The sequence below is a fragment of the Euphorbia lathyris genome, chromosome 1, assembly GCF_963576675.1.
Source record: "Euphorbia lathyris chromosome 1, ddEupLath1.1, whole genome shotgun sequence".
Taxonomy (NCBI): Eukaryota; Viridiplantae; Streptophyta; class Magnoliopsida; order Malpighiales; family Euphorbiaceae; genus Euphorbia; species Euphorbia lathyris.
The window spans coordinates 108,454,107-108,526,195 of record NC_088910.1 but is presented as its reverse complement, the minus strand read 5'-3'; the positions used below and the strand labels follow the sequence as shown (position 1 = coordinate 108,526,195).

The following is a 72,089-nucleotide window of genomic DNA, read 5'->3' as shown; positions in this document are numbered from 1 at the left end:
CACCATGTCTTCCAAATCCACACAATGCTGAAATTCGACAATATTGGCTATGTCCTGATTAAGGCCAGCAAAAAATCGAGACTTGGTAGCTCTCCGATCTTCCACTACTTCGGCTCTCAACATTGCCATTTCCATCTCCTTATAGTAAGCATCTACGCTCTTAGAGCCTTGTCGAAGGGATTGCAATTTTCTGTATAAGCCATCATAGTAATCATTAGGAACAAAATGCTTCCTCATAATGGCTTTCATCTCACCCCACGTGTCAATTTGTGGCTCTCTGCTTCTAAATCTAGAGGTGACAAGCTGATCCCACCAAACTAATGCATAGTCTGTGAACTCAATCACTGCTACCCTCACTTTCTTCTCCTCAGAATAATTATGACACTCAAATAGTAGTTCAATTCTTTTCTCCCATTCTAGGTAAGATTCAGAATCATCCTTACCATTGAATGAAGGAATCTTCAGCTTCACATTTCCAAGACCTCTGTCTTCTCTATCTTGTCCCTCATGTTCCCAAACTCGTCTATTCCGGTTATCACATCGATTTTGTTCTTCGGCGTTGCGTGCTTCTTCAGCAACTCTATGATTCTCCTCAATCACATCCATACGCTCCATCAACCGGTTTAACAAGGTCAATACTCGTTCCTCCGCCATTTTTTTTTCTACACAAAAAAGAAACACAACCAAACAGATAACGTTGAACAAACACAAGAAAAAAAATTAATCCAAGCTCACAATCCTCTCGGTGTTTCGCTCAATTCTTTGGCTTTTCACTCTGATACGCTCACCACTCGTTGCCTTTTACCGCTCGATTTCTCTTATTGTGCTCTTTAAAGCACTCAATAGAATAAAATTCAGTTTCAAAACCCTGAAAGTCCAAACCGGAATTAAATCCTACAACCTAAGAAGTAAAACGATAAACAAGAACGGATCGCAGAATAGCAAGTCGATGACCAAAAATACTGTGACGATATGGAAGTATAACACGAGACAATGATAATCAAAATACGAACGACACTGTTCAAAATTTATTGTGCAATGTCTTCTTTTCACTCTAATGTTGAAAGCACCTAAATTTGTGTTGTAATTTGAATTGAAAATATCCTTCTTTCTTCTTGACCTTTTTTTCGATTTTTTTTTTATAATTCTTAAATTGAATTGAATAGGATATCAATTTTGGGAAGGGTTCTGTGAAGAATAATGGATTACAAACAAAACAAGGATACTACCATGTGTATTCGTGAACCTTTTTGATTAGGTTGTAACCTACTTTCCAATTTGACAATTCGAAAGAGGAAGAAAAAAAAGAATAAAAAAAAACAAAACAAAAAAAAAACATAATAAGAATAATCAAAGAAAACTACGGATAGAATAAACCTGAAGAGTTAGAGCTCGGCTCTGATACCAAACTGATGCGAACCCACGAGGAACAGTGCCTCGAAAACCCAACAACTAGATTTGATCCCCAAGAAAGCTAACGAATCAGGGTTGGATAGAAAAGAACCTTTGTAAAACAGAGTTGCAAAGACCCAATTCCAATCTCCAACAACCAAGAATAAAACCCGAATGATAAATTGAGACGGAAGAAAACCCCTGCAAAACGAAGTTGCAAAGACCCAATCCCTAGTCTAACTAACAAGGATTCGATTCCAAATTGTTCAGTTGTAGTGCTCCAAAGAACACAAGAGAAACCCTCGCTTGAATCTCAAGAGAAGAAATTCCGAACTTTAATTTCAATGATAATCGATGTCTGCCGGTTACAATAAAAGAGAAAGCTATAAATACCTAAGCTAGTAAATTAAATCAGACTTAATATGTCCTTACAAGCCCAATAACACTAAACATTAAACCAAGGGCAAAAATGGAAGTTTAACTAAAATAGGGGAGGTAAACAAAAACCTAAAATAATAATAAAGCACAAAGTGGGCCAACTAAGCTTTGCATTCCCGTCAATCCAAATTGTGCCCAGAATCCAAAATCTGTTAAGCGGTGCCCACGTCAATCCCTCCATTTTTGTTATGGAGAAACAGAAGCCAAAATCTGTTAAGCCGTGCCCACGTCAATCCCACGCCACTTTTGTCATAGAGAAACAGAAGCCAAAGTCGTCTAAGCCGTGCCCACGCCTTAGGAAAACTTCTGAAATTGTTATTAAATCCTTGAGAAGAAAGCCAGTCAATCTTAAACATTCTCATGTGAATCCGAATGCTCCAATTGACCTCCGTATTCACATCCCATGCAACTTGAAAGAGATACGACGGTTAATGGACCATTAATTTCAGAAACTCCATTTTTATCCGCGACGTCCATCACTTGGACCACATATGATTGAAGCTCCTCTTCAAACTGCTTGGCTCTTGCTCGGGTAATGGGTCCATCGGGAAGCTTTAATTGAGTGTTGTGAGATCCCAAGTTTGAACTCTGATTTCCATTCTCATCAACATGCTGGCTATTTCTCCTTTGTGGTCCTTCGGTTTACAGAATTCAACCGGGTAGTCAAGTTTAGCACTTGTGGACCTGAGTTCTTTACCTTTGGCTGGCATCTTTAGCAAGGTTGCTAGATAGGATGGAGTAATCTTTATTTTTTTTCCTTTAACACTGGTTACCAGATGGTCAACATTGTCCCTGTTAACTTTAAGGTTTGTGTAAAATTCCCTTACTAACTGTGGGAAGGTATTTCCAGGGAGAGAGAAGAATTCAGACCAGCCATTTTTGGAGATCCACTCACAGAACGGTTTCTCAGCCTCAACGAATCCCTTAGAGAACCAGTGGCACCGGAGTACCTCGCAATTCTGTACACTATTGTAAACCTGAAGAAATACCTCCTCCTTAGGTATCTTCTTCTTCTTTTGCTTCTTCGACGGAGTGGCCTAGTCAGCTTGGGGGTTTTTGCTTGGAGTTGAACCCTTAGTCTGGTCATGCTGACCAAGTTCTTGAGACTCAGTAGAAGTCTCCTCATGCTCCAGCTCAGTATGAGATGAAGGATTTTCATCGGAGCGATTTTGGTCATAATCGGCACCTGAGATATTTTGAGAATCAGACATGATTTTCTTGAGAGACTTAGAGAGGATTTTGGGATTTCAAAGAGAGAGAGAGAGAGAGATAGAATGCCAGAAATTTTGAATGTAAAGAGGTATGAGTGGGAATTCATCCACTATTTATAAGGATGCCAAGTTGATCTGAAACGTTGAAGTGGCGGTTTGACCTCGAGATAATCAATCGACAATCATTCTGGCATTTATGACACAATCGGTGCATGTGTTTTCTAATTATTGCACCTACGTCATCCTAGGTGGCTATTTAATACGCGTGCTAGCATTAATTGTGCAAGTGGATTCACTCAGTATCTGAAGTTCTAAACGTTTGATATTCTGAGTAGTCAGTTTTTACGTAGAAGAATTTCGTTATGCTTAGAAACCTAGCTTATGTTAATCACTCAGTATGTTTATCTACTTAGCATAGGGTGATATACTTCATTTTTAGCTCAGCATGCAATGGTTACTAATTTACCACAAATCACTCTTCATGGTAATCACTCAACATTCAATTTAAACATAGAATTTTAGTGAAGAGGATTAGACATACCGATAGCTTCCCTTAGTATGTTAAATTGCTCACGAGCCAGAGGCTTTGTGAAGATATCCGCAAGCTGTTCATCTATAGGAACGTAGGTCAGCTTGATCTCACCCTTGAGTACATGATCCCTTATGAAGTGATGCCTTATGCTGACATGCTTGATCCTGTTGTGTTGGATTGGATTTTTGGATAAGTCAATGGCACTCTTGTTGTCACATTTGACTTCTATTGTTTCTGTTTTTACACCATAATCCTCAAGCTGTTGCTTTATCCACAGGACTTGAGCCACACAGCTTCCAGCAGTAATATACTCAGCTTCAGTTGTTGACAAGGCCACTGATGATTGCTTCTTGCTGAACCAAGATACTAGACAGCTTCCAAGAAAGTGACACCCTCCTGAAGTACTATTACGCTCTAGCTTATCTCGTCCATAGTCAGCATCAGTGTATCCAATGAGTGTGAAGTCATTTGTATTTGGATACTGTTGGAAATTAGGCTAAGGTATAGCAGCGGAAATATAAAAATTTTAACCTATTTCCATTTAACCACAAGATCCGTTAACCGTTATTTCATATAAAGAAGGATAAGAAGAAATACCTTTTAGAAGTTCTATCTACCGTTGCAAACGAAGTGCCCACAACTTCAAAAGAGATAGAAACTATCTACCAATCTGCCCCTATCCGAAACAGACCTTCCAGACCTCCGAACGACAATCCCTTCGGTGGAAACGTGGCAGAATATGTCTAGAAGCTCCTGTCCAAATATCGCGACGATCCAACGGTTCAATCTCCGGGAATCCGCGAAATCGTGAACTGACCTGATGTGGGAGTAGTAAAACGAATTTCTCCCTTTTGTTTGTTTTTCTTCTTCGAGTTCCCAAACACGAAATAAAACACGGGAAGATTAATTTGGAATCAACCGTTGAATAGCAACCAAAGTAGATTGCCTCTAACTAATCAACACAAGATCAAGGATAAAAGAAATAGATGAAAATTAATTGATCAAACGAAGCCGTAGAGAAATCTCGTCCTCGAACTAGGGGTGTCGAATTTTCTCTCTGTTGGACTAGGTGAATTTCGAAAATCACAAGTAGGGTATGGCTTGCTTGGATCTCGAAAATCTCAAGGGAAGGGGTATTTATAATCTCTTGTATGTAATCCCTAGTTAGATAGAATTAGGTTACTGAATAGGAATTCCACTCGGAATAGAATTCCTAATTATTATCTCACTATATATCTAACATATTAAGGATAATAATAATAACCTTTTTCGATAATAATAGGAGTATATTAATCTAATTAAAACTCCTAACTTAATTATCTCTTAATTAATTTAATTCATATTCCTAATCTAATTAGGATTAACAAAATCAAATTAATTATTCATGTATATCACTACATGAATTTCGACCCCCTTATGTCCATGGGCCTTATTGGGCTCAATTGGGCTTCTATCAATTAATTAACATCTATCTCTCTTTTAGGTTCCAAGTCTTATGTGTGATCCATTAGGTTCTTATTGCTTCTAGCCGTATGCAACGTTATTAAATTAATTTTCAAAGAATTATATTTAATCTTTGCATAACAGAATGATGTACAGAGTATGTGATTAGCAAGTCCGTAATCATTCCCCTAGAGCTATAAGAAGACAGGTTGATTCTGTCGTTAACCTTTCCGTATTAGTTACAGTATAATTCGATCCTTTATCAACTACATCCTTGAACTGAATCTTATGACTATGGGTGATGTCAAGTCACATATAGCGAGATGTTCGTTTTACTTGTACAGGCCGAGTCAACTCAAAAAGATAGGTTAAGTGAAATTTGTATTTCTTACTCTTAAGCTATCACCTTGCAAGGATTTAGAGTCGAGTCTTCCACAAGCGATCCATGGATGTATCTCCCATTTATCGGGAGTGATAAATGCTCAATCCAATATATAACAACTCCGCAATTACTTCCTGTGATACCCAACATCTACTGTTCACACCCCAGAGTCATCTCTATTAAGGATCGTGTTACACCAGAGTCAAAGCATCACATTCCGTAATCCAGAATACCAATTAATATTCCTTTGAGTCTGAGGATTAGTTATACCTATTAATACCAATGAGATGAACAGGTGACAAGGATGAATCTACCCATCCTGTTATCTCAAATCGGATCCCCAATCCTAATGAACAACGTTTCATCGGATCTATGGAACTGTCCAGATATCTGTATATATGAAGCTTGTGAGATCAGCTTTCTGTCGGACAGAAGACATTGTTACATACAAGTCTCAACAGTGATATGTCAATCCCAAACATATCACTTGACTTGGGGTGGTTTTAAGTTTATCAGTTTACTATAAAGTTTTGTCTCACTTCATGCTTGTATGAACACTTTATAATCACTTTAAATAAACTTACGGATTTCCTTTTATTAGACTTTATTTAGTGCTTAAAAGGGATTGCCTTTATATAGTTATAAAACATATATCTCATTAAACAAATGATATAAAGAACAATTCATTTACATTAAGTTTGTATCCTAGAACAATTGTCTATAGGACACTAAACCCCAACATACTCCCACTTGGACTAAAGCCAATTGTTTCTAAAACTTATCCTAGTAGAAGTTAAATGACGATCATGTATTCTCTGGGTTAAAGGCTTTGTCAACGGATCTGCAACGTTGTCCTCTGTAGGTACTCTTTCTATTCTCACATCTCCTCTAGCCACAATCTCTCTAATGATGTGGTATCGCTTAAGGTAATGCTTGGATGCATTATGAGACCGTGGTTCCTTTGCTTGCGCAATGGCTCCATTGTTATCACAGTACAGTGTAATGGGATTGACAATGTCAGACACCACACCTAGTTCTGTAATAAACTTTCTAATCCAAACCGTTTCCTTTGCTGCTTCCACAGCTGCGATATACTCTGACTCGGTCGTAGAGAAAGCTACGCTTCCATGCTTGGAACTCTTCCAACTGACTGCGCCCCCATTCAAGATAAACAGGTATCCTGATTGGGATTTATAATCATTCTCATCTGTGAGATGACTTGCGTCTGAAAATCCTTCTATTTTCAGATCACCTTCTCCGTACACTAGGAACATATCTTTAGTTCTTCTCAAGTACTTAAGAATGTTCTTGACGGTAATCCAATGCTCGTCTCCTGGATTCCCTTGGTAATGACTCGTTACAGATAATGCGAACGCTACGTCAGGTCTAGTGCATAGCATAGCATACATAATCGAACCGATTGCGCTGGCGTACGGGACTACAGCCATGCGTCGTTTATCATCATCGGTTTTAGGACATTGATGATTGTTTAACTTTACTCCATGTAACATGGGTAAGTTACCTCGTCTCGATTCAAGCATGCTAAACTGATTTAGCACCTTTTCAATGTATGTAGCCTGTGAAAGACCAAGCAGTCTTCTCGATCTATCTCTATAGATCTTTATACCAAGTATATAAGCTGCTTCACCAAGGTCTTTCATTGAGAAGTTACCATATAACCATACTTTCACTGACTGTAAGAGAGCAACGTCATTTCCCATTAATAATATATCGTCCACATATAGTATGAGAAATGCTATAGAGCTCCCACTTGCTTTCTTGTAAATGCAGGCTTCTTCGCAATTTTGTTCAAAACCAAATTGTTTTATGGTTTCGTCAAAACGCTTATTCCAGCTTCTAGATGCTTGCTTGAGTCCATAAATGGATCTCTGAAGTTTGCAAACTTTATTTGCATCCTTCGATATGAAACCTTCAGGCTGCATCATATATACATCCTCAAGCAGGTTTCCGTTTAGGAAAGCTGTTTTCACATCCATTTGCCAAATCTCATAATCATAGTGAGCGGCAATTGCAAGCATGATTCTGATTGATTTGGACATAGCCACAGGAGAGAAAGTTTCATCATAATCAATTCCTTGCTTCTGACGATATCCTTTCGCTACTAACCTAGCTTTGTAGGTGCTAACCTTTCCATCCATGTCTGTCTTCTTTTTGAAGATCCACCTGCACCCAATGGGTATTATCCCTTCGGGTGGATCAACCAAAGTCCACACTTGGTTAGTATACATGGAATCCATTTCAGAATCCATGGCCTCAAGCCATGCTTTAGAATCTGGACTAGTAAGAGCCTCTTCGTAGTTTTCGGGTTCGTCGTCTAACACGGGAACCTCATTATCATCTCCCACTAGAAAACCATATCTAACTGGGAGTTCATGAACTCTTTGTGATCTACGAATAGGTGGCACTGGAGTCTCATCTAATGGGACTCCTTCGGGTACCTCAACCACCTCTGTTGTTTCAGTCGGTGTTTCTTCTTCTTGAACTTCGTCAAGTTCAATCATGCTTCCCTTTTGTGTTTCTTCGAGAAACTCTTTCTCTAAGAAGGTTGCATGCTTGGATACGATTACTTTCTGATCATCTGGATGATAGAAGTAATATCCCATAGTTTCCTTAGGGTATCCAATGAAGAAACATTTATCAGATTTCGAATCTAGTTTGTCGGACGCAATGCGTTTGACAAAGGCTGAACAACCCCATATTCTCATAAATGAAAACACGGGTTTCCTACCAACGAACAATTCATATGGTGTGGAACTAGCGGATTTAGTTGGTACTCGATTTAGGGTGAAGAGGGCAGTTTCTAAGGCATAGCCCCAGAACGTCTTTGGAAGTAAGGCCATGCTCATCATGGAGCGTACCATATCTAATAGGGTACGGTTTCTCCTCTCGGACACACCATTGTGTTGTGGTGTATAGGGAGGTGTCCATTGTGAGCATATCCCACATTCAGTTAGATAATTTAGAAAATCATCTGAAAGATATTTGCCACCTCGATCAGATCGAAGCGTCTTTATTTTCTTTCCTAATTGATTTTCTACTTCATTCTTGAAGCATTTGAATTTCTCAAAAGCTTCTGACTTGTGCTTCATCAAGTAGATGTAACCATATCGGGTATGGTCATCTATGAAGCTTATGAAGAATCTGAATCCTCCTCTTACTTGGACTGACATAGGACCACATACATCTGAATGAATGAGTCCTAGAGTGTCTGATACACGCTCACCTTTATTGCTAAAGGGTGTCTTTGTCATTTTACCTTTTAAACATGATTCGCATGTTTTCAATGATTCGGGATCGATTGGATCTATAAGCCCATCTGAATGTAGCTTTAGCATGCGTCTCTTGTTTATGTGGCCTAAACGACAATGCCACAAGTAAGTTGAATTATCTAGCTTATGTCTTTTGGTATCAATTGCAAAAGCAGGAATTTTGTTATCTAACACATAAATCCCATTTTGTGAAATTCCTGAAAAATAAAAGATCGAATCTTTATAAAAATTGCAACTCTTGTCTTTTATTGAAATATGAAAACCGTCGTCAACAAGACGGCTAATAGAAATAATGTTACGAGACATTTGAGGAACGTATAAACAATTCCTTAATTCTATTACAAGCCCAGAGGGCAAATTTAAAACATAATCTCCAATTGCGAGGGCGGCAACTCTTGCTCCATTTCCTACTCGCAAGCTTATGCTTTCTTTCTTTAGTTCCCTAGTCCGATTTAGCTCCTGCATATTTGTACAAATATGAGATCCACATCCGGTATCTAATACCCAAGATTCAGACAGTGAAACTGTACTCATTGCAGTTCCTCTTCCAATGCCCGTCTTTACCACAGAAGTGGCACTCTCCTTTGGGCTTCTTCACTTCCTTTCCCTTAGCTTTGTAGGGCACGGCTTTCTTACCTTTCTTGGGATAATTAGGATTGGGATAGCTCCCTTTCCTTTTCTTTGATCCCTCAATGACAAGAGCCGGTATGGCTTTGTCTTTCTTCATATTGGGCTCAACTGACTTGAGCATATTTGCAAGCTCTTCAAGAGAGGTTTGCAAGTCATTCATCTGATAGTTCATAATGAACTGTGAATAACTTTCTGGGAGGGATTGAAGAATTAAGTCTATACTTAATTCGTTATCCATCGCAAATCCAATACTAGAAAGTTTGGTAGTGTAGCCAATCATCTTGACACAATGTGTCATGACAGATGTGCCCTCTTGCATCCTACTACGATATAGCAACTTGGATATCTCGTAGCGTTCGCACCTGGTTTGTTTCCCAAACAATTCCTTTAGGTGCATGATGATGGAATAGGCATCCATTTCCTCATGTTGCCTTTGTAATTCCGGTGTCATCGATGCAAGTATGATGCATCCGGCATGATCATCATCATCCTTATGCTTCTGGTAAGCATCAATTTCCTCAATGGGAGCATCATCAGCAGGGAGAGGGGGTATCGATGTATCAAGTACATACCCTATTTTATCGAACTTCAAAACAATTTTGAGGTTACGAAACCAGTCGGTGAAGTTTGAACCATTCAATTTGTTATCGGTAAGAATGTTTTGCAAATTGGTTTTAGTCATGATTATAAGAGTGGGTTTAATTAAACCTGAGAGTGAGAAAGAGTAAACGTATGTCATTCATTTGCTTAAAGTATATCAATCTAAAATTATAGCCTTTTAGTTTATTTTAGATTGCTCCCACTATTTTGCCAAATTAATAGCCCTTCATATTAATTCGAAGAATTTCACAAATCCTTTAGTGAGCTAGGACCCTAACTCCTGAGATTTCGCCTTGAGTTTACTCAACAAGCTAGTCTCATTCATTAGGCAGATTCATGTAATCAATCACATCTTTAATGTGATTCCTAGGTTATTGGGTTACTAACCACATTAGTAACTAATATGCTATTCATATTAATCCCAACCATCTTGCCCATTAGTTTATGACAACATGAGTTTACTCATCCAATTATCATAATCTAATTTAAGTATTACCCCATATTCATGAAAAATGATTTTCGATAATTCAGGTGTTACCGAAAGGACCCCGAGCTTGAGTTTACTCAACAACCCAAAGGCCCTCAGCACTGCCGGCTGAATTATAATATTAGGGAGGGGCAACCGATTTTAATAACTTGTTTATTTACTTAACTTTTTAATGAGAGATTTTATTTTAGGTCTCATAATCTAACTTAGTCTTGATTTGCTTTAGCATACATCAGACACATACATTCACATACATTGGTGTTATGGACATATCATCTAAATTATTCCGTCGAGCCAGAGACGGAATAAAAGGGCAAACCTAAGGAAATACTAACTATTACATATTTCTCTTTAGGTCCTCCGTCTTCTCCATGACGCCTTGAAATTACATATTAATTTCTTTACTACTAAAGAAAACTTCAATTGAATTGAAGGGAATCAGATGAGATGAGAAATTACAATAGATAGTAGAAAGGCAGGACTCGCAGGCCCTATTTCAAAAATACCAAAAGACTAAAGAGGGTCCAAATATGTCCATAACTCCAAACATGCATAGACTCAATTAAATAAATTTAATTGGTTGATTACATAACTATCTTATGTAATATTTATGTTAATCACATTAACATATCAAATTAACTTTCATCCAATTTTACTTCTAATAGTTTCGTATCTTTTATATTAATTTTTAGATTAATATAACTATATAAAACTTTAATTATGCACGTCCCAATTATTTTGATTTTAATTCATTTCACATTTTGATTTACAAATTGGTAAAACAAACTTTTAAACAGATCTTCATTCGATAATCAAAACAGAAAACTATCAATTTCTGAAACATATATATTTAAATATAAAAACGATTTTAAATATATATATATATATATATATATATATATATATATATATCAGTTCTAAAACGGTTTTAAAACGATTTTCAGAAAATAGGAAAAACTACTATAGATTTCCGTTTTATCTTTACAATTAATAAAACTGATTTTATCAATCTAACTATAAAACTAATAGATTTTGTTATAATGATTATCAACCAAAATAATTAGGAACATACGCATAATCTGTTTTAATTAACAATTAATTAAAACTTATTTATCTTTAGAATTAATTAATCAAAACAATTTGTTAATTAATCCTAACTATAAATATTTATTCAATCCTATTGAAAACTTCTAAATTTTCATATATGAAATAACGGATTTAACGATGACTCTGATACCACTATTGGAAATTAGGCTAAGGTATAGCAGCGGAAATATAAAATTTTTAACCTATTTCCATTTAACCACAAGATCCGTTAACCGTTATTTCATATAAAGAAGGATAAGAAGAAATACCTTTTAGAAGTTCTATCTACCGTTGCAAACGAAGTGCCCACAACTTCAAAAGAGATAGAAACTATCTACCAATCTGCCCCTATCCGAAACAGACCTTCCAGACCTCCGAATGACAATCCCTTCGGTGGAAACGTGGAAGAATATGTCTAGAAGCTCCTGTCCAAAAATCGCGACGATCCGACGGTTAAATTTCCGGGAATTTCCGAAATCGTGAACTGACCTGATGTAGGAGTAGTAAAACGAATTTCTCCCTTTTGTTTGTTTTTCTTCTTCGAGTTCCCAAACACGAAATAAAACATGGGAAGATTAATTTGGAATCAACCGTTGAATAGCAACCAAAGTAGATTGCCTCTAACTAATCAACACAAGATCAAGGATAAAAGAAATAGATGAAAATTAATTGATCAAACGAAGCCGTAGAGAAATCTCGTCCTCGAACTAGGGGTGTCGAATTTTCTCTCTCTTGGACTAGGTGAATTTCGAAAATCACAAGTAGGGTATGGCTTGCTTGGATCTCGAAAATCTCAAGGGAAGGGGTATTTATAATCTCTTGTATGTAATCCCTAGTTAGATAGAATTAGGTTACTGAATAGGAATTCCACTCGGAATAGAATTCCTAATTATTATCTCACTATATATCTAATATATTAAGGATAATAATAATAACCTTTTTCGATAATAATAGGAGTATATTAATCTAATTAAAACTCCTAACTTAATTATCTCTTAATTAATTTAATTCATATTCCTAATCTAATTAGGATTAACAAAATCAAATTAATTATTCATGTATATCACTACATGAATTTCGACCCCCTTATGTCCATGGGCCTTATTGGGCTCAATTGGGCTTCTATCAATTAATTAACATCTATCTCTCTTTTAGGTTCCAAATCTTATGTGTGATCCATTAGGTTCTTATTGCTTCTAGCCGTATGCAACGTTATTAAATTAATTTTCAAAGAATTATATTTAATCTTTGCATAACGGAATGATGTACAGAGTATGTGATTAGCAAGTCCGTAATCATTCCCCCAGAGCTATAAGAAGACATGTTGATTCTGTCGTTAACCTTTTCGTATTAGTTACAGTATAATTCGATCCTTTATCAACTACATCCTTGAACTGAATCTTATGACTATGGGTGATGTCAAGTCACATATAGCGAGACGTTCGTTTTACTTGTACAGGCCGAGTCAACTCAAAAAGATAGGTTAAGTGAAATATGTATTTCTTACTCTTAAGCTATCACCTTGCAAGGATTTAGAGTCGAGTCTTCCACAAGCGATCCATGGATGTATCTCCCATTTATCGGGAGTGATAAATGCTCAATCCAATATATAACGACTCCGCAATTACTTCCTGTGATACCCAACATCTACTGTTCACACCCCAGAGTCATCTCTGTTAAGGATCATGTTACACCAGAGTCAAAGCATCACATTCCGTAATCCCGAATACCAATTAATATTCCTTTGAGTCTGAGGAATAGTTATACCTATTAATACCAATGAGATGAACAGGTGACAGGGATGAATCTACCCATCCTGTTATCTCAAATCGGATCTCCAATCCTAATGAACAACGTTTCATCGGATCTATGTAACTGTCCAGATATATGTATATATGAAGCTTGTGAGATCAGCTTTCTGTCGGACAGAAGACATTGTTATATACAAGTCTCAACAGTGATATGTCAATCCCAAACATATCACTTGACTTGGGGTGGTTTTAAGTTTATCAGTTTATTATAAAGTTTTGTCTCACTTCATGCTTGTATGAACACTTTATAATCACTTTAAATAAACTTACGGATTTCCTTTTATTAGACTTTATTTAGTGCTTAAAAGGGATTGCCTTTATATAGTTATAAAACATATATCTCATTAAACAAATGATATAAAGAACAATTCATTTACATTAAGTTTGTATCCTAGAACAATTGTCTATACGACACTAAACCCCAACAGATACCATAAACCTGCATTAACTGAGCTCTGCAAATATTTGAAAATTCTTTTTACAGCTATAAGGTGAGATTCCCTGGGGTCAGCTTGATATCTTGCGTAATAACATACTGAGTACTGAATGTCGGGTCTACTAGTAGTAAGATAAAGTAGAGAGTCAATCATACCTCGATATAATTTGCTATCTACTGACTTACCTTTCTCGTCAGCACAAAGGACAGTGTCAGTACCCATTGGGGTAGATATGGGCTTGCATTCTTCTATATCGAATTTCTTTAACATTTCTTTGGCGTACTGATAGGGGTATTTTACCCCTATCTTTTAGCGTGATTTACGGGATGATTTTGGATAAAACAAGTAAGTTTAATTGCAAAAATAAAGTATTTTGAATAAATAAAGAAATAAAAATAAATCTTGTACTTTTAGTTTAATTCCCTCGTTTTTTATTAGTTTAGGAAATAAAAACGTCAAGCTAACTCGGCTCTCAAGTGTTGTATTTCAGGTACAAGAAAGGAGCAAAAAACCCACTTCATACGCGGGGCGTGAAACATGATGCCAGAAATAATTGCCCTATCCGTAGGCACCATGTGGAACTGACTCAGCATACGCGGGGCGTATGCCATTTTACGCGGGGCGTATGACACATGTCGGCAATAATCGGACTAATCCTAAAAGTCAGACTGCATTGTCTCCCAGAGTCAACTATCCATACGCGGGGCGTATCATCATATACGCGGGGCGTATAAGGCAGTTCTTCAATGTAAAAAGATCAGAGACACATTTGCGCGGGGCGTACTTCATCTACGCACGGCGTAAATACTCTAATTCTAGCAATAAAACTTCAGAGACTCAAACACGCGGGGCATACTTCAGCTACGCAGGGCGTGTTTGGGAACAATTAGACACGGAATTGGTCCACATGCAGGAGATTTCTGACGGAATGGGCACCTACACGGGGCGTAAACCACCTTACGCGGGGCGTATCACGGGATTTCTGCACCAAATAATGTTGCTCCATGCTTGTGTTTTGTGAAATTACCAACTTGCCCTTGCTTGATGTCTATAAATAGATAGCTTTTGAACTTCATTAGACACCAATTTCATACTAGAGAGCTATACTATACTCTTTTCTTTTCTTGTAATTTAGATTCAGATTTTTGTAGCTAAACTCTCCCCCTCGAGAGCTTGTTCGGTTGTTCCGGCATTCCATCAAAGTTCCGCTCCATCATTCATCACCAAGCTCGAGAGTTCCACCTCCACGACCTAGGAGACGGCTTTGAGTCCGGTTAGCTAGTTCCAAGGGCGGATTCTCCCTTTTTACTTGCTAATTAGCTTGTACTCTTCCTATGTACTAGGCTTGGTTGTATTTCATCTATACACTTTCCATATTTATAATTTATGATTCATAATCTCTATTTCCCTTTACGTATTAATGTTTATTACTTGTTTTGATATTGATAATTGACTATTGTGTAGGAGCACGCGATTACCGCCGCCATCCGGGCTATCTTTAGGGAATTATATAGGTGTTGCCCTACCGGAAGTGACAAACCGGAAACCGTAGGAATTGACAAGCCACAGAACTTACGGGCCCTAATTTCTAGTTCCCCCGCATTAGACACGCCTTGACTAGGAATCACATAGTCTAAGTACTTCACGGGTCGGTCCTACTACATTTGGTCATCTTTGCAAGAATAAACCATTATCCGTATACATTTAGAGTCGTTATCTATCATGGTCATAACTTATCATACACGCCCCGCTTCATAGAGTTTTAGTTACACAAATCTGTGTCGCCAATAGTTAGGAATAGTGTGTAATTGTGTCTTACTTTACCCCAAAGTAATCACCGCTTAAATAACATACGAAACCGAGTCGTCTAATACTTGTAGTTATAAATCCCGTGGATTCGATACCCGGTCTTAACCGGATTATTACTTGATACGACGTGGTACACTTGCCCCTAAGTAGTCGTAGCGTCTAGTATAGTTAAGAGCAATTTATAAAGACCAAATCCATAGACATAGCACATTCACCGCAATACACATTTAATCGTCATTAGAAAAGCTCTACACCTAGATCCTACGCGCATCAAGTTTTTGGCGCCGTTGCCGGGGATTTATAATTTCCTACAATATTAGACAAAAACGTTTTATTGTTAGTTTAAGCATTCTTTTTGTATAAATTGTTTATATATACGTTTGCTAACATTATTCTTTTTGTTGATAATTCTTTTATACTTGTTTACCTTATGCACACCCGATCTAAAAGTGATTCTCTCGTACCTATTGATCTCGAAATTGAACGTACTCTTTGTAGGTTACGTAGAGAGAAAATGGCAAACCCCAACGCCGAGGTCAACCAACCCAACGGAAACCCAAGGCCACACGTGAACAACATCCGCGGGGCCAATGATACGCGTTCGATGATGGAGATCCTTGCACCGCATCGTCCCCAAAATCGTAACGGCATTGTCGCTCCCACGATTCCGGCCAACACATATGAGATCAAGACCGGAATGATCCAACTGATACAACAATGCGGTCAATTCGGAGGGGAACTCCATGAGAACCCCAACGAACATTTGGATAAATTTCTTATGTGTGCCGATACTTCTCGGCAAAATGGTGTTCCCGTTGAGGCTGTGAGACTAAAATTGTTTCCTTTTTCATTGACAGGACAGGCGCTGGAGTGGCTACACTCACTGGAGGCGGGATCCATCACGTCATGGGAAGAGCTTGAAAAGGAGTTCCTTTCCTACTATTTTTCGCCGTCCAAAACAGTCAAGTTACGGACCAATATCACATCCTTCAGGCAATTGGAATGCGAGGCCCTTCACGCAGCTTGGGCTAGGTTCCGGAAGTTGCTCCGAAACTGCCCCCACCATGACATCCCAAAGCAGGACTTGGTAAGCACTTTTTACCACGGGTTAACCCCCACTAACCGTGCGACTGTTGATTCCGCCGCAGGTGGGGATCTATTTTGGAAGTCAGCTAGTGAGGCCTACGAGCTCATTCATGAGCTCACAAGGAAAAGTGTGCAATGGCAAGAGGATCGGCTTGCCGGCCCGTCGCGACACCAGACATTCGCTGTGGAGAAAGAGGCTCCGAAAAGCTCCATAGCTGAAATGAACAAGAAGCTTGACTCGTTGATCGCCCAAGTAAGCCTCAATAAAAGTGTACAGGTCATGATGTGCACTCACTGTGGTGGAGACCATGATGCGTTCAATTGCCAAATCGGTAGCCCTTTCGCCGGCGATGCCGAAAATGTAAGTTTTATAGGAGGTAACCAAAGGTATAATTCCCATCCGAACTCCTATTCTCACCACAATAATAATAATAACAGCGGATGGAGGCCTCGGTATCAACACCCGAACTTATCATATGGCAACAATAATAACGTGTTGAGTCCCCCATCCGGCTTTGAGCAAGAATTTCGGGAAAACGGGCTCGGGCAATCACAAGCCACGCCCGGAAGTCGAAACGCTCCGCCCTCCAACAGTGTACATGACCAATCGGTCACATCTTTGTTGAAGGACATATTAACCCGTCTTTCCGATAGCGAAGTGTTTTGTAGGGATCTTAGCCGCCAGGTGGCCCACCTGAACCGTCAACAACAAGAGAGGCCACTAGGAACCCTCCCGGTAAATACTGAACAAAATCCGCGGGGTAAGAATCGGGAATCCGGACAAGTGGTAACGCTCCTCAACAATAGGAGTTCGGACCCGTCAAGCTCCAACGCGGACGTCTTGCAATAAGCCGCCATATAAGAAAGTCGAGCTACTTCGACTCAAAACGTAGCATCGGTTTGAATCCTGATAAGCGTCCAAAACGACAAGTTTATTATGTTCATTTTGTGAATATTCCATTCTTAATTATGTCGTTTTAGGCCCTTTTTACTTGTTTTGTTGCATAAGTGATTTCAGGGATCAAATTGGAGAATAGAAGGCTTGGAAGGCTGTTTTGGACCTTTTCTCACTCAAGCTCAGCTTTGCGGGCGTAACATGCTTAGTCTTGCCCAAGACTAAGAGGGTCGACTTATTTAGATCGCCAAGTCAGCAGAATCAGAAACTAACTTATCTCCACAGTTTCAACAACATGTTTTGAACGAAAGAAATCCCTGAAATCAAGGAGAGAACCCAAGAGATTGAAGATTCTTGGAACAACACTATAAAAGAAACCCACATTTTGCTTTTGGAGATACTTTTTATTTTTGATAGTTCCTTATTAGGGTTTTTGTAAGCTCTTTGCAGAATTTCTTGTTTCCTTTTTACATTCATTATTTTGTAGCTATCATAGTCGATTCATGGCTATGAGTAGCTAAACTCCTTTATCGATTTAGGGATTAATCAAAGGCTAGTGTTATTTCCAATTGTGAGATTGTCACTTTTAAGTTCAGTAATCTAATTCTATTATCCGTTCACATGTTCATTGGTCTATAAAACCATACCTTCAACGAAAGTCTAGACCTTGGTTCGGCCGGACTTCGGTCTCCTCATTCATTGAAACAATGTTAGGGCTTAAGATTCGTAATCATCTAAATTCCTAACTTATATTAAGCGTATGAATATGTGATTTGGTTTGAATCGGAATCGCTAAGAATCCGGTTAACCTAGGTTAGGTCCTTCTAATTCCTAATGCTTTTGACAAATTGAATTCTAAGCGCTAAGCTAGAACTATCTGTCAAATAGGAGCTTATCTTTAGGTGCTCTAGGATCTGCTTTACAACTAAGGAAGGATTAGGCCGGGAATGAATAAGGAACGGCTATAACTAACCCGGATAATGTTAATTATGATGTTTTCATACTTTCAGTGATCAAAAGGAAATAATTACTAAGTCCACGGTTATCCCTTAATCGGTTTCAAATCTGATAAGTATACAACCCTTTTCTTTTAATTGCAATTTCAACTTTACAAAGTTAATCTAAATCAATCAATCAACCATTCACCCCCATTTCACATTCTTTTCGATTTAATTATTATACGAACAGTCAGTATTAATCCTTAGGGTACGATCTCTATTTACCCCTATCTACAAATCAGTAGTCAGTCAGTAAATAACTGTTTATTTGGTGGATTCGACTTGTAATAAAACCACGCAGGGCGTATCCCATGGCATGCCCCGCGTCCCTTCGTTTTTATGTTTAAAAATCGTTCAGAAACTCAACCACGCGGGACGCCCCGTTACTGCGCCCCGCGTATTTGAGTCTCTGCCTAAAAAACACCACAAAACATAGTGGTTACGCGGGGCGCCCCTATGGGCGCGCCCCGCGTAACCCCTGACCACTAAAGGTCCTCTTTTTTTTTGTTTTTGTTTTTGTTTTCATTTCTTTTTGCGACGCCCTTGGAATAGGCGTCATTTTAAATAACGCGGAGGGACGTGCAACCCCGCACTTAACGTTTGTTTTGCACTACCAAAAACAAAAATAAAAATAAAATAAACGAAAAAATAATTAAACTAATTTATTGACTCTCTTAAATTTTCCCAACACGCTATCCCTCCTTCGAAAATTAATTAAAGTTCCGTTATTTGTCGTCAAAAATAAAAGTGTCGGAACATAAAGGAATGATTCGATTAAGAAATTTTAGTCTTGGTTTCGAAATTAGGGAATTTCTACAAAGCTTAGGTTAGTACTAAACTAAGACATTGAGTCTTAACCCAATTGTCATCTCCATAATGAACTTTGAAAAGGCAATAAAAACGGGATAGTTGAGAATTGAGCGAAAACTCGATAGTACACAATTTAAACCCGAATCTTTGTGAGGTATGTTTGAGCCTAAAAGAGTTCGTACGAGAACTCTAACTCTTTCACAATTTTTTGAGAGCTTTGACTTCACCCGACTCATAGAATTTGCATCCAATACCGGATTAAGTACACTTATTTTTTGGTAAAAAGGCAATAGATGATAAACCGAACCCACTTAGGCTAATTTCTCTTAATTTCTTTTTCTCGTTGTCATTAAACATTAGGAAACCCCCTTGAGCCTATTAACCAACTTTTTTGTTAACACCCTCCTAACATGTAACCCTTTTTTCCTCTTGTTCAAATTACCGCCATAATCAAGATTGCACCCGAATTACCTGAAATAAGTCACGACCTTAGCAAATGAACACCATTAGCTCTCAAAATATTGTTTTTGTGCCTCTATCAAAACAACGGATACAATAAATAATGAGGCATTCTCAAAGATCCACCCGAGCAATTTTGAAGTACATCTTGTAAAATTCGCCAAGGCCAAAATAAGCAATGATGTGGTGCAATCACAAAACGGTATTTTCGAACTCGAGTTTCCTTAAAGTAACCACTAAAGAAGCTAGCCACATTACAACCCCCCTCCGGGTTCATTTTTAATATTGCCTAACCACATTTTAAGAGGAAAAACCTGGATAAAAATGCAAATTCAACATGATCTCGAGTAAGTGCAAAGAAGAGCGATAAAACACCGACCCGCCTAGAAATTGAGCGTAAGAGCGAAATCCCTTGGTGAGGTACTATCGGATTCTCAAAAGATAATCAACCCCCGTTGATATTGCCTATTAAATCTTGATCATGGAGGTTTCGAACAAGTTTTTGTACTCAATTGTCGGCGTAGGTACTTACCGAAACCTTTGTACAAAACCATAACTTTGAAATCACGCACTTGGCAAAACCAACCTTCGGTTTGTTTCTTAATTTTCTCAATCCCTTGTCTTTCGATTTCTTTTACTTGAGGACAAGTAAAACTTTAAAGTCCGAGGATGTTTGATAGGGGTATTTTACCCCTATCTTTTAGCGTGATTTACGGGATGATTTTGGATAAAATAAGTAAGTTTAATTGCAAAAATAAAGTATTTTGAACAAATAAAGAAATAAAAATAAATCTCGTACTTTTAGTTTAATTCCCTCGTTTTTTATTAGTTTAGGAAATAAAAACGTCAAGCTAACTCGGCTCTCAAGTGTTGTATTTCAGGTACAAGAAATGAGCAAAAAACCCACTTCATACGCGGGGCGTAGTAACCCTTACGCGGGGCGTGAAACATGATGCCAGAAATAATTGCCCTATCCGCAGGCTCCATGTGGAACTGACTCAGCATACGCAGGGCGTATGCCATTTTACGCGGGGCGTATGACACATGTCGGCAATAATCGGCCTAATCCTGAAAGTCAGACTGCATTGTCTCCCAGAGTCAACTATCCATACGCGGGGCATATAAGGCAGTTCTTCAATGTAAAAACATCAGAGACACATTTGCGCGGGGCGTACTTCATCTACGCACGACGTAAATACTCCAATTCTAGCAATAAAACTTCAGATACTCAAACACGCGGGGCGTACTTCAGCTACGCAGGGCGTGTTTGGGAACAATTAGACACGGAATTGGTCCACATGCAGGAGATTTCTGACGGAATGGGCACCTACACGGGGCGTAAACCACCTTATGCGGGGCGTATCACGGGATTTCTGCACCAAATAATGTTGCTCCATGCTTGTGTTTTGTGAAATTACCAACTTGCCCTTGCTTGATGTCTATAAATAGATAGCTTTTGAACTTCATTAGACACCAATTGCATACTAGAGAGCTATACTATACTCTTTTCTTTTCTTGTAATTTAGATTCAGATTTTTGTAGCTAAACTCTCCCCCTCGAGAGCTTGTTCGGTTGTTCCGACGTTCCATCAAAGTTCCGCTCCATCATTCATCACCAAGCTCGAGAGTTCCACCTCCACGACCTAGGAGACGGCTTTGAGTCCGGTTAGCTAGTTCCAAGGGCGGATTCTCCCTTTTTACTTGCTAATTAGCTTGTACTCTTCCTATGTACTAGGCTTGGTTGTATTTCATCTATACACTTTCCATATTTATAATTTATGATTCATAATCTCTATTTCCCTTTACGTATTAATGTTTATTACTTGTTTTGATATTGATAATTGACTATTGTGTAGGAGCACGCGATTACCGCCACCATTCGGGCTATCTTTAGGGAATTATATAGGTGTTGCCCTACCGGAAGTGACAAACCGAAAACCGTAGGAATTGACAAGCCACGGAACTTACGGGCCCTAATTTCTAGTTCCCCGCATTAGACACGCCTTGACTAGGAATCACGTAGTCTAAGTACTTCACGGGTCGGTCCTACTACATTTGGTCGTCTTTGCAAGAATAAACCATTATCCGTATACATTTAGAGTCGTTATCTATCATGGTCATAACTTATCATACACGCCCCGCTTCATAGAGTTTTAGTTACACAAATCTGTGTCGCCAATAGTTAGGAATAGTGTGTAATTGTGTCTTACTTTACCCCAAAGTAATCACCGCTTAAATAACATACGAAACCGAGTCGTCTAATACTTGTAGTTATAAATCCCGTGGATTCGATACCCGGTCTTAACCGGATTATTACTTGATACAACGGGGTACACTTGCCCCTAAGTAGTCGTAGCGTCTAGTAGAGTTAAGAGCAATTTATAAAGACCAAATCCATAGACATAGCACATTCACCGCAATACACATTTAATCGTCATTAGAAAAGCTCTACACCTAGATCCTACGCGCATCACGTACTTAGACTGACTAATAAAGATGCCATTCTTCCCTTGCTTGATTTGAAGTCCAAGGAAGAAGTTGAGTTCTCCCATCATTGACATCTCAAACTCAGTTTGCATCTGTTTACTAAATTCTTTGCACATAGATTCGTCAGTGGCACCAAAGATTATATCATCTACGTAAATTTGTGCGGGCAGGGTATTTTTACCCTTTTTCTTAATGAACAAGGTTGTGTCAGTTTTGCCTCTGACATAGTTCCTGGTCAGCAGAAAATTGGTCAACCTCTCATACCAAGCTCGTGGTGCTTGTTTTAGGCCGTATAGGGCCTTCTTGAGTTTATAAACGTGGTTTGGAAATTTTGAATCTTCAAACCCAGGAGGCTGACTAACATATACCTATTCGTTTATAAATTCATTAAGAAAAGCACTTTTGACATGCATTTGGTATAGTTTGAAATTCATGAAACTAGCATATGCACATAATATACGTATAGCCTCTAACCTAGCAACGGGAGCAAAGGTTTCACCATAGTCAATGCCCTCTTGCTGACTATAGCCTTGGGCTACAAGTCGGGCTTTGTTTCTGACTACATTGTCTTGCTCATCTAATTTGTTTCTAAAGACCCACTTAGTTCCTATGGTCTTTTGATTCCTAGGTTTTGGTACTAAATCCCATACCTCATTTTTTTTTAATTGATCAAGCTCTTCTTGCATAGCATTGATCCAGAATTCGTCGTGCTCAGCATCAGTGAAGTTCTTTGGTTCATAGACTGAGACGAATTCAACATTGCTGAGATATTTTCTAAGCTGATCTCTCGTCATCAGCTTATTTTCAGCAGCATCAAGAATGGACTTTTCTGAGTGTCCTCTTGGAATTTTGACTTCTTTAGGTAATGTTGAGTTGTCTGGAATAAGTGTTTCTATAATATCTGCAGGAGCAGATTGGTCAGCAAAGGTAATTTTGGGTTCGTGTTTACCTTTGGTCAGCCCTTGTGGTGACGACTCAGCGGCTCCATTTTGGTCAGCGGAAGCTGAGCTTGGTCATCTTCGGCAGACTGAGTTATCTTTCTTGCAGGGTCAGTTTCATCGAACTCAACATGTACAGACTCTTCTACAACCTGAGTTCGTTTATTATACACCCTATATGCTTTACTGTTAGTTGAGTACCCTAGAAAGATCTCTTCGTCAGCTTTAGCATCGAATTTGGCAAGGTTTTCTTGTGTATTGAGTATAAAACATTTACACCCAAAGGCACGAAAGTAGCCAATGTTGGGCTTTCGTCCTTTCCAAAGTTCATAAGGGGTTTTCTTGAGTATAGGTCTAACTAAAGCCCTATTTAGTATATAGCATACTGTGTGGACAGCTTCACCCCAGAAATACTTTGGAAGCCTATTTTCACTCAGCATTGTCCTAGCAATTTCGACTATTGTTCTGTTCTTCCTTTCAACAACCCCATTTTGTTGAGGAGTCCTATGAGCAGAAAAATTATGGTCAATGCCACTGACTTCACAGAATTCGTCAAACTGTTGGTTTTTGAATTCTCCGCCATTATCACTTCTAATATGAGCTACTTTTAGGTCTTTGTCAGTTTCAAGTCTTTTGACTAATGTGGAAAACATCTCAAATGTTTCATCCTTTCTACTCAGCAAGATGATCCAAGTATACCTAGAGAAATCGTCTACAATGACTAAGGAAAATTTCTTACCGCCCAAGCTGAGTGGCTGGACATGTCCGAAAAGGTCCAAATGTAGTAATTCCAATGGGCGCTTGGTTGAGACAACATTTTTACTTTGAAAATACTTTTTCGTTTGTTTACCTTGCTGACAAGCATTACATAGCTGATCTTTCTCAACTCTAACTTTGGGCAATCCCTCAACTAATTGCTTTCTTGCTAGTTTGGCAAGGAGGTCCATGCTTACATGACCAAGTCTCCTATGCCATAGCCATGAGTTGTCCTCCTTTGACACTAAGCATATATTTTTTGAAAATTTCTTTTCTAAACTCAACATGTATACATTGTCAACACGATGGGCAGTTAAAATCAAATTGTTTATTTTTCCCTCGAGTATCCGACACTCAGTGGCGTCAAATACAACCTTTCTATCACTGTCACACAGCTGAGCTACGCTCAATAGGTTATATTTGAGACCCCTGACTAAGGAGACTGACTCAATAGTAGGGTTACCTCCGATAGTACCTGAACCGACTATATTACCCTTTTTATTATCTCCGAAGCTTACACTTCCACCTCGTTTACGCTCAAGTGTGATGAATTGAGTTTCATCACCCGTCATGTGCTGTCAATATACCAAAGCTTTGACTTCTCCATGCACCTCAGGCTCACCTGCATTTTGAATCATTCATCTTTAGGTACCCAATTCTTTTTGGGTCCTCGTTGGTTAGCATAGACAGGTGCTACATCATGTTTTAATTTGTGACGACATATATTTATTGTGTGGCCAGCTTTACCACATAAGTCACAATAGGTCACCCTTTGAGAGTGATTTTGTTTCTGGTCGGCACGATTGTGCTAAGCATGCCAGCATACCTTAGTGGTATGGCCTTTCTTTCCGCAGAAGTCACATTGGACATTCCGCTGAGTATACCAACACACATCAATCGCGTGTCCTCTTTTCCCACAACAGTCACACTGACTGTTCTGCTGAGTGTACTGTCTATGCTGACCAGTACCTTGATACTCAGCATTGGGATAGAACTCTTTCTTTGCCGATTTACTCAGCTGGTTCTGTATAGTTGTGATGTCCTTCCTAAGCTTCTTTGACTCAGATTGGACCTCCGAGACAAAACCAGCATGATTTTCAGATTTTTAGATTTTCATCTTGCCTGGTGTTGTCTTGGAGAAGATGTCGGAGATCACTTAGTTTGATCTCCTCGATCTCATAACAACGCCTGCTAAGTGCCTTTATTTTCTTGTTACACTTTTTAGTCAGTGTATATAGATCACTCAGGGCGTTAACCATTTCATTTCTAAGCAGAAGTAGAGATGTTACCTCATTGGAATGTTCCTCTTGGTCAGAATCGTCAGAGAGGTCAGCTCGCTTAGATTGACTTTGGTCAGCAGCGTCGTCGGCCATGAAGCATATATTTGCTGTCTCATTTGCATCAGGTTGACTCATCACTGTCACTCCATGTGGCCACCATTGCCTTTTTGCTTCCCTTCTTTTCTTTCTTTAAGATAGGGTAGCTTAACTTAATGTGCCCAGTTTGATGGCACTCGAAGCATGTGACAAGCTTTGAGTTGTCCTTCTTATATCTGCTGTCACTGGACTCAGCTTTGTACCTATAACCTCTTTGGTATGGCCTCTTGCTGTTCTTGTCATTCTTTCTGAATAGCTTCTTCATCTTTCTTGTGAACATGGCCATCTCCTCATCATTTGATGAGTCAGCTTCGGTTGAGTCAGCTTTCATGACAAGTGATTTCTGCTTCTTGTCTTCTGACTTTTTTTTAGCTTCAAAATTTTTCATAGAGATCTCATGGGTTAGCAGAGATCTGATCAGCTCGTCGTATTTGTACATGGTCAAGTCCTAAGCTTCTTCCACAGCTGTTTTCTTAGCTTGCCAGCTCTTGGGTAGACTTCTCAATATTTTCTTCACCTGTTCTTCTTCCGTGAAGTTTTTGCCGAGTCGTTTAAGCTCATTTATAATATTTGTGAACCTTGAGTTCATCTCCGAGATATCTTCATTCTCATTCATCTCGAATAGCTCATACAGTCTCATATGTTGGTTCACCTTTGACTCCTTGACCGTGCTCGTGCCTTCATAGGTTACTTCGAGCTTCTTCCATATTTCCTATGCTGACTCACAACCTGAAATTTTGTTGTACTCTGCAGCATCTAGCGCACAGTGAAGCATATTGATAGCCAAAGCATTATTTTGTAATTTTTTAAGGTCATCTTCTGACCACTCAGTTTCACTCTTGACAACTTTTTCGTTGTCAACAGTTTTGTAGGGCACATATGGGCCTTGAACTATTGCTAGCCACACGCTCAGGTTTGTAGCTTGAATAAAGTTTTCATCCTGTTTTTCCAAAAAGTATAATTTGATCCGAAAAACAAGGGAGGCCGACTAATTGATAATCCCTCAGGGAGTATCTATGTTGTTTGATTTCCTAGAAGGAAACGAGTGCTGTTCTCAGCCATTTATCGGGATCAGCTCAAGATAGTTATATCTTTGAGTAGTGAGCTACTGAGCTCTGATACCACTTGTTGGTCCCGTGTGATTAGTTCCAAAGGGGGGGGGGGGGTTAGGAACTAATGTAGCTTTTTCACTTAATTATGCTGACTTAATCAATTCTTTAAGTTACTTAACTTAGTTTAGGTCAGCACGACCGAGAGATGTAAGACAACTTTAGCCAGATGCTGACTAGAACTGTTTTACTTGTGAGTTGGGAATTAACCCTTGAGGTCAGCTTCCAACTCAGCACCAAGATTACTCAGTGTCAGCTTTTACAATTTATATCCTGAGCAATTTAATCAAGCAACACATATATAGATATATTGAGAGAGAGTTAGAAATTACTCAGTACGACTTATCCTAGTTCGGCCTCTCCGCCTACGTCCAGTCCCCAGAGTCCCTTCGGGCTTTTTTAATCCAATACTGAGCTTTTTAAAGGTAGAGCACAAACCGTTTACGAGGCAGTTGAATATGCAAGAGTACCTTCCTCTATTCGTCTACTCAACTCCTACTAAGTGCTATAACCGAACACCCAGATTTCTCTACCACTGAGTACTAAAACCGAGTACTCAGCACCACTCTCTCAATTTTACAATTGATACAAACTTGTTCTTTTCTAGATGAAGAACACTTTAGATGATTACAAAATCAATCTAGCTTTTACACAGAAATGGAAATTTGGTGTAAGATATTTTTCTTGTTTGAATGTGCTTTGTATGTATGCTCTTTTTCTCTTTTTTTTCGGCAATCGGCTTGGGATCTAAGAATGAACTTGTCCTTTTTACAGTTGAAGTCTGAAGCTCTAATGATTTGAATCTGGATCTATTCGTTGAATACAAACGGCTCTTTCTTGCATCATTGTTCTGGTCAGCTTCAGATTTGCAGGCCAATCCTGTCGTCTGAAATTCACAGGCGTCAGGCTTGTCTTCTTCCCGCAGGTGCGTCTTCTAGTGCCAGTTCGTCTTTTAGCTAATGGACAGTTGACCCATGCATCTCGAAATTGACTCTGTGCGTAATTCTAAGGCTTCTGTTATTGGTGTAGACAGATGTCGGATCTTGTCTTTTAGCAAACGGATCAATAGTGCTATCCTGACGAACACTCAGCTTGACTTTATTGACGTTGCTTTTGTTCTTTGCTTCTGAGTCATATTCTTACTCAGCTTCCGTGGTCAGCTTCGTCTGCAAGCTTTAAGGTTAGAGGAAGACTTCTCTGAGTTGCGTTCCACTCAGCTTCTTTGGTCAGCTTCATCTTTAAGCGTTTGTTCTGAAGATGACTTTTCTTCTATTTTGCTGAGTTGTACTCCACTCAGCTTGTGCTGTGTTCTCATGTTGACTTCGTCCTGTCTTACTTTTTATTTCTGTTTTCATTTATACTTATACTCAACATTGAACAAACATATTAGTACAATTAAATCAAAGCACTTAAATTTAATTGCCTCTTAATCATGGATTAACTTAAATAATTTTGTCAAATCAAAATCATGTGGAAAGGTGTTTCAACATATTTCAGTTCAGTGATGTTACAGTTTAATAATATCTCAGTTCAGTAATGTTTCATTTTAATAATGTTTCAGTTTAGTAATGTTTCACTTCAGTGATGTTTCAGTTTAATGATGTTTCAGTTGAGTGATGTTTCAGTTTTGTAATATTTTAGTTTAGTAATGTTTCAATTTTGTAATATTTCAGTTTAGTGATGTTTGAGTTCAGTGATGTTTCAGTTTAGTAATGTTTCAGATTTATAATATTTCAGTTCAGTGATGTTTCAGTTCAGTGATGTTTCAGTTCATTGATATTTCAGTTCAGTGATGTTTCAGTTCAGTGATGTACTAGTTTAGTAATATTTCAGTTCAGTGATGTTTCAGTTTAGTAATATTTCAGTTTAGTAATATTTCAGTTTAGTATACCTAAGGATTTACAAATTGAGCTTACAATCCTAAGGATTTATAAATTGAGCTTACAATCCTAATGATTTATAAACAATTTATAAATCATTAGGATTGTAAGCTCAATTTATAAATCCTTAGGATTGTAAGCTCAATTTGTAAATCCTTAGTTTTTTTATTTCTTTAAGCCTTCATTTATTTATAAACAATCATTGAGCTTATAATTCATAATATAACGTAATAAATATAAGCTCAATTTATAAATCCTTAGGATTGTAAGCTCAATTTGTAAATCCTTAGGATTGTAAGCTCAGTTTATCTATAAATAGTCATTAAGCTGTCAATCTGTAACGTAACGTAACGTAACATAACGTAACGCAACGTAACTTGACACGACGTAATGTAACTTGACATGACATAACATATTATAACGTGATGTAACGTAGCATAACATAACATAATATAATGTTACATAACGTGAATAACGTAACGTAACGTAACATAATATGATGTAATGTAACATAATGTGATGTAACATAACGTAATGTGATGTAACGTAACATAATGTAACGCAACATATACCATAACGTAACGTAACGTAATATAACATAACGTAGATCACTAACTTTCACGAAAAATATTACTTTCATGTAAAAAATTTGGACTTTACGTAAATCTCATTTCTCTAGAGATAATTTACGTAAAATTGGACTTAATTAACATAAAGTTGTATTTTTACAAAAAAAAGCAATAACATTGCAAAAAATCAAGTTTTACGTAAAACATTTGAATTTTATGTAAATCTTATATGTTTAGGTGACGTGACGTAACGTAACGTGACGTAAGCTTAATTTATAAATCTTTAGGATTGTAAGCTCAATTTATAAATCCTTAGGATTGTAAGATCAATTTGTAAATCTTTCGGTTTTTATTTTTATTTTTTCAAACTTTTATTTATAAACAATCATTGAACTTGCAATCCTTAATGCAACGTAACGTAACATAATGTAAGTAACGTAACATAACATAATAAATATAAGCTCAATTTATAAATCCTTAGGATTGGAAGCTGAATTTGTAAATCCTTAGGTTTTTTTTATTTCTTTAAACTTTTATGGGATAAGATACCAAAATAGGCCTAAGGTTTTTGGGGAAGTACCAATTTAGGCTCAACATTCAAAATAGCACCAATATAGGTTTAACATTTACAACATAATATCAATTTAAGCTTAACGTCTACAATATAGCATCAATTTAGGCCTCGCGTACAAAATAACACTAATATAAGCTTAACGTTTACAAAATAATACGAATTTAAGCTTAACGTTTACAAAAATATATCTTTTTTTTTGGTAAGAAAGGAAAGGAAAAAAAACAAAACCAACAAAAAACCTACACCGGGATCAGTCTAGGAAGGTTGACCCCAATCCTATCCTCTAGGAGAGAAGGCAAAAGAAAAGAAGGAGGAACAGAGAGGGTAGAAACACCTAACATTCTCCCATGCCCAGCAGCTGCTAAGCGATCCGCCACGCGGTTTTGCTCCCTAAAAATATGGGAGAAATTAAGATACTCAAAGGCAGGACGAAGCCTCAAAATAGCTTTGATGAGATTCTGGCTCTTCAGACAAACAGCCTGGCTATCTGAAATCTTGTTAATAGCCTCCAGATTATCAGATTCCACCGAGAGCTTTTTAACACCCATGCGAATGGCGAGTTTAATACCTGACAAGATACCCCAGAGCTCCGCAGAAAAGGAGGAGCCCGTCCCCAAGTTATGGGTAAACCCCGCCATCCAATTGCCACCAGCATCCCGAAGAACTCCTCCAGCAGCAATTCTGCCATTGCTAAGGCAGGAGCCATCAGTATTCAACTTAGCAAACCCTTCTCTAGGCTTACTCCAGCCAACTAGCATGATCTCTTTATCCGGGGAGGGGCGAACAAGGGAATCTCTTTCAAAGCTTTGAGTAATAACAAAGAGCTTCTTCGAGAAGAAAAACAGTAAATCAGGAATAAGGACAGCCTTACCCGCAAATAATTCTTCATTCCTCCACTTCCAGATTTGGTGACAAGTAATAGCAAAGAGGATGGCACCGTGCTCCATGTTGGCCAGCAAGTTCCCCTTGGCTCCTTGAGAGAACCAGTCCCTTTCAGAAAAGGCCATGAAGGAAGGGAGGATGTGATGAGGGAGGATCCCTTCCCAGATCTTCTTACTATTTGGGCAATCCCTCAAGGCATGGCACAAGGTTTCCACATTGCCTCTGCATCTACTACAGGCACTAGACTCAGTCAAGTGCCTTCTGTGCCTATCCGCATTCGTAAGGAGACTGTCTTTGATACCCAGCCAAAGGAAGCTCCTGATACGGTAAGGGATCTTGAGGGACCATATGGACTTCCAAATCTCCAAGGGAGGATCAGCCCTATTAGGGGTAAAAGCTTCATAGGCCGATTTACAAGAATAAGTACCATTATTCGTCAAGGCCCAGCAATGTCTATCCTTATCCTCCTCTTGATTGCTAATCTTCACTCCTCTAATGTTAAGAAGGGTCTCCAGACTAAAGAAAGAGTCGAACTTTGACCAGATCCAGTCTCCCCCCGAGTCCACCACATCAGCAATTTTCCAGGAAAGGAGATCAGCCGACGGAGGGGCATTACACACATCAATCAACGGTTTATCACCAATCCAGGTGTCATACCAGAAGCTAATAGATCTACCATTACCCACCTCTAGGCCAATCCCCGTACAGAATTCAGCAAACACGGCACTGAGCCCTTTCCAGAGGAAGGAACAGCTAACAACCCTCTCCTTCGGGCCACCAAAGATTCTATCTTTCCGATACTTCCCGCACAAGAGACGGACCCAAAGGGAGGAGGGGCATTGCCACATTCTCCAAAGAAAACAAAAATATATCTAATTTAAGCTAAACGTCACAATTAAATTAACCATATTATATTCTTTTCCTATTAACTTTATATGTTTTCTTTTTATTTAGTTCTATTTTCTTATTTATTATAATACAATTAGTTAGTTTTCTTGCCCATTAAAACCTTATATTTGTTTTTCATCAACCATTCCATGACTCCGAAATTCTATGGCTCATGTAATATATGCAAACTAAAAGTAATTGAATATCCACAATATTTTGAACACTGACATGTACTAGTGTTCAAAATATTACCAGTGTTCAAAATATTGTGGATATTCAATTACTTTTAGTTTGCATATATTACATGAGAAATGAAATTTAGTAGTCATGGAATCATTTATGAAAAACAAATATAAGATTTTAATGGACAAGAATACTAATTAATTGTATTATAATAAATAAGAATATAGAACTAAATAAAAGATAACATATAAAGTTAATAGGGAAAGAATATAATATGATTAATTTAATTATGACGTTTAGCTTAAATTGTATATATTTTGTAAAACGTTAAGCTTAAATTCGTATTATTTTGTAAACGTTAAGCCTATATTGGTGCTATTTTGAACATTGAGCCTAAATTGGTACTTTCCCAAAAACCTTAGGCCTATTTTGGTACCTTATCCCAACTTTTATTTATAAACAATCATTGAGCTTACAATCCTTAACACATCGTAACCCAACGCAACGTAAGTAAAGTAATGTAATAAATATAAGCTCAATTTAGAAATCCTTAGGATTGTAAGCTCAATTAATAATTGAGTGGCCACCGGTGTTAAAAAGTGTAAAGTTCAGTGACCATACCAGGAAGAATTGAAGTTCAGTGGTCATAATGTGAAAATTGGTAAAGTTCAATGACAATTGGTGTAATTTACCCAAACATCCTTCACCAAAAGACATTGAAGAAAATGATTTTTATTTATTTTATTTTTAATGTTTTATGAATTTATTATAGAAAGAGTAAGTATTTTTGGAAAATGTGGACAATCATTTATTATAGAAAGAGAAATATGCATTTAGGTAACCTGATAACTTATTGGTAACCTGCTATAGCAGGTCATTTATTTAGAATATGATAGTCTCCATGGATGAAGACTCTCCATTGAGAACTCTTCCATATATATATATATATATATATAGTTTAAAATAATACCATTGAAAGCCTTAGGTATCATGGACACAAAGGCTGCTGCAATTGGCTTGTCTTGAGCAATAGAAAAAATTAAATCTTCAGGAAAAGTGATGGCTTCTTTATCCCACAAAACAACGTTCATTTCTTGTCCACTTATTTACAAATAAAAATGTCAAATTTTATTATTTTTTTCCAATATAGAAATCATGCGCTTAATTTATATATTAATTTAAAACTTGGAGTCTTTGAGGCTTATGTCTCGTTTCTTCTTAATTTGGTCATTAACTCGGATATCTTCTAAATTTCCAACCATTGTAATTAAACCGAAGGTATCTAATATGCATAATTTATGTTAGTTGAAACATTTTTAAAAAAAATTGAATTAAAGAAAAAATTATAAACCATTGTTATTTATATAAAAAAACATACCGATTAGATAGTCCAACAAACCAGTATGCTCTACAACCGTCTCAAAAGAAAGGAAATTAAATATGTCATATGAAATGTCCGTTATAGTAGTTTCGAGTTTCCTAACGTAGGTGTTGTAAGGGAAACGCAGACGAAAAGGATTGCTGGAAATTCGATACTTCGACTGTGAAGTAATAACTTGGAATCCTGAAATGTGATACACACTACCTTCTAGAAGAAGTGTTCTGAACTTTTCAGAAATATCATTTGAAATCGTCGCCTGAATAGATAAAAAAATATTAACAAATTAGTTTAAAACTCTTAAAAAATAAAGCAATTGATGGCAAATAATTTTAAAACAATTTGATACAAAGTTATATAAATTTATTATATTTATCCAACACAAAACCAATAAAAAATCAAAACTACATGTATAACAAAAAAAACTCTATAGTAATAATATATATGGATTATTGTATGTAGATAAGATAAAACAAAAGAAACATAACATGATAATTTGGGACACACATTAAATGACATATGAGTTTCAAATAATAGGAAAGAAAATAGTAATATTATTGTATGGAAAAGTGGGGAGATATTAAATGACATTAAATGCTAGTTTGTTTTATCTTGAAAAGTTATTGTATGGAAGGTGGGGACATATTAAATGACATTAAATGCTAGTTTGTTTTTTTATATATAATTATTAATAAATTTTAAAAAAGTATAAATTTAAAATTTTCTTGTAAAAATAGCATTGTATAGTGTCTCATATATTAAATGTAACTATTACTTTTAAAAAAAATGTAACTATTACTTTTAAAATATTAAAAATAAGTAGATTTGTAACAAAATAGATAAAAAAATGTTAACAAATTAGTTTAAAACTCTTAAAAAAATAAAGCAATTGATGGAAAATAATTTTAAAACAATTTGATACAAAGTTATATAAATTTATTATATTTATCCAAGACAAAACAAAAAAAAAACACCAAAAGTATATGTATAGGAAAAAAAACTCTATATTAATAATATATTTGCATTATTGTATGTAGATAATGTAAAATAAACAAAACTATATTTTAATAATTTATGTGCATTAATTGTATATAAATAAGGGATAAGTACAAAAAAAAAATGCATGTGGTATACACTTTTTGCAAACTCGAACCTGTGGTATTTTTTTTTTTTTTTGCAAACAGAGGTATGTGTTACAGGCCGTTAGCAAACAGAGGGTAAATTGACTAACGGTGTTAAAATTCAAAGAGAAAAGAGTTAATTTGGTCCTTATATTTATTTATTTTATAAATTAACCCCCTAATTATCTAATTATCACAAATAAACTCCAAAATCAAAAATAAAAAAATACCATCTTTTCCATCTCTTTTTCATTTTTTATTTTCCTTCTTCTTTCTCTCTCCTCTCTCTTCTTCTTCTTCTTCTTCTTCTTCTTCTTCTTCCTCCTCCTCCTCCTTTCCTCTTATTCTTCTCTTCTTCTTCCTCCTATCCTCTTCTTCTTCTTTTCTTCTATTTTTTTTTGTTTAAATTTTGATTCCAGAATTTCTGGAATTTTCCAGAATTCTGGAAAATTCCAGAAATTATGGACAACGTCTGAAATCCAGACATTCATCAGGTATGGATTTTCCAGACGCAACGTCTAGAAAATCCAGACGTGATGAACAGCTGGATTTCAAACATCCAGAATTTTTGGAAATTTCCAGAAATTCTGGAAAATTTCTAGAATTTCTGGAAAATTCCAAAAATTCTGGAATCAAAATTTTGAAAAAAAATAGAAGAAAAGAAGAGGAGAGGAGGAGGAGGAAGAAGAAGAAGAAGAATAAGAGAGAAAGAAGAAGAAGAAGAAGAAGAAGAAGAAGAAAGAAGGAAAATAAAAAATGAAAAAGAGATGGAAAAGATGGTATTTTTTATTTTTATTTTTGATTTTGTGTTTATTTGTGATAGTTAGATAATTAGGGGGTTAATTTATAAAATAAATAAATATAAGGACCAAATTAACTATTTTCTCTTTGAATTTTAACACCGTTAGTCAATTTAGCCTCTGTTTGCTAACGGCCTGTAACACATACCTCTGTTTGCAAAAAAAAAAAAAATACCACAGGTTCGAGTTTGCAAAAAGTGTATATCACAGGCATTTTTTTTTTGCTTATCCCTATAAATAATGTCAAACAAAAGAAACATATAACATGACAAATTGGGAAACACATGAAATGACATATGATGCCAAAAAGAATTATTTCTTGGAAGTTTCAAGACATGAACACCATACTTGTTTTAGACTTTTTTTTTTTATATATTTTTAATCCTAATAGTCAAATATGTTATCAAACCATACCAACCACATTAAATGTTATGGTTTTTAAATTCAATTACTAACAATTTGAAATACTTGAAAAATGTTAAAAAAATGCAAGAATGTATGAAAGAATTATTTAATAAAAAATTATAGTAAAAGTTTTATATTTTTTTCAAACAATATGTATTATTTAATTAATTTTACTAAGATCCAAAAATTAAATAATATTAAACATTACTCATTAAAAATGACTCAAGATATGGATAAACTTCTTAAAGAAGTTAGATTTAATACACTATATATTACAGTTACTATTTTCCAAAAGAAAATATAAAGTCTTAATAAATACTAATATTATATTCAACATAAAATTTACAATAATAATAACTATTTTTTTTCTTATTAAATTTTAAAATTAAATAAAAAAAATTTATGATTTTCCAGAAAAATTTTAACAAAAGTTTGAAAAGTTTTTTTTAGTTCTAAATTATTTGTCTTAAAAAATGTCAAAAAGAAATGAGGATTATTATTAATTCTACTTTTATTTATTTTTTATTTAATAGATAAATAAGTAATTAAGTCATATCAATTACATATAATGCACACTTTCTTTTTAATTTAGTAGTTTTAAAAAATGTATTATAAGTTCAAAAACAAAAAAAAAAATTGTTCCAAATAAAATGCTTATTCAATTAGAAAAAATTGTTTTAGTTTTTTCTACTTATTTTATATTTTTTTAAATAAATATATTTTCTAACAATATTAAACAAATTAAGTGATATTTTTTTTCATACTTCTATTGTTAATAAATTTAAAAAGTAGAAAAATATTCAAAAAATGCAAAATCATATGAAAGCAAAGTTAACCAAAAAAATATGTTTAAATTTTTTGTTTTTAAGTATATACTATATTATTTGTACTACTGATAATTGTTTAACTCGTATTATTTCGTAATTTTTTTTATTGTTTTAAATGATTGAAAAAGAATGCATACTTAAAAAAAATGAATTCAATTATTAAATATATAGGTGGTTAAATCATACCATCCACATTAATTTTTTTTTTTAATTGAAATACGGATCTAGCCCAATGGGAAGTCCAACCAGGTTGGCATCCCCGAAAAGGCAAAGAACCAAATATATAAATGAAGAGATGAAAAAAGTATGAAACCAGTACAAAGAATGTTTTAAGAAAATCTAAACATATCCCTACCAAGGGCATTATCTCTAGCAAGAAGGGAGCAGAAATCTGGAAGGGTATTCCACATTTGTAAATCTGAGGCCAGACGTCCGTAATTAGCAAGAGCGTCCGCCACTTGATTTTCCTCACGGAACACATGAGAGACAACCACCTGAATATGTGTCATTGAATCTAAACAATTTAACCAATCCACACGCATTGTCCAGGGAATGATCTGCGCACGGGCACGAAAAATTCGAATAACGTAAGTCGAGTCACTTTCAATCCAGAGGCGAGTCCATCCACGTGACCTCGCAATTGAAACTGCAAAAATAGCGGCTTGCAATTCCGCCATGTGTACCAAAGCACAATCAAGGGGGAAGGTAAATGACCCAAGGGGATGCCCATGACTATTTCGAAAAACCACACCGCAACCAGCTCTACCCGAGATCACGGAGGCATCAGTGTTAGCTTTAGTCCAATCAGACGGAGGGGGCTGCTGATAGCGCGACACCTAGTGGTAGAGTTTCTATGACGAAATATATATATTATGAGTGCGGACTCTATATCTATGGATGTGATCTTTATAAATTGCTCTTAACTCTACTAGACGCTACGACTACTTAGGGGCAAGTGTACCCCGTCGTATCAAGTAATAATCCGGTTAAGACCGGGTATCGAATTCACGGGATTTATAATTACAAGTATTAGACGACTCGGTTTCGTATGTTATTTAAGTGATGATTACTTTGGGGTAAAGTAAGACACAACTACACACTATTCCTAACTATTGGCGACACAGATTTATGTAGCTAAAACCCTATGAAGTGGGATGAATTATGATAAGTTATAACCACGATAAATAACGACTCTAAATGTATACGGATAATAATTTACTCTTGCAAAGATGACTAAGTGTAGTAGGACCGACCCGTGAAGTACTTAGATTACGTGATTCCTAGTCAAGGCGTGTCTAATGCGGGGGAATTAGAAACTAGGGCCCGTAAGTTCTGTGGCTTGTCAATTCCTACGGTTTCCGGTTTGTCACTTCCGGTAGGGCAACACCTATATAACTCCCTAAGGATAGCCCAAATGGCGTCGGAAATCGCGTTCTCCTACACAATAATCAATTATCAATATCAAAACAAGTAGCAAACACTAACACGTAAAGAGAAATAGAGATTATAAATCATGAAATTATAAATATGAAATGTATATAAATGGAATACAACTAAGCCTAGTACATAGGAAGAGTACAAGCTAATTAGCACGTAAAAAGGGAGTATCCGCCCTTGAAACTAGCTAACCGGACTCAAAGCCGTCTCCTAGGTCGTGGAGGTGGAACTCTCGAGCTTGGTGACGAATGGTGGAGCGGAACTTCGATGGAATGCCGAAACAACTGAACAAGCTCTCGAGGTGGAGAGTTTAGCTACAAAAACTAAATCTATACTACAACAAGTAACAAAACAAGTATAGTTTTCTCTCTAGTGTGTAATTATTTCTTCGATTGGTCTCAAATGAAGTTCAAGAGCTTCCTATTTATAGACATCAAGCAAGGGCAAGTTGTAATTTCACAAAGTACAAGTATGGAGCAACATTATTTGGTGCAAAAATCCCATGATACGCCCCGCGTAAGGTGGTCTACGCCCTGCGTAAGTGCCCATTCCGTCAGAAATCTCCTGCATGTGGACCAATTCGTTGTCTTGTTGTCTCAAGCACGCCTTGCGTAAAAGGTTGTACGCCCCGCGTGTTTGAGTCTCTGAAGTTTTATTGCTTGAATTGGGGCTTTTACGCCGTGCATAGCTGAAGTACCCTCCGCGTAAAAGAGTCTCTGAGTTTTTATCATTGAAGAATAGCTTGGTACGCCTCGCGTGTATGGTTATACGCCCCGCGTACGAAGAGTTGACTCAGGGAGACAATGCAGTCTGACTTTCAGGATTAGGCCAATTATTGCCGACATGTGTCATACGCCCCGCGTAGAGTGGCATACGCCCCGCATATGCTGAGTCAATTCCACATGGCTCCTGCGGATAAGGCAATTATTGCTGACACATGTTTTACGCCCCACGTAAAGGATTATACGCCCCGCATATTCGAGTAGATTCTTGCTCCTTGCTCGTACCTAAAATACAAATCTTGCGAGCCGAGTTAGCTTGACGTTTTTATTTCCTAAACTAATCAAAAGTACGGAAAATTAACTGAAAGTACGATATTTATTTTTATTTCTTTATTTTATTAAAACACTTTATTTTTTGTAATTAAACTTATTTATTTTATCCAAAATCAACCTGTAAATCACGATAAAAGATAGGGGTAAAATACCCCTATCAAACCTCCTCGGACTTTAAAGTTTTACTTGTCCTCAAGTAAAAGAAATCGAAAGACAAGGGATTGAGAAAATTAAGAAACAAACCGAAGGTTGGTTTTGCCAAGTGCGTGATTTCAAAGTTATGGTTTTGTGCAAAGGTTTCGGTAAGTACCTACGCAAACAATTGAGTACGAAACTTGTTTGAAACCTCCATGATCAAGATTTAATAGGCAATATTAACGGGGGTTGATTATCTTTTGAGAACCCGATAGTACCTCACCAAGGGATTTCGCTCTTACGCTCAATTTTAGGTGGGTCGGTGTTTTAGCACTCTTCTTTGCACTTACTCGAGATCATGTTGAATTTGCATTTTCATCCGGGTTTTTCCTCCTAAAATATGGTTAAGAAACATTAAAAATGAACCCGGAGGGGGGTTGTAATGTGGGTGGCTTCTTTAGTGGTTAGTTTAAAGAGACTCGAGTTCAAAAATACCGTTTTGTGATTGCACTGTTTCATTGTTTATTTCGGCATTGGCGAATTTTACAAAATATACTTCAAAATTGCTCGGGTGGAGCTTGAGAATGCCTTTTTATTTTTATTGTATCCTTTGTTTTGATAGAGGTACAAAAACAATATTTTGAGAACTTATGGTGCTCACTTGCTAAGGCCGTGACTTATTTCGGGTAATTCGGGTGCAACTTGATTATGTCGGTAATTGAACAAGAGGAAAAATGGTTAAATGTTAAGAGGGTATTAACAAAAAAAGTTGGTTAATAGGCTCGAAGGGGTTTCCTAATGTTCAATGAAAACGAGAAAAATAAATTAAGAAAAATTAGCCTAAGTGGGTTCGGTTTATCATCTATTGCCTTTTTACCAAAAATAAGTGTACTTAACCCGGTATTGGATGCAAATTCTATGAGTCGAGTGAAGTCAAAGCTCTCGAAAAATTGTGAAAGAATTAGAGTTCTCGTACGAACTCTTTTAGGCTCAAAAATACCTCACAAAGATTCGGGTTTAAAATTGTGTACTATCAAGTTTTCGCTAAATTCTCAACTATCCCGTTTTTATTGCCTTTTTAAAGTTTATTATGGAGATAACATTTGGGTTAAGGCTCAATGTCTTAGTTTAGTACTACCCTAAGTTTTGCACAAATTCCCTAACTTTAAGATCAAGACTAAAATCTCTTAATTGAATCATTCCTTTATGTTCCGACGCTTTTATTTTTGACGACAAATAACGGAACTTTGATTAATTTCCGAAGGAGGGATAGCGTGTTGGGAAAAATTTGAAAGATTCAATAAAGTAGTTTAATTATTATTTTTTTTTTGTATTTATTTGATTTTTATTTTTGTTTTTGTTAGTGCAAAACAAACGTTAAGTGCGGGGTTGTACGGCCCTCCGTGTTATTTAAAATGACGCCTATTCTAAGGGCATCGCAAAAAGAAGTTAAAACAAAAACAAAAATAAAGTAAGAATGAAGTAAGGAAAGGAAAAGAAGACCCTTAGTGGTCAGGGGCCCTACGCGAGGCGTGCCCAGGGGGGCGCCCCGCGTAGGGTAGCATTTATAGTGCGTTTTGGGGTCAGAGACTCAAATACGCGGGGCGTAATAGTGAGGGCGCCCCGCGTAAGGCGGTGGTTTTATTGTTTTGGGAGTCAGAGACCCAAATACGCGGGGCGCGGGAACAGGGCGCCCCGCGCGTTTGAGTTTCTGAACTTTTTTAAGCATAAAAATGATGGGCACGCGGGGCGTGCCATGGGGTACGCCATGCGTGGTGTTATTCTAAACAATAAAACGAAAATAGCGAAAGCACAAAACATAAACGGAACTTAACAATTTCAATTAAAAAGAACATCCTACATTAAAAACATAAAAACAACATAGGAAATAATAAAAACAACATCAAAAAGAAAATAAAGAAAACATGAAAAGAAAAGAAAGGGAAACTATGGTTGTGGTGGAGGCGGATTGTCACGGATGTTGAAGTGGGTGTAGAAGGCGTTGGTGAAGGCGTCAAAGTTAGCCCTATCCTCTAGCCGTTGAGCCTCTAGGGTATCGAAGCGAGAGTCGAAATGAGCCCGATCCCTACGTTGGTTATCCTCCAAAATATCCAACCGAGCAGGCCGCCCCCGAAGTTTCGCCCGAGCCGAAAGTTGGATGCTTTAAGGATTTAAAAGCGTTTTTGTCCAATGGCCGAGGCACAAGGCACGGGAGGCGCTCGAGGGCAGCTTCACCGAGAGCGTTGAGGGCGAAAATGGTGACGAGGTGGCCAAAACTAAGCTTTGCCCGCTTCCGGATGGGTGTGGAGTGGAGGTGAGCAGCCACGTGATAGGCGAGGTCATAGGTGAGCCCATTGACACAACAGTAGAGGGCCTACAGTTCGTGTTTGTTGACCTTAGAGGCCTTGAACTTCCTCAAGAAGTAAAATGAGATGAAACGGTGGAGAAGTTGGAGGATAGGGTCACGGATGAGAGATGGGCGGAGGTTGGAGATGTGATAGTCATCGGAACCGGTAATGGAGGCCCAAAACTCATGAGCGGCAACGCCGTCGGGCCAACTGGATCTCCCCCCCTCCGTTTGGAAAGTGAAATGGTGTTGGAGCCATTGAGTGTCAATGGAGAAGGGGCGGTTGTGGAGGCGGAAGTTGAAGAGTGCGGCTCCGGGGACATTGTTAGAGGTGAGGGTGGTGTAGAACTCAAGGACCAAGGAGGGGTACACATGGTATTCTTTGCTATAGATATCATACCACCCGAGTGCACGGAGACGAGCTTCAAAAGGTATGCCGAGATCGTGTTGATCAAGCACGCTACGTGGGATATAGGGAAGCTTCATGACAGTGGCGGCACAAAGGTCTTCATACCGGGTGGCCTCCTCCTCGGTGAGAAAGTGAAAAGGAGCCCGGTATAGGTGGGTGGGGGGGGGGGGGGTGTTTCCTCCCGTTCGGGAGGTGGAGGTGATTGTTGGTTTTGTGCGGAACGGGAGGATCGGGCCCGAGTGGACCGTGGGGGGCGTATGTCGGCGGCTCTTTTTCGTGCCATGACAATAGTAAGGAAGGGAGGAGAAGTAGAAGGAGATGAGTGTTGGGGAAGAATTGGGTTAATAAGTAGAGAAAAAGAGGGAAAAAGGAAGGATATTTATAGGGAGAAAGTGGGGATCCAAGTGAAACTCGGATCCCCAGGAGGGGTACGCGCGGCGTGAAGCGGCCACGCCACGCGTATCCCACCTCTTGAGCTCTAATTTACACAATAGGGTGCGGTACGCGGGGCGTACATGGGAGTACGCCACGCGTAGTGCACCTCCTGCCCTTTTGGATGGAGGAAAATGGCAGGGACGCGGGGCGTACAAGGGGGTACGCCGCGCGTAAAGACGGATTGTGAAGAATCTTTTTCTGTTTTTTGTATTTTGAATTTTTTTTTTAGAGTTTTAATTCATGATATTATTAATGAGGAGTTAATGTTTTTTTATGTTTAATTAATGTTTTTAGGTGTTTTAATTTGAAATTAAGAGGGTAGTTAATGTTAATTTATTGTGGAGGGAGGTTAAGGATTTGAATTTGAAAGGGTGGAAGTTGATTGGGTGGAAGAAGAGGTGGAGTGGAGAAGTGGGAAAGATTTTTGGGGAAGAGGAGTGATGGGAAGTTATGACAAAAGAAAGGCTGCCATGGGGAGTTGTGATTCACAACTCCCCGAGGATACGCGCGGCGTACCCTAGGGTACGCCCCGCGTGTCCTCTATGTGGCACTTATTGGGATTAATCGTAAGATGCGCGGGGCGTATGGGGTTATACGTCCCGCGTACCTTAAATTTTTTATTTTTTTTTGGATTAATGTGGGATTTGATTTTCTTTTGGTTTTATAAAAATAATAAAAACTAGGCTAAAAATAAAATAAAAGCAAAAATTAAAACACAAACGAAAATAAAATGTAGAACAATAACTTAAAAAGGAAAAATAAAGAGAAGAGAGAGGAACAAAAATTTATAATTCATATAAACAAAAAGGTTTGAGTAATTCAAACCGATGCTACGTTTATAGTCGAAGTAGCTCGACTTTCTCACGCCGCGGCTTAGGGCAAGGTGTCCGGGTTGGAACTTGACGGGTCCGAACTCCTATTGTTGAGGAGTGTTATTACTTGTCCGGATTCCCTATTCTTACCCCGCGGGTTCTGTTCGGTGTTCGCCGGGAGAGTCCCTAGTGGCCTTTCTTGTTGTTGACGGTTTAGGTGGGCCACCTGGCGGCTAAGATCCCTGCAAAACACTTCGCTATCGGAAAGACGGGTTAATATGTCCTTCAACAAGGACGTTACCGATTGGTCGTGTACATTGTTGGAAGGTGGAGCGTTCCGATTACCGGGCGCGGCTTGTGATTGCCCGAGCCCGTTTTCCCGAAATTCTTGTTCAAAGTTGGATGGGGGCCTCAACACGTTATTATTATTGCCATATGATAAGTTCGGGTGTTGGTACCGAGTCCTCCATCCGCCGTTATTATTATTATTATTGTGGTGAGAATAGGAGTTCGGATGGGAATTATACCTTTGGTTCTCTCCTCTTTTTCCCTAAGTCGCCGCCCCTCTCTTTATTTTTGGGATTCGTCGTCGCTTTAGTTCGTGAACCAATTGTCTTCCTCTTCCAATTCTATTGGCATGGTTGAAGGCTTGACCGGTGATACTAGATCGGGTGATTGATCCGAAATCCTTCCGCTGCAAATCAAGAACGGGATCTGCGCTCGGATAAATATATATATTGTGAATATATGCTTATCCCTACAGTTTCTCAGTAAAAAATATCAAAAGTGTTATGCATTCTTGCGATTATACATATATTGTTTAATTAATTGTAATAATGATAAATATTTTTAAAAAAAAATACTAAATGAAACAAATATATATTGTTTATAAAAAATATGTCATGGATTTCAAAATGTACATACAATAAAGTTTGAGTTTTTTTATTATTTTTTTTGTATTTTCAATACACAACTAAATTATTAAACCATATCATTTAAATTATAACTTTATTCAAAATCTATTATTAATAAGTTATAAAATCTAAAAAAATAAATTTAAAAATGTAATAATATATCAAAAATTATCTATAGAAATGATAATAGATTTTTTTTTATAATAGATGCCTTGTTATTTTGTAATTATATATATATATATATTTAATTGAAAGAAAAAATATTTGTGATTCAAAAAAAACTTTTTTGAAGGCTTGAATTTTTTGTAGTTCTAATTTTTTAAAAATAAATGAGGATTAATACTGTTTCTATATTAATTTATTTAATAGCTAAATAAATGATCAAATTATATCAATAACATTAAATACATATTTTCTTTTTAATTCAATAATTACTAAATTATTTAAAAAATGTATTGTGGGTTGAAAAAAAAATGTTCCAAATAAAATGCTTATTGAATTTGAAATTTTTATTTTAAACTTTCATTTTTATTTATTTTTCTATTTTCATAAATAAATTTGTTTTCAATCATATTAAATAATATCTTTTCTATAATTCGGTTGTTAAGAAATTTAAAAAGTAAAAAAAACTCAAAAAAAAGTAAGACCATATAAAAGTAAAACTGACCAAAAATTATGTTTGAATTATTTATTTTTCAACTATATATTATTTAATTATCTGCACCATTTACAATTTCTGAACTCATATTAAATGTTAATTTTTTTTTATTGTTTGTATGATTGAAAAAAATGCTTGCTTTAAAAAAATTAAATTAAATTATTAAACATATACCTGTTTAAATACAATCCACGTTAAATATCAAACTATTTTAAATTCAATTATTAAAAAATAAATAAATAATATCATTTTAAACTTTTTCCTTGGTTATGGAATATTTGTTTATTAAGTTTCAAAAACATGTAATTGAGTTTCTATACACAACTAAATTATTAAATCATATCAATTAAATTGAATGCTTACTTTATTTAGAATCCATTATTAATAAGTTATACATTAAGAAAAAAACTTTAAAAATGCAATAATATATTAAATTTTTATAATAACAGATTTTTTTTTGTAGTAAATACCTTATTCATTTTGTAGTTATACACACAAATATATATATTATTAATTATTTCACTAATAATAAAAAAAAACAATGACAATTTTTTCTTTTTATTAGTAAAAACATGTATGACTTTAATGAAAATAGATAAATAAAATGAAATAAGGTGTAAAAATAACCTCTAACGGTTAGAGCCAACATAAAGTCTAAAATGGTACAATTTGACCTATAACGACAGTGAAAACAATTTCACCCCTTATATTAATAAATTAAATCGATTACCGACACTATTATAACAAACAAATGTTTTTTTCTCTATTCTGCACCATTTATATAAACATTGTTTATAAAAAAAATAAGGGATAAGATACCAAAATAGGACTATGGTGTTGGAAAAATATTAATTTAGGTTTCACGTATAAAATAGAACCAGTATGAGGCTAACATTAAAAAAAAGTATCAATTTAGACATCGATAACAGAGTGGACGCGTCATTCCTATTACTCCGTTAAGTTTTGATTTCTCACTCCACGTACAACTGGAAGAACTTAATGGAATAATATAAACGTCGTGAATCATTCCATTATCGAGGCCTAAATTGGACCTTTTTTAACGTTAAGCCTATATTGGTTGTATTTTGTACGTTGAGCCTAAATTGATTCTTCACTAAAAAATGTAGGCCTATTTTGATACCTTATCCTAAAAAATAATAAATTTTATGATTCGATAATAGAATTGAAGAACAATATCTTTAATTTCAAAAAAAAAAAAATGTGATTTAATAAAACACATAACTGTCCTAAATAACTCTATAACCTTATTCATCAAACAAATTGACAATCTTAAAACCTTTTAGAGTAGAAATTGCATATTCAACATTATATGACCTCCCATGAATGCTTTACTTCAAGAAAAATTATGAAATTTACCTATAAAAAAATGTGTCGGCTTGCTTATCATAGCAGATGCAGCATTGGAGTTCCTTTTTTTTATCAAATAGTTTGCTGCTCATTCAGTAAATAATAACAATTTCAGCCAAAAGCATTAAATTTTTTTATCTTTTTTAACAGAATTTCATTATCTAGCTCACCTCGTTCTGGTTGAACTGCTACTTCCTCGACGGAGTTGTGCATTTGTGTCTGCATTTCCAAGCAGGCTTGCATTGCTTTTTCTCAGCTCATACATTTCCCATTGAAGTTGCTCCATCTGCCCTCTCAAATTCGTTTCCTGAGATTGTAACCGTGTGTTATCAATTACTTCTCAAAACATGATTGAAAACTTCTCAAGTATTTGTGAAAAGAATTAGCCAAACTCACGATTGATGGATAGAAAAACACTTGCACCTCATTTATCATGTCTTGTAGCTCTACTTCAGTTGGGTTCTGACCCAATGATCGCATCACAGCCTCCAGTTCCTTAGTAGTGATACAGCCTGATGAAAGGAACTACATTATTTCATGAAACAATTCCATTAAAACGCGAATGGCAAAATATCCAACGTTAGAACAGAAATCCCAAACATTTGGTTTTCGCAATATAAACATGAAAAGGCAATAATTTCATAAAAAAATGGTACAGTGAATTGGGGCACATATGCAAATCTAGTAATAATATTTTTTCATATAAAACAGAAAAACCAAAATAGAGAAGAAACGAAAATTCCAAAACTTTCAATCATTGTTTCTAACCTGGTCCTAGCTTGAAATATTCTTTATTCTTTATTCTTATCTTGAAATAAGGGATATTATCGAGGCCTAAATTGGACATTTTTTTAACGTTGAGCCTATATTGGTGCTATTTTGTACGTGGAGCCTAAATTGATACTTCACTAAAAAAACGTAGACCTATTTTGGTACCTTATGCTAAAAAATAATAAGCGTTATGATTTGATAATAGAATTAAAGAACAATCTCTTTAATTTCAGAAAAACATGTGATTTAATAAAACACATAACTGTCCTAAATAACTCTATAACCTTATTCATCAATCAAATTGACAATCTTAAAACCTTTTAGAGTAAAAATTGCATATTCAACATTATATGACCTCCCATGAATGCTTTACTTCAGGAAAAATTATGAAATTTACCTATAACAGCAACTGTAATCGGAGGAGAAAACTTACTGTTGAAAGGAAAGAGGCGATCTGAAAATGATGCTTGATACAACAACGAATTTAACATCGATTTAGAGCCGCTTTTTCGACCTCTTTATTTATAAAATCTTATGAAATGACATGGGAAAGTAATCTGAAACCGAAGAAGCTAGAAGAATTTAACATCGAATCAGCGTTACAGCTTAAACATGAGGGTTAATCGATACTGAAACAAATAAATTAAGATGCATATGAACTTCAAAAAGTGCAAAATAATAAAAAACGAAAGCACCAGATTTGAAAGTTGCAAGAAAAAATCAAAACCTTCAATTCTCTTCCCTACTAACTAAAATGAGAAATTTCCATAAGTCATAACCTAATTGACTAAATTCCCCAAATATCTCACCCAAATCCAAAAGCATGAACACATGTTACTCCTATTATCCATGACATGATTTTACAAATATAAATAAAACTTTTATCATATTTTCTAGTAGCCTCCTTGTAATTTAAGCATATTTTAATACAAATTTAGCATGTAACACATAAAGGCTTCAATTTGACTCTAAGAAAAGAAACAAAGAGCTCATAGATCTGTGTATTTCAACCTTTGAAATGGTTCTATTTTCACTATTTATAAGAAAATACATGCTAAATATCATTAATCAAAAAACTAAATAAACATATCTGGGAAAAAAAGAAAAGTGAAAAGCAATGAAAATTAGAGCTACATAAAACCATACCTGAACCGTACTTAAATACCCGTTCTTGGAGTCGCAGGTTCTTGGAGTTGCAGAAAAGGATTGAAGGCGGGCTACAATCTGAAAATCGAAGGATCATAATACATAATCATTTGAAGGATTAAAGAGTGTAATGATATGGATTTAAATGATAGCAGCTGTCTAAACAAAAGGGTTCATCGAAAATCATATACTAAGCTCGACATAGAGAGGGAAAGATAACTCTTGAACCTAGAAACCACTGGAAAAAATAACAGCAACTGTAATCGGAGGAGAAAACTTACTGTTGAGAGGAAAGAGGCGATCCGAAAATGATGCCTGATACAACAACGAATTTAACATCGATTTAGAGCCGCTTAAATCTTACGAAATGACATGGGAAAGTAATCTGAAACCGAAGAAGCTAGACGATTAAATCATGTATATCGGCTGCAAAAAGGGGAAAAGAGATATGAGAGAACCGACAGTTTAGGGAGGGAAGAAGATAAGAGAAGCAACTGGAAAATGATAGGGAATGAGTGGAGTAAAGAGAATGCAACCCTACCAAGGTCTAATTTACTGAAAGGGACTTTAAAAACGATGTCGTTTTAGATAAATGAGGAGCAGTTTTTCAGAAACTCCAGGGACAACATACGAAATCAATTAGAAAACTTGCTGAAAAGACAATAAAACCAGTTGATGATGGAGAAAATGATAAGGGCTCAATTGGAAATTTAGAAAAAGATGCCCAAAAGACAATAAAACCAGCTAAATAGAAAGCATGGTGAGGATTGTAAGGGTTCAATTGGATACCCTTGTTAATATCATTGTGCAATTAATCAATGGAATTAAAGAATAATATAAAAAATATTGCAAGGATTCGTGGCCTGTGAGATTCGAACTCACGCGAGAAAACCCCACTTACTTAGTAGGCAAGCGCCTTAACCACTCGGCCAAAGCCACGAGACAATTGCAAGGGAAATAGTAAGATATTTTACTATTTCTAAATTAGTCATAGAATGTATTTTTTTAAAAAGATTTATTTAATTCTTTTATGTATTTTTAGCTCATGAAAATTTTACACAAGTTCACATTTTGAATTTAATAACATAATTTTTGCAAAAATTTCAAAATCATATCGTTGAAGTATTGTATTATAACTTTAATTAAGGCTCTATTTAATATGCTGCAATGGGCGTTGTAATGGAATACTCATTACAATGAAGGTTTATTATAATGTTTAGTTAATCGTATCATTTGTATTATAGAATAGATATTGTCTTTATACTAATTTGGAATTTATTAATGAAAATTGTCAAACAAATTTTATTATTCTTAATTTAACAAATTAGATGATTTTGCTAATGATGGTTGGTCCGAGTGGTGAGACGTTTCTGCTTGACAGGTTTGAGGTTCGATTCCCCATTCCGTTAAAATTTAGCCCTCATTGGGAGTGGGTAGACCTACCCTTACCTAAACTTTTAAATATCAAAAACAAATTAGATGATTTTTTTTTCTTAAATGGAAATTCTTATCCAAAATTTTCCATCTTTTATTTGTATTTCTTTGTGAGAATATCTTATGTTTTGCTATAATGCAAATGGTTTGTTCATCAGAAGGAAAATAGAACTGGTATTTTTTCCCTTTCTTTTACATTCCTGTTTTCTTTCGTGTACGGCTTAACTGTTACCAAGTGTACAGTTAACCGCCACATCGAAACCGTTAATCCCCGATCTCCACCACTGTCCCCGCCATGGCGGTGGCCGTCCCACCACCTCCACCCCTACGGCAACTCTTGAAATTTGATACTGATTTATCATACTTTCTTCACTCTCTTTTCCATTCATACCTTCCCTCTTCCGTTCTCCTCGTCCTTGAACTCTCTGCCGATTTCCGATTTTCTTTCCCTATTACCCTTGCTCTTTGCCTTTCCCCTCTTCCCTCCTCCCTTCTCCCTTTCTTTTCCTCCCTCCTCTTCGGTCTCCTCCTCGACCTAGCCCTCGTTGGCCTCATCAAGATCATTTTCCGTCGACGTCGCCCTCCTTACAACCCTCATATGTCGGCTGTCGTTTCTGCTGACAACTTCTCCTTCCCTAGCGGCCACGCCTCTCGTGTTTTCTTTGTAGCTGCATTGGTTTCCCTAACAGCGGACGCGATTGCGGCGGCTTTGGTGGAGTTGAGAGCTGGTGGCGGGTTCGTTGACCGGTGGATTGTCGGGGATGACCCCAAATTGGTGAGCAGTTTGGTGTTGGTGGTTCGTGCCTGGGCGATAATGACGGCGTTTTCCAGGGTTTTACTCGGCAGACATTTTTTTCTTGACGTTTTGGCTGGAGCGTGTTTGGGCGTCTTTGAAGGTCTCATTGCATTTCGATTCCTGCAATTTGAGAATTTTTTGAGGTAAATAAAGCAGGGTTTGTATGCCTGTTTTCAATGTTCCAGATGGATATTATTGAGCTAATTATGCAATAGTATTACCTTAGCATTTACTTCTTGTAGTGGAAATATGAAAAATTGCAAGTTAGCAAAGGAAAAAATTGAACAGACTGGCTGATTAATGTCTGACTAATACTCCGAAGTGGCTTTAACTACGTACTATGGATTTACTTTCACACTTATGATAAGGGGATCGACATATCGCCTGATTTAGATGTTGTCTTGCCTATATAGAGCTTGGATGATTTTAGGTTGAAACTTCACTGTTTTAGCAACTTTAGAATTAGAAAACAAACCCAATTGATAAACAACAAAAATTGTTACACTGACAATCTTTATCGAGAGAAATTATGTGGAGTAACAGTTAGTGAAAGCATGGTGGGGGTCGGAGTAACTGTTAGTTGCGTTCTTTCGCCTGTTATAAACATGAAACATTAGAAGACACTGCCCAGCCTAACATATGGTTGTATCTTGCACTTGAATGGATAAATACTACAATGAAAGGGTTTCTAGTAAATGTTCAGTCAGACCAAATCATAAGTTGCTGAGAGGGATTCAACATAGATTAAGGATGAGATCAGGCACACATTGTTTACAGCAGATGAAGTATGAAGGTAATCTGCATATTTCCTGTATTCCTGTGTATGCCTATGTTCAAAGATGCCACTCATCCTTAGGGCCTCTTGTTCAGTGGATTCATGATGTCGTATAACCTTTAAAATATTAAGTGCATGGATGCTTTGTTTGTATTGTAATGGGATACTGTACAATTGTTAGAATTTTGTAACTAGCAGTCCCAGTGTGGTAGCTATTAGCACTTCGGCAATTAAAAACAGTAAGGTGGTTGAAGAACTGAGAAATTTCATGTTCATTGCTTTGAGTGATGGGACGAGCAATCTATCTCTATGAGTAAGAGGAGAGTTTGTTTGTGATCGACTGATAATTTTTATGTATCCATGTCACTGAATAGAATATAAGCAGATATGTCGCTTAACTTTATTCAGTCTCTTTTGGATTCCTTTGCATGGTAGCAAGCCTTTATTTATTTGTGCTTGTTAGTTTATATATCCAACTGGTTATTATGCAAAAGAGCGAGAAATAACCTCTGAGATCAATAATTTGGTTAGTCAAGGACTTTGGCTTTCATCTTCTCTTGTAATATATGAATATTTTATCCTTAAAATGTGCAGCAGGGAAAGCCGGAAGATCACACATTGGTATATTTGCAAATTGCAACCTCCATTGTCCTTGTCATGCCTTCTATCTTAACCATTGTGTAATCGATGAATCAAATATATCATCATGGATAGAATCAAGAACTTATACATGATGTTTTTAGTGCATGTTGACTAATGTAGAATTCACTGTTTCACAAATTCACATGAGTTCAGCGCCAGAAATGATTTGAAGGAATTAGATTAGTCTCAGAGCTTCGAAGTCAGGTTAAGACGGACTGATTTCAGCCCAGAGCGCAAAGGGTTTTCTCCACAAATAGCTCAGGCTGTTACATTGTCGATGTCCTTATCTCACTTCCAGCCCATTCCCTCATTCACTGCGTGAGCTGATTTTGGCTTCCTTTACGTCTTGAACTCCCAATAGTCTATGGTCCAGCTTCTATAATGGCCTTAACAGAAACTGCAAGGGATATGATACAAAGCCTCGTCAACCCAAGGTGTGGAAGGTTTATTCTAGAAGGAATAGTGAGCCTCATGGTGCGAATGGACAGGGTTTGTTATACCTTGGGATGGGAAATAGGGAGAGAGGAAAGGGTAGTTATTTAAGGAGTAGATGGTAGCTTTGGGAATTCTGGGTCTGGTCTGGAAGCATGGAAAAGGGGCTGGCACTGTGAGATGTGGTTCATTTTCTCTGTTTTTTTTGCTGTTCTTGTATAGATTTTGAGGTCTTGATCTCTTGGTTATGAATTCCAATCTTGAATTGAATTTTCAATAAATAACTCCTTAATTCAGTGCTTCCTTGCTAGTTTATCTATTTAGATTCTAATCTCTTTACAGTACTGCTGAGGCCTTATCTCTTCATTGATGTGTTATGTGTTATAACATAAGCACAGTGAAAGTTCATTCGACAATTTTGAATTCATCTGTTCTTCAAATTTTAGGAGTACAATGTGCGAGTCCAGATTCCACTCGCATGTTTCTATGAATTGAAAATTTCCCTTTAGTTTTTTAGGAGCATATTGGGTGTGCCTAGAGTCATTTTTATCTGTTTGTAAACTTTGAAGTGCAAACCTGACATGGACAATTTGGAAATTGCCCCTTCGGGCATTTTTTTTAGGATCATATTGGATGTGTTCAAATTTTCGGAGATGCTGAAGTTCATTGGGGTTATGTTCTTCATGCTACAATTGAGATGTAAAGAAATGCATTTAAAAAAAAAAATTATAGCTTGCCTTCAATTTATTGTTTGAAAAGCTGCTTTTGCCCTCTTTGTGCAGTGTATATATGCTTCCGTAGCTTTTGGGGTGGTTTCAAGTCTACGCCAATTTTAATTGGAAGGCTTTGCTTTTCAGCTTTGTTTTTATGTTTTCATTTGTTGTTGTTTTGTTGAGTATTATAGGAGGATCGTCATTCTCCACCATATGGTAATCTTCTTTTTCTTTGTTTCTTTTCAAAAAAATTGAACTTGTATGTAAGAAAAAGGAGTCTGTTGTGTGCGCTTCGGTATTAGAAAGTAAATGTCTTCCGTAACTGGTTCTCTTCTTTAAGGTATATATTTGGGATTTTTTAACATAATGATTTTTGGGTTGCCAGATTAGTTAGAAGGAAAAATAAAAGTATTAAACAATATTTTCTTTTTTCCCTATATGCAGCTTCTTGCTTTATCTGAGAGTTGGCCAAGGTAGAAGTTAAGTGCTTTGGGGTGCAGGCAATAGGAGATGTTTCTCTTGCAACATATTGGATGGACATTCTCAAATCTCCACATATCAGATTCACGCTTAGGATATCACTTTTTATTGAATGAAACCCAAAAAATTTGGGTGACTGTTTCAATGATCATTAAACACATTAAATATTGGAGCAAACAACTTTGCTATTTTGATTCTTACTTGTGTATTACAGATTTTGGCAAAAGTGACTGAGCACTGATTATTTGTTCCAATTTGTATAATATGTAATGTTGACAGTCACAAAAAATCTGAGTTTCTGGTTTCTCAATTTGATTAAATATGATATGAAGTCCTTAAAAGGTGTCTTACTTTGGGCTTTTTGTTTTAGCTATTCTAGTAAATTGTTCTATTGTTTTAATAGAAGCATGTGCAATCTGCTGCTGGTAAATCCTGTCTTTTCTCTGCTATGTGCTGACGCAGAAATCATCTAGGACCCAATGGTTCCTATCACTTGCAGACTCTGCAACACTTCTGCATAAATGGGTTTAGTGGAGGCCTCGGATCTTCATGTGATCATTTAGAGAAACATTGTGGGCCTTGTCCTGTAAATGATAAGAAAGGTCACCAGTTTTTGCTTATCCTAATTGTGATGCTGAGCCCAGGCCCAGTTCTGGTAAAATTGCACTGCGGATTGACAGCAAGATTCATTCTAATAAATGTTTTACTCATAAGTATTAAAGACTTGTGTCCCTTGTGGCAGCCACTTATTATTTCACTGGAATTTTTCTTACTGCTGTATAGAGGCGGACTTGCTCTAGGAAGGGACTCTGTTGTCAATTGTAATTCATTGCCACAAGGACAGAAAATTTAGAGAATTATTATTATGAACCGTTTTCCTTGTTTAACTATTTGTAGAATTGTTAGGTTGGACACTTCTGTTTGTGGAATTTATTTGATTCGCGTAGTGTATTGCAATACATGGACACTGGTACACTTCCATGATAGTATCCCTCTATTTGTGGCTACTATTCTAGTAAATAGTCAACTTAAAGGGCGTGTTAATCACAATTATTGTTGCAATGTGTGCTTTTTCTTTGGATATTGATAGCATGTGATAAGCTTTATCCGATAAGGTAAAGTTGATTGATTAATGACCTACTCTTGAAAGCAATTTGGAAAGAGACATTGTAAACTTGCTAGGTTAGCGCTGAGTTGCTGACATTGATTACCCAAATTGGTTAGTTCCATCATTGGTATAGTATAATGATGGAAAATGTGGAGCACATCGGGCAAAAAGAGTTTGAGCCCCCCCCCCTTTTTTTGCTTCAGTTCATATAGCTAACATGTGATACTGACATCTGTTGGCATCAAGGGGAATAAAATAATAATGCCATGATACATGTTTATTTATTTTTTGCCTTAGTGGAAATAGAGTTTGACATGGTTTGTGATTATTGTTACTGAAAAGGAGATGCATATGGCATTTTGAATTTGAATTGTGATTGTGTTCACACTGCATTAGATTAATTAATATTATATTCCTGTTGAAACTGGGGATGGATGGTCTTTGTCAACCCCACCAGTGTAGAGGTTGTTGTAGCATGGATATTGAACTTTTGAATATGAAGCCTTTTTTCCTTTTAGGTTCAGAGTGAGGGTTGATATGGATGATTACTAATTTGGTTTTTATCCCAGCTGTGGAAATTTATTGTTGCAGTTTGTCTATTTGCTAAACAGCTGCATGCATGTCTTAGAGATCAGCTCCAAACTCTTTTGGAGAAAAGAACTGGTCCAGCCGCTAACAGCCAATTATATATGCTTTACTGAGATTCATCATGTCATGTGCCAATGCTAAGCTGTCTTTGCAATAGTTTTCAGACAGAAAAGCTTTTAGGTTTGCTGTCAAATGTCAATTATAGCTCTTTCACAAATGTGGGATATAGGGCCTGGTCATCAAGTCAACAAGTAGCTCTGTCATTGTCCATAATATTTCATTATCATGTGTAAGTTCTCATTTACCATATCAGAAAACTTAGGTTGCAGATTATATGATTCTCTATTATTGCACAACTTCTGAATAAACCATGTATCTGCCTTGTGACTATTCAATAGTCACTATTGTCAACATGTTTATATGTTTGTGGTAATAATTGTAGGGGACTTTATTTAGACCTCTGTAGCAATCTCTCATATGCTGAATAATTTTATTTACCAATAGAAATAGCAATCACCAACTACCATTAAATCTTTTTATTATTGAAATTAATTTAAAATTATCCCGAGAATTTGTAAATCTATTCTTTTGTTCCTGCATGATATGTGAGAGTTAATGTTATAACTTTTCCTGAAAATGAATGTGACCTATGCATGAACTTTTCTATTTATGGCTGAACAATGATGCAGCTTTGGACCGCAACCACATAAGCTGAAAGTTGCAGGGTGTAGCTAAGGTAAATGAATGAGCCATTGTCACTGTTAGGGTAATTTGCATGCAGAAAATTTACGTGCGGGGCCCAAAGGGTGCATGAGTGCATACAGGTAAAAGAAACGAGAAAAGGAAGAATGCCTACTATTTGGACCGACCTGAAAGCTGAAGCAGCAGAAATGTTAGACTAGACCAGACCAAGACTTTTCATTTATGATTAGGACCATCCAGACTTGATGAGGTAACACTTATGATTAAAGCTTTTAACTGATTGACTGTCACATTTTCTTCATCTTTAGTAGCTATCTTTGGATAAGTGAGAAACTGCAATTTTAAATAAAAGTTACCACTATGTGTTGATGTTTGCAGACATGTGATAGGATAGTTTGTACCCAAAAATTAAAAGAATTTTTCTAATTTTATTGTTTTGGGAGTTAGTGGCATGGCGCACTTGTGATTGGTAATTATTTATGCAACAACTGAATTTTGGACATAGTTTTTCTCTCTCTCTAACCCAGAAATGCTCATTCCTTTTTCCAATAAGGTTAAAGGCCACTTGGCTTTTGTAGTTTAATTGGATATCGGGTACTGATGGTTGGATTTTTATTTTTTTAATGTAGATACGTTTTTAAAGATGGATTCTTTTTTACCTTTTCTTCTCTATTTTAGTTCTGTGGTTTTGGTACACGATAATTTACCCAGTTCATCACTCATCAGTGGCAGACATAGGCAAACCTGGGCAGATTTTTACAGAAGCTAAAGACTGACACAAAATGGAAGATTAATATTTTAAAGGTTTCTGTCCCCAACCCCAACCAATTTGAAATGAATACATAAACAATACACTGAGTACGTGTTCATTTTTCATTGGTGTGTTCTATATGGACCCGGATCATTATAGAATTTCATCTTTTTGTGTTCATTTTTTATTGCTTGGTTCTATATAGACCAGGATCCTTCTAAAATTTTACTATGATGTTTTTTGGGGTAACTATTATCCATGCCCTTGAATTTTATCTTTATTTTCACTATGGCCCTTGAATTTTGCATTTACTAATAAAATGACTATTTTTACCTCAAAAATGGAAAAATTCAAGAATTAAAATTATTTACAACTATATATTTCCTATTGAACCACATTTTTTTTTATTTTTTTATTTTTCAAATTACCATTTTCAAAGCTCTCTCTTTTTTTCTAAACAACCACTTTTTCTTTTCAAAGCTCATGGGCAATAATGTTTGATTTTGATAGTGTCATGTAACCAATGAACTAAAAGTTTAAGCTTTAAACTTGTAGTTCAATTGGTTCCATAGTATGGTATTATAGTCAGGTTGACTAAGTGGTTTAGGTTCGATTCCTGTTAGCTCCATTTGTTGATTTAATTGCAGGACATGATAATATGGGCATGTGCTGTGCACACTTCAAGCCCAGTGGGTATTCGTGTGTGGTGGTATGTAGATATTAATATGAAGTAGATTTTAACTATCATTTTTAGTTCAATTGGTTCTATAACGGACGGTTAGATCAAATTTGAGGGTTGATGTGTGTCAAAAAAATTTAAGCTATCCATGTACTAATTTATCCATGTTTTCTATCAAAAGAGATTTTTATGTTTCCCCTTTTACACTTACCTTTTCAGACTTTCAGTGACCCCATCAATTAATGCATATTTTCGTTTATTTCTGCGTTTCTCTCTGTAATATTTGTTTTTATTTATTTTTCCTTTTATTTCAACATTGATTGATGTCTTTCCTAATAATCATATATTGACATTGTTATTAAGATGCTTAAGCTAATTATTAATGTTGACAGGTACAGCTTATCGTTTTCCCCCAAGAAGGGTTATGTTGAGAAAGGTTAAACTAGTTAGCAACAGTTGAATTGTGTGTACTATAAATAAACCATTGGAGCAAGGGTAAGGGCACTTGAAGAGTGGGAAAGGAGTATGTACTATATACATGGGAGAATGAGCAGCATTTGTTCTAAAGAATATTCCTTGCATGTCATTTATAAATGTAATTAGCGTTTGATCAATAAAATATAATGTATAGTATTTATTTACTTAGAAGTGAAAGAGACAGGGAGTCAAAAGATGGGAAGAAATGATATATAAAATTAGATTTTGATTGCATTGCATGATGAAAGTTTTGTATTCTTTTGAAATTTCTCCTTTTACTAACCTATTACCTAACATGATGAAGATTCTTTGTATGGTTTAATCCCGTGATCATTGCTTTCATATTGAGAACGACTTGAGGTCTCATTTTTCAGCCTAGCTCTTGACCACTGTTAATTAAATGTTTTTAATTATTTGATTTGAGTGTTAATATTGTGGTCAATTTAGGAAGACCGCAACTAATGATGAAGCCTGCACAAGTTTAATGTAATCTATTGCTTCCTAATCATTAGTAAAGCTAATACTAGTGGATTACTATTGCACAAGTTTAATGATTTTCTGGAGCAATTCATTTCCGGACTTGCTTTTTTGCCTTTCTCATATCCAATTCTTGTTGCTGATAAGATGCAACGAAAACAATGAATTTACTTCCTAACTTTTATAATTAGGGATAAGTCAAAATTTGCTTTTATCATTGGAGTAGTGTAGTTTACTTTTAAAGTACAAAGGGATGTAATTTTTTTTACTTGTTTTGACAACGTTAGTTTAATTGTTATATAGTTAGTTTGATTGTTATATAAGTGTCTAAATATTTATTCTGTTATTAATAATTACAAATAAACAGTGTTAAAAAAACAAAGCTGTCTAGACCGTACTGGCCTCGTTTAAGCACTTGAAAGCGGGATCCTGTTTCGATTTTCTTCAAGTTGTCTCTCTGGGTGTTGTATGGGCTTTTTCTAGTCCCCCTAAACAATGATGAACAATTTTTTTTATAAAACTAATTCGGTTTATTAACAAATTTATTTGGAATATCCGATACAACAGTTAAATAACTATCAACCAGTATGTTTAAATTTTATATGTATGGATAAATCTATACTTCCCAAAATAATAGAGGTAAATTGACCTCATCCTTATAATTATGAAATTCTAATACTGATTTTTTTTTTTATAAAAAAAGGACTATTTACAGGAAAATTATAAAAGCATCGTTTCTGTCGTATGGAAATTACGGTTGCCGCTTTTTTTTCCTTTCTTATTTAATAATTAAGGATGTTATAACAGAACATATTTTTCTAGTATATAAAAACATAATTTTTTTTATAAGTACCACTGTACTACATTGTATAGTGTATATATACATATGTAGTTCCGATCAATCGGTTTGAAATGATTTAGCTACTTTTTTTAGATAGTACCTCCAATTCAAATTTACTGGATACATTATATCTCTAACTTAAGTGGTTAGAGATCCTACCACTCAATTAATATATCACAAAATATAATGCAATATTCATTCATTTATTTTTGTTTAAACTTATGTATTCTTAACGAGATAATCCTGATTAAAAATTAGCTACAGTTATATAGCTCCCCACCCTTAATGTATTTAATCTGATTTATTTTTTCTACAAATTCATGGTATCATCCAAGCTACAATTCGTAGGTATAATGATAAACATGTTTGAAATTGTTTATGTTTATTAATGTATTTGGATGAAGAATCCTACTGGACGGGCTGGTGAAGTCCATCTAGCCAAAATATATAACTTAGAGCTAGGGTGGTGTTTAATATTCCATTTTTTGAAACTTTTTTTTGTCTTTTAATTCTAATTTATATACTATCATACATAAATTCTAAAATATGTATCGTGTCATTAAATTATTCATCCAACACACCACGTTATTAGTGTGTCGGGTATATACTAAAATTTCTGGTGCTAATATTTGCATACCCTACAAAGGAAGTTAATTAAATGTGGTTTATTAACAAAAGTTTTGCAACCACACAAAAGATAGTATTATGAGTTAGAAAATCAGTTGTTAGTTGCAACTAACTAATTAATAGGGGAATGATTTATTTAATGAACAAAATCACATAATATATACTATTCTATTTAAAATCAGACATATATAATTCAATTCAATTCAATGGTTCTTTTAGTTTCAAAAGCAAGCCAAAGAGGAAGTCCAAAATAATCATTTTCCCCCTCAATAATTAATATAGGGATCTGTGGATAATTTGTCATCAATCAATCTACCACTCTCAATAATTTTATTTCATTTTTATATCTTCTTTTCTTTTGTGGGTCATACAATTCTACATTTCCAAAATAAATAATTCTAATTTATTTAAATTTCAAAAGAATTTTTCTTATGTTTATTTTTCTTTTCAATTGAATTCTAGAAAAAAACCCCAATAAATATATATTTGGTCCATGGATAGATGGCATTAAGGGGAGGGGGCCAAATTTTATTAGTGGTTGAATGAGTTGTTTCCCAATTGGAATTGGAATTGAATTTGGTAAAAAAAAAAAAAAAATCATTTAAATTTGTTGAATTTTGAGTACATTAGAAACATGGATTTGATTGAATTTTTGTTTCTTTCTTTGCAAACCTCGACCCACCTCTCTTCCTTCATTAACCTATAAATATATATTTATTGAATATGATAAGTAATTCACTTTTTATTTTATATTTTTCAAATTTATGAATAAGAACTAGAGTGTCAAATAAAGGAATTAACTTCATGTCTGGTCTTTATTTAATATTTATGTTCCAACTTAGAAAAGTTATATTGAAGCAAATATATTGTCGATTTGAAATTTTATTTATTAATTTTGTATGATATAGTGAAGGGCAAAGAGATATGTGATATTTATTGGTATTTAATTAAAAAAATAGGTTGGAGGGACATAAATATGTGTAATCATTATCTAAGCTATATATTTATTTATATTATCCTTTTTCATTGGAAAGAATTTCACATGCAACATCAATTCCAATTCAGAGAAATAAATACAAACGCTTTAAACACTAATTCAAATTGAAATTGAAAATTAATTAATATTGCATAGATTTATTAACTTCACCAAACAGATCGTAATTAGAAAGTTTAAATACAAAAAAAAAAAAAAGGTTTCACTGCAGATGGATACTTATCTTCTTTTTTTTTTTTTTGGTTAAAAATAGACTATGGAAGTTATTTTCATTTACAAATCAAGAAATTTTAAGTTTTTTTGGTAACATAAAAGTTTAGGTAAAGGTAGGTCTACCACTCCCAAGGTCAGGGCAAACCACAGATCTCAATGAGGGTTTATAGTGGAATTTACAGATCACCTACCAATAAGTGCTAAATAAATCAAGAAATTTTAAGTTGATATTACCAATTTTACTGTTTGTGACATCAAAATAAAAAATTTAAGAATTAAGTTTATTTAGTATCATATTTATCGTATGCCTATGTTTTTTAGTTTTCAAAATTACAATTTTAAACATTTACTTTATCTTTCTTTTCTTAGGGTCTGTTTGTTTTACCTACTGTTTGCTGTTCCTGTTTGCTCTTACGGTTTGCTGTTTGATGTTGCCGTTTGCTGTTACGGTTTGCTGTTGGAAAAAACTGCTTTTCCAAAAAGCAGAGATTCTCTGCTTTTGTAAAAGGCTGCTTTTCAGGTATGAAAGGCAAACAGGAGATCACTAACCAAACACCTAATGCTTCTTTTCAGATTTAAAAGGCAAAGAGGTGTTCACTAACCAAACACCTAAAACTCTCCTTTTTAAAATGAAAGGGCAAACAGGAGCATGAAAAGGAGCAACCAAACGGGCCCTCAAACTACAGTAAAACCTCTGTATAGGAATATTCTATATAGGAATAACCTCTATTTTGTTATAAAAAAAACGCGGTCCCAATTTGATAATAACCTCTATTATCAAACTCTATTTAGTAATAACCTCCCAATTGTTATACAAATAGTCTGGTCCCAATCGTATTCCTATATAGAGGTTTTACTATATAGCTAAATCACTTCAAAACTAAAAAGTTAAATTAGAATTTTGAGTCTTTCTCAACAAATTTTCATCTTTAAAACTTTACTTCTCTCTTCTAGGTTCTTTCGAATAATTATCAATTTGTGTTACAATGATGGTCATTTTCCTACGAGGTAGGCGAACATTAGTCTTTTAACTATCATCATAATAGATAATCCTAGATCACCTTTAGATTTTTTTGGCTAACCAACAAAACTACAACCGTTTATGTAAGAGTGTTTAAAGAAAATTAGGAACATATAGAATATTATGACAAAAATTCTTAATAAAAACTATTCTGGTACTTTAACTACCAACTTATACTTATTGGTTAAATGGTTCAATAATAATGTTTTGGTAACAAGCTTTTTGAAAAAAAAAAAAATAGAGGTTTAAGCCACATTAAAGGTTTTGACTAGTAATAGTGGTGTTAGGGGAAGAGAGGTTTGAAAGAGTTTATAGGATCCAAAAAAGTAATTTTCAAAACGCTCATTTTATGAGTTTTTTCAATTAGCTTATTGCTCCATCTCTTTTTATAGACATTTTTACTCCCTAATTAATATTCTTTAATCCCAAATAAATGTTTTACCATGTCCTTATTTGTCATTTTACACAAACAAATATTAACAATCAGCTAAGTTTTACCAAACAATTTCACACAATCCACTAGTCAAATCAACTAATAGCTAATATAATCAGCTATCAGTTAACAGCTAATAACAATTTGTCAAACAGGACCAATATGTAGCTAATAACAATTTGTCAAACAGGACCAATATGTATCATCAAAGGTAAAGTTTAAATATAGGCTTAATACATCAGTTGCCCCCCGAACTTGTCCAAAAAGGTTGAATGGCCCCCTGAACTTTCAAAGTGTCTCGATAGCCCCCTAAACTTGCATAAAATGTTTAGTTAGCCTCTTGAACTTGCGTAAATATATTATGAAATTCTAAGCTGTAGAATTTGAAAGGTCTCGCTCAAAACAAAGAGAAATAAACAATTGCCAATGCAATGCATGAAAAGCACATCCTATGCGTAAATTTAAGAGGATTTTTAATTTCAAAAAATATATTTACCGCATGATAAATTTAGCTTTTTAAAAATAACATTAATGAAAACGTTAGAAATACTTGGTCAATTGTATGTTGACCAAGCTATTTATAACGTGCAAGAATTGTGCCTGTTAAAAAATATATCTTTTGTTGCACGCGAACTGCACTCGTTACAAAAGTCTAGTAAGATGGATTGGACCAGTTATAATTTATAACGTGATTTTATAAAAACCAATACAAATAATCTTTTTTGTAATGGTACGCCTATGAGTCCGTTACAAATATAGTATTACTAATGACGTTATGTTTAGCAATGGGTCCAGTACGATTCCCTTAATAGATGTTAATATGTCCAATTTTCACAACTTCATATTTCAGATGTTTAGAATTACCTTCTCAATGTAAATAGAAAGTAGTAGAATATTTCTTATATATAGTTACTATATACCACATTGTTCACAAGTAGCTTGATTGACTGACTGACTGAATTTTGTGGGTAACTATTAGATATAAACCTTTTAGATCTAAGCTTTGGTATGATTTTAATCTCTACCATAAGATTATAATAAATCTAGATCTAACGGTTGTTGAATGTATAGTTTGATATACAGGAATAATATGGAGATAGAGAGAGATAAGTAATAGGCACAATATTGATTTGAATCACCTTAGTGATTATGGCTCAGAGGCCTTGTATTTATAGTGAGCCAATCGTAGTTTGTATAGAAATACAATACACAAATATAATAGTATTGAAACTCTACCTAGCTAGGTATATAGACAAATTGAAACTTTAACTAGATAAGAATCTATTTACAGAGATAATAGAACATTATCTCTAACACCCCCCCTCAAGCCGATGGCGGGCACGAACAAAGAGGCGAGAGTGTAGCATCGTGAAACGAGCAGGAGTTAGCGGCTTGGTGAGTATGTCTGCAACTTGATGATCGGTTGGAATAAATCTGATGCTGAGAAATCCTTTGTGAACTTGTTCGCGAACAAAGTGATAATCTAGCTCAATGGGCTTCGTACGGGCATGAAAAACTGGATTTGAAGTGAGATAAATTGCTCCAACATTGTCACACCATAACTGAACCGGGTGGGTAAAGGAAAGCCCAGATCCGAGAGAAGTGATTTGAACCATAGAAGTTCTGCCGTGGCATTTGCTACTGCCTTGTATTCACTTTCTGTGGAGGATCTGGCTATTGTTGGTTGCTTGCGGGTCTGCCACGATACAATGCTGAATCCAAGATAGACACAGAAAGCACCCATGGATCTTCGATCATCAGGACACCCTCCCCAATCACTATCGGAGTAACAATGAATGTGATATATTGGTTTGATGGACATGACTATCCCAAAGTCTGATGTGCCTTGAATGTAGCGTAAGAACCTCTTGACTCCTTTCCAGTGCTCATCAGTCGGACAGTGCAGGAATTGACATAATTTGTTAACTGCAAATGCAATGTCAGGACGAGTGAATGTTAAGTATTGAAGTGCTCCCACAATGCTTCGATATTCATCTCCAGAGGTTAAACTAGTGCCTAGCTCTTTTGAAAGTGTTGGCGTGGTGGCCATGGGAGTCAGTGTTGGTTTAGAGTCAATCATCTTTACTCTGTCTAGGATGTCAGCCACATACTTGGCCTAACACAGGTGAATGCCATCCTTCTCATATCTGATCTCAATTCCTAGCAAGTATTATGCCTTACCAAGATTGTGAATGGAAAACTCATGTTTAATGGCTGCAATTGTGTTAGTGATGTGTGCATGGTGGTTACCTGTTATGAGTATATCATCAACATAGCACAAAATGTAAGTCTTTTCAGTGTCGGTGCGTCTGATAAACAGAGAGTTGTCAGCCTGTGACATCTTGTACCCAAGTGAGAGGAGGAATGTGCGAAGCCGTATGAACCATTCTTGCGGTGCTTGCTTTAATCCATAAAGACTCTTTTTGAGAAGACAGACATGATCCGGTCGGTCACTATCCTGAAAACCCTGCGGTTGTTCCATATAGATTGTCTCCGATAAGTTTCTATGAAGGAACGCATTAGAGACGTCCAGTTGATTGATGAACCAGTTGTTTGCTGCTGCAATGGCAAAGACAGACCGAATGGTTGTAGCCTTGATTACTGGACTGAATGTCTTTTTGTAGTCAATCCTAGCTTTCTGAGTAAATCCCCGTGCTACTAAACGAGCTTTGTATCGATCAATGGTTCCATCTGACTTCTTCTTTGTACGAAAGAGCCACCTAGAGGTGATGACATGCTGATCATGTGGTCTTGGTACAAGTTGCCAGGTGCCATTGTCAAGAAGAGCTTGAATCTCGTCAGACATTGCCGTGCGCCATTCGGGCTGTTTGTTGGCTTTGCTGAAGCACGTGCGGTCCATTGTGCCATTTGGATGTGTAGCTAGAAGTCCCTCAAACCGTCCCCTCGAGTGAAGAGACGACTGTCGAAGCTGCATATAATGTTGACGTGGACCAATCATTGATGCATTATAAGGTCTGGGTCTTGTAGTAGGAACATGAGCAGGTGGTGCAGTTTCATGAGGAGACTGTGTTTATGGCATGGCATGCTCTTCTTGAGGTACTGCAATCAATATCTCCGGTGTGTTTATGCCCACAGAATCAACTGGTGTGGTGGGGTCATTCTGAGGAACTGGTGTTGATGCAGCCGTGACTATTGGTGACAAACATTGGCGTGGAGCTAGTGAAGCAGTGTTTGTTGCTTCAGAGTCAGGGGGAATAATTGGGGTACCAGGATGAGGCCCAGAATGGACAGGTGTGATTGGTTGGGAACATGGAACCAAGTTAGAAGGAGATAATATAGGATTGGGATTAAAGAAATTACCTGGATACGGGCCGAGTAAAGATGGTAGTTGACAAGATGTGCTTACCCCCAAGTTGCTAGATGAAGGTGATGATGCAGTGACTGTTGATGCAGGAAATACTTCTTCATTGTGCTGCACGAATTTGCAGATGTATATGCGTCCGATGGCATACTCAAGACAAATATCCCCAGAATGATTTTTCGATGGAGCAATGTAGACACATAACTTAGAACGGAAATCAAATTTGTGCTGGTTGTAAGGACGAAGAAGAGGATAAATACCATTGCCAAAGATGCGCAATGCCTTATAGGCAGGCTGTTTCTTGTAAAACAGGAAATAGGGTGATTTGTTGTTCAATATTTTGGTGGGTAGATAGTTGATCAGCTTAATTCTGTGGATCATGGAATAGTTCCAGAATTTGAGAGGCAGAGATGCATTGGCTAACAAAGTAAGGCAAGTGTCAACGACATGTCTAATTTTTCTCTCAGCTATACCATTTTGTGCATGAGTGTGAGGGCACGCAATTTTGTGTATAATGCCATGTCGTTTGAAAAAAGGTTGTAGTTTTTGAAATTCTCCCCCAAGATCTGAATAAATATTCTTGCACTATACTGATTAGAGATCATGGCATAAAAATCACAAAAGGTTGAGAAAACATCACTTTTGTTCTTTAAACAGAAAACCCATCCAAATCTACTGAATTCATCAATGATTATTAAAAAATAACAGTGACCAAGACAAGAAACAACTAAAGCTGGTCCCCAAACATCCAGATGTAAGTTCTCAAAAATAAATGTGCTAGAGCGACTAATAGAGGGTAAAGAGCTTCTAGCAAGTTTGCCTAATGGACAAAAAGAACAATTGCTAACTGACTTTGAAGAGGATAAATTGTTTCCTTTGAGAACTGTGCTGACTGTCTGATTCTGACAATGTTCAAGCCGTGCATGCCACCTTTCAAAAGACACCTTCTCTCCTACTAGCGCCTCCTTCGGGGTGGGTGTAAGCACATAAAGCCCATCTTTACTCGGGCCTCGTAACAGGATTTCTCCAGTTGTTTGGTCCTTCACAAGAAAATGGTTAGACCAAAATTCAAAGAAACATGAATTGTCACGGGTAAATTTTTGAACATATAGTAAAGATTTGGTGAGCTTAGGAACAAGTAGGGCATCATTGATTTTCAAATTATTGATATTTGAATTTCCAAAGTGAGAAATTTGCAAACCTTGACCATTGCCAAACTGAACCGTGTCATATCCTGGATATGGCTGTATTTGTTGAAGTTGAGCTGGATTTGCCGTCATGTGGTTTGTTGCTCCGGTGTCAGGATACCACGACTGATTAGGACCCATGAATGGATTTGGTGGTTGTTGCCACGTCATGTGTGCTTGTGGTCCAGGATTGTAGTTTGACTGTGAATTGTTCTTTGGTCTTTTGCACTTATCAGCCTAGTGGCTTGGATCACCACAATTGTAACACTTGCCACTTCTTCTCTTCTTTGGATTCTGCCTCTTTGATTGTGTTGTTTCCATGGTGGATACATTAGCTTCTCGGTGCGCTGGTATACCATCAGATTGAAGCATAGTAGTCTTTTTGGTTGATTGGATCATGCCTTCAACTGTTTTCAAATTGTTCAAAATCTCCTGATAGTTGATGTTTGTGTCGCGCTGAGTGACAAGATTCTGAACAGTAGAGCGGTACTCTTCTCCCAAACCCTTGTAAAGAACTGACGGTAGTAAGTGTCGAGGGTAAGGGTTCCCCGAGGCAGCCAGATCATCAAGAATAGACTTCACTTTTTGCATGTATGCAGTAACTGACATCCCCCATTGCTCAAGCTCATGTAGTTCAACTCCTAACTGAAACTGCTTAGTTCATCTAATAAGCCCATAGGCATCTTCCAAAGCTAGCCAAATGTCATGTGAATATTTTAGATATGCAATATCAGGAAAAACCTCTTCGGTGATGGAATTTAGGAGCAAAGTCCTAACCATATTTTCTAAATAATCCCATTGGGAAAAAGATGGATTTATGATTAAATCCGCAACAGATGTTACAAAACCTGTTCTAGAGATAAATTGAGGTGGAGGAGGTGTTGAACTGGTAATATGGGAAAAAAGATGATAGGTTTTGAGGGTGGATTCCATGGACATTCTCTATGCTTTGTAGTTGTGTGGGGTTAATTTGATGTTAATGGTGATGTTTGTGGGTGGTTGTCGTGGTTGATTGACAGGGGTAGAAACAGGTTCTGTATAGACATGATTGGTTAAAATAGGAGGATTTGAGGAAGGAATAAAATTAGGTCTAAAATTATTTGAAGGTGCATCTACAGTATTGTGAAACGAATTGGAGAAAAAAGATGGAGAGGGATCACGGGTTAATTGGGTATTGTAAAGAAACGGTGAAGTATTGGATTCAGAAATAACCTGTTGTTTATTATTGGCTTCGGCTGCCTGATAGGCGGCTAGGGCAGCAAGAACTAATGGAGAAAATAGGGTTTGAGTGGCCGTGGTGACCGATGGTTGTTGTGATTGGATTGGTGGCTGCTGAACCGGGTTTGATTGATGGTGCAACGTGTTGGTCCCGTGTAATTAGTTCCAAGGGGGGGGGGGGGGGGGGGTTAGGAACTAATGTAACTTTTTCGCTTAATTATGCTGACTTAATCAAATCTTTAAATTACTTAACTTAGTTTTGGTCAGCACGACCGAGAGAGATGTAGGACAGCTTTAGTCAGGTGCTGACTAAAACAATTTTACTTGCGAGTTGGGAAATAACACTTAGGTCAGCTTCCAACTCAGCACTCTTATTACTCAGTGTCAGCTTATACAATTTATATCCTGAGTAATTTAAACAAGCAACACATACATATATATATTGAGAGAGAGAGTTAGAAATTACTCAGCAGATTTATCCTGGTTCGGCCTCACCGCCTACGTCCAGTCCCCAGAATCCTTCCGGGCTTTTTCAATCCAATACTGAGCTCTTTAAAGGTAGAGCACAAACCGTTTACAAGGCAGTTGAATATGCAAGAGTACCTTCCTCTATTCGTCTACTCAACTCCTACTGAGCGCTATAACCAAACACTCAGATTTTCTCTACCACTAAGTACTAAAACCGAGTACTCAGCACCACTCTCTCAATTTTACAAATTATACAAACTTGTTCTTTCTAGATGAAGAACACTTTAGATGAATACAAATTCAATCTAGCTTTTACACAGAGATAGAAATTTGGTGGAAGATTTTTTTCTTGTTTGAATGTGCTTTGTATGTATGCTCTTTTCTTTTTGTACTTCGGCAAAGGATCCAAGTGAAGCACTTGTCCTTTTATAGTGAATTCCTGATGCGGCAATCATTTGAACCTGGAAGTATCCGTTGAATTCAAACGGCTCCTTGCGTCATTCACTGGTCAGCATATAGATTTTGCAGGCCAATCCTATCGTCTGAAATTAGCAGGCGTCAGGCTTGTCTTCTTCCGCCAGGTTCGTCTTCTAGCGCCAGTTTCGTCTTTTAGCTAACGGCCAGTTGACCCATGCATCTCGAAACTGTCTCCGTGCGTAATTCCAAAGCTTCTGTATTGGTTCAGACAGTTGTCGGATCTTGTCTTTTAGCAAACGCATCATTCGCGTTGTCCTGATGAACACTCAGCTTGACTTTTTTGACGTTGCCTTAGATCTTTGTCTCTGGCGAGGCTGAGTCAAATTCTACTCAGCTTCTACGATCAGCTTCGTCTTCAAGCATTTGTTCTGAAGAAGACTTTTCTTCTATTATTCTGAGTTGTGTTCCACTCAGCTTCTTTGATCAGCTTCATCTTCAAGCGTTTGTTCTAAAGATGGCTTTTCTTCTAATATGCTGAGTCGTGTTTCACTCAGCTTCTGTGCCTCATGCTGACTTCATTCTATCGTTCTTTTTATTTCTGTTTACTTAAAATTATACTCAACATTGAACAAACACATTAGTACAATTAAACCAAAGCACTTAAATTTAATTGCCTCTTAATCATGGATTAACTTAAATAATTTTGTCAAATCAAAATCATGTGGAAAGGTGTTTCAACAAACTCTCCCTTTTTGATGTTGGCAAAAATATTTAATTGTGGAACTCATAATCGAGATTCCCCATAATCGTCTACAATGACTAAGGAGAATTTCTTACCGCCCAAGCTGAGTGGCTGAACAGGTCCGAAAAGATCCAAATGTAGTAATTCCAATGGACGTTTGGTTGAGACAATATTTTTACTTTGAAAAGACTTTTTGTTTTGTTTACCTTGCTGACAAGCATTACATAATTGATCTTTCTCAAATTTAAGTTTGGGCAAGCCCTCAACTAATTGCTTTCTTGCTAATTTGGCAAGAAGGTCCATGCTTACATGACCAAGTCTCCTATGCCATAGCTAGGAGTTGTCCTCCTTTGACATTAAGCATATGTTTTTCAAAAAATTCTTTTCTAAACTCAACATGTAAACGTTGTCAACACGAGGGGAAGTTAAAATCAAATTGTTTGTTTTTCCCTCGAGTATCCGACACTCAGTGGCATCAAATACAACCTTTCTGCCGCTGTCACACAGCTGAGCCACGCTCAATAGGTTATATTTGAGACCCCTGACTAAGGAGACTGACTCAATGGTAGGGTTACCTCCGATAGTACCTGAACCTACTATCTTACCCTTCTTGTTGTCTCCGAAGCTTATACTTCCTCCTCGTTTACGCTCAAGTGTGATGAATTGAGTTTCATCACCGGTCATATGCCTCGAGCATGCGCTGTCAATATACCAAAGCTTTGACTTCTCCACGCACCTCAGGCTCACCTGCATTTTGAACTATTTATCTTTAGGTACCCAATTCTTTTTGGGTCCTCGTTTATTAGCATGAACAGGTGAAACATCATATTTTAATTTGTGACGACATATGTTTATGGTGTGGCCGACTTTACCACAGAAGTCACAATAGATTACCCTTTGAGGGTGATTTTGTTTTTGGTCAGCACGATTGTGCTGAGCATGCCAGCATACCTTAGTAGTATGGCCTTTCTTTCCGCAGAAGTCGCATTGGACATTCTGTCGAGTATACCAACACACATCAATGGTGTGCCCTCTTTTTCCACAACAGTCACACTGACTGTTCTGCTGAGTATACTGTCGATGCTGACCAATACCTTGACACTCAACATTGGGATAGAACCTTTTCTTAGCCGATGTACTCAGCTGGTTCTGTATATTTGTGATGTCCTTTCTCAGTTTCTTTGAATCTGACTAGACTTCCGAGACAAAACCATGCATGATTTTCAGATTTTCATCTTGCCTGGTGTTGTTTTAGAGAAGATGTCGGAGGTCAGTTAGCTTGACCTCTTCGATCTCATCACATTGCCTACTGAGTGCCTTAATTTTCTTGTTACACTTTTTAGTCAGTGTATATAGATCACTCAGGGCGTTAACCATTTCATTTCTAAGCAAGAGAAGAGATGTTACCTCATTGGAGTGGTCCTCTTGGTCAGTGTCATCTGAGAGGTCAGCTTGCTCAGATTGGCATAGGTCAGCAGCTTCGTCAGCCATGAAACAGATGTTCGCCGACTCAGTGGCATCAGCTTCTGATGAGGTTGACTCATCATTATCGCTCCATGTTGCCACCATAGCTTTTCTGCTACCTTTCTTATCTTTCTTCAGTGGGGCAGCTTGATTTAATATGCCCAGTTTGATGACATTCAAAGCATGTGACAGGCTTCGAGCTGTCCTTCTTGTATTTGCTGTCACTGGGCTCAACTTTGTATTTGTCGTTTCTTCTGAAAGACCTCTTGTTGTTCTTGTCGTTCTTTCTGAACAGCTTCTTCATCTTTCTTGTGAACATGGCCATCTCCTCATCATCTGATGAGTCAGCTTCTGTTGAGTCAGCTTTCATGACAAGTGATTTTTGTTTCTTGTCTTCTGACTTCTCTTTAGCTTCAAAGTTTTTCATTGAGATCTCGTGGGTCAGCAGAAATCCGATCAGCTCGTCATATTTGTATGTGGTCAAGTCCTGAGCCTCTTCTACAGCTGTCTTCTTAGCTTGCCAGCTTTTGGATAGACTTCTCAAGATTTTCTTTACCTACTCTTCTTCCGTGAAGTTCTTACCGAGTCTCTTCAGCTCATTTATGATGTTGGTAAATCTTGCGTTCATTTCTGAGATGTCTTCCTTGTCATTCATCTCGAACAGCTCATACAGTCTCATATGTTGATTCACTTTTGCTTCATTGACCTTGCTGGTACCTTCATAGGTCACCTCCAGCTTCTTCCATATTTCCTGTGCTGACTCACAACCTGAAATTTTGTTGTACTCTGCAGCATCTAACGCACAATGAAGCATATTGATAGCCGAAGCATTATTTTGCCGTTTTTTAAGGTCATCCTCTGACCACTCAGTTTCACTTTTAACAACTTTCTCGTTGTCAACCGTTTTGTAAGGCACATATGGGCCTTGAACTATTGCAAGCCACGCACTCATGTTTGTAGCTTGAATAAAGTTTTTCATCATGTTCTTCCAAAATGTATAATTTGATCCGAAGAACAGGGGAGGCCGACTAATTGATAATCCCTCAGGGAGAATCTGTGTTGTTTGATTTCCAGGAAGGAAACGAGTGCTGTTCTCAGCCATTTATAGGGATCAGCTCAAGACAGTTATATCTTTGAGTAGTGAGCTACTGAGCTCTGATACCACTTGTTGGTCCCGTGTAATTAGTTCCAAGGGGGGTTAGGAACTAATGTAACTTTTTCGCTTAATTATGCTGACTTAATCAAATCTTTAAATTACTTAACTTAGTTTTGGTCAGCACGGCCGAGAGAGATGTAGGACAGCTTTAGTCAGGTGCTGACTAAAACAGTTTTACTTGCGAGTTGGGAAATAACACTTAGGCCAGCTTCCAACTCAGCACTCTTATTACTCAGTGTCAGCTTATACAATTTATATCCTGAGTAATTTAAACAAGCAACACATACATATATATATATATTGAGAGAGAGAGTTAGAAATTACTCAGCAGATTTATCCTGGTTCGGCCTCACCGCCTACGTCCAGTCCCCAGAATCCTTCCGGGCTTTTTCAATCAAATACCGAGCTCTTTAAAGGTAGAGCACAAACCGTTTACAAGGCAGTTGAATATGCAAGAGTACCTTCCTCTATTCGTCT

At 36.5% G+C, this 72,089-nt stretch overlaps 1 protein-coding gene and 1 non-coding gene across 6 annotated transcripts; one reads left to right on the top strand and one right to left on the bottom strand.

Moving 5' to 3' along the window:
• Positions 1–48,312: 48,312 nt before the first annotated feature.
• Positions 48,313–48,394, bottom strand: TRNAS-ACU (transfer RNA serine (anticodon ACU)). Its single transcript has one exon. It is a non-coding gene; the product is annotated as a tRNA-Ser (tRNA).
• A 614-nt stretch (positions 48,395–49,008) lies between these two features.
• LOC136210556 (probable lipid phosphate phosphatase beta) lies at positions 49,009–57,251 on the top strand. 5 transcript variants are annotated; one of them, XR_010678116.1, is made up of 3 exons: positions 49,010–49,828; positions 55,113–55,375; positions 56,954–57,251. XR_010678116.1 is itself a non-coding variant. In XM_066001874.1 (3 exons), the coding sequence occupies exons 1-2, from the start codon at positions 49,185–49,187 to the stop codon at positions 55,156–55,158; spliced, it is 690 nt and encodes a 229-aa protein (XP_065857946.1). In that variant the 5' UTR covers positions 49,011–49,184; the 3' UTR covers position 55,159; positions 55,229–55,243. The 5 variants fall into 5 exon arrangements, 3 of the variants coding, with proteins under 3 accessions (XP_065857945.1, XP_065857946.1, XP_065857947.1); XR_010678115.1 differs by having other exon boundaries at positions 56,948–57,251; XM_066001874.1 differs by lacking the exon at positions 56,954–57,251 and having other exon boundaries at positions 49,011–49,828; positions 55,113–55,159; positions 55,229–55,243.
• The last annotated feature ends 14,838 nt before the right edge of the window (positions 57,252–72,089 follow it).

Excerpts from the sequence above, each read along its gene's own strand:
- LOC136210556 (XM_066001873.1), top strand. The coding sequence starts at position 49,185 with ATGGCGGTGGCCGTCCCACCACCTCCACCCCTACGGCAACTCTTGAAA. Across the intron at positions 49,829-51,054 it reads CAATTTGAGAATTTTTTGAG|CAGGGAAAGCCGGAAGATCA; the intron begins GTAAATAAAGCA and ends TAAAATGTGCAG.